Genomic DNA, 72,089 nt, shown 5'->3' on the forward strand with positions numbered 1-72,089 from the left:
ATGCGAAATACCTTCCATGAAATGCGAAATGATCTGAGATGTCATCGCTCTTCTGCAGAATTTCAACAGCATCAACATTGATTCCATGTGATAATATTAAATCTAGAGTATGATTATGACAATGAGTAGGTCCTGACACGTGTTGTCTAACTCTAATAGAGTTAAGAATGTCTTTAAATGCCAATCCCAATTAGGGGTGTGACGGTTACTATATAACCGTGAGACCGACGGTTATAGTTGAACACCGTCATTAGAACTCTATAACCGCCAAAACCGTGTTATTAAAATATTTTTTACAAACATTTTTTATCATAGAGAATGTTTAAATACTAATATCCGCTTACGAGGGAAACGGAGGCGGAGTTATTGGTGCTTCGGAGGCTGCTGCAAGAGATGATTCGGGAGAGGTCTGTGACCCCTTTACCCATCAGAGTGCCCCTTTACCGATCAGGTCTGTGCCCCTTTACCGGTCAGAGCCGCATGCTGACACGGAGTAAAGTCTTGTTTATACTCGATGCGTCTGCACGAGCGCGAAAAGCGCGGCAAAAATGACGCGTTGGGTGCGCAGGACCGGCAAGACCCCATTTCGCTTGGCTGTGTGCAGAGCTTTTTTTGTAACAGCGCGCGTGGCGCCGCATCTGAGGTTGAACGACTTCAAGCCGAATCTGCCCGAGCATGTACGTCTCGCCGCACCGGCACCCAGCAAGATCAGTCTGAAACTATCAAATTAAGGAATAACGCCTGACTACGCCACCTTGGGAATTTCACCCAAGGAATCAAAGCATAAAGCTTTACACAGGTTCCCTACCCCGTGGCAAGCAAAGCATAGAGACACAGGTATCAGTCGTATACAAAAGTGTAATTATATAGGCATAAAAACCATAAAAATTTAGATTTAGGCAAAACCACACATCAAATTTAAACAGACCTACGTAAATCAAGTCCAATGTCATGGAGCAGCGGCCAAATTACCGGGAGAATGCTCCAATAATAAGGGATCTCCAAATCTGCACAGCACACTCACATACAAGTTAAAGAACCCCAGTGCACGTCAGACCACACCACACAATGAAGAAACACCACCACCATCTACGGAGGATTGGAATGGTCGCCCCGGTCAATGAGGCCTGCAGCTCCTAGACGAAAATAACACACATACACACACACACACACACACACACACACACACACACACACACACACACACACACACACACACACACACACACACACACACACACACACATTAATGCAATATACTTTAGGAAAAGTATGTTGTAAATGAATGAAACAAAACCCAAAGTTTACAAAACAATGTTTCACAATATTAAACAAAATAAATAAATTCAAACAAAACAATAAACTCAAGACTCAAATTAAGACAGAGAAAGAAAAGCTAAATCAAATAAACTAAATCCAAATAATAAACCAATCTCACATTAATAAGAAAAACTCAATTATAATACACAAAAACAATAGAAAAGATTTACAAAACCATGATCAACCAAAAAGAATTCAAAATAACTGATACACAAAATAATAAACTTATTTGAATTAAATTAACGAGGAGAAATGAGTAGGAAGTCCCAAACAAATTTAACAAGACTAAATACAACACAAATAAGGATACTCAACGCAGTTTTAGACACAAAACATGTAGGCTACACAAGACGATGTTCGTTGGCACGGGTCCAACTCAACCGGGACCGAAAACACACACCGCCACTGCAGGTTGTCCTAGAACGAGACAGCGGTGCTGCCACTGCAAGGATGTTATGCACCCTGCAATCTGCGAAAGAAAATTACAATAAACATTCAATAAATCGACGGAGGACAAGAAAACAAACTGCCACTTACCAAACGACAGCTGAGGGAACCGGAATGTAGCTGGAGGTTTAACTACTCAGCCTTTGCAATAGTCGTCACCCGTGCACACGCATTAGCTGAAATAACACAAATTGCGACTCGCACCACTTCCACGGTGGATGACTGAATATAGTAAATTAAACGCATACCTGGAGGAGGACAGATGCACACTCATATCCATCACCTGATTTAAAGCCGCCGAGACAAAACGCTGAATATGAGGAAGACATAAACACAGCCGTTCTCCTTTACAGACCAACAGTCGCGTTCAATCGCGATTGCAGAAACCACACAACATCCGGGAAATGGCGATCTGTCTAGATGCATTCGACAATGGCTTTTATAGCACGCACAATTAATGACATTAAAATGGCCCCCCAACCATTTAACTCAGGAAATCATGGCACAATCAATTAAATTTTTACCCTTAGACGGGTTAGGAAGTTTTTTGTATTACCTATTTCGGGGAACAGACACAGTCTCTATATGATGATATCTAGGTGAAAGAGCCTCTATGTGATGGGATTTATCTGACCTTGGTGACGTGAGACAGCTGGCAGACGGTCGGTTTAGCCAGTTTGCCTGCTTCCTGACCCGAGCCCCAGATTGTCATGTTTGAGCTCTAAGACTATATGCCATATTACTAGAGAGAAGAGCAGCACCATCCCAGGAGGGATGAATACCATCTATTTTCAATAGGTCAGGTCTGCCCCAAAAACTTTTCCAATTGTCTATGAATTCTATATTATTTTGCAGACACCACTTAGACAACCAACTATTGAGTGATGACAATCTGCTTACTATCTCATCACTCCGACGAACAGAAAGACAAAACATTAGAAGAATTTACTGTCACACAACCGGTAAAACCAGACCAATTTCGGCAACAACAGCAGTTACCCGTAAGTGATATTATATCAGGAACTATACTCTCATTTAAAGTAAAGAAAGAGCAAAAAAATTTAATCAATCTGCAAATTCCTTGTCAAGACTTTCATTTGAAATGAACCGTTGATTAAAAATATTTTGTTTAAATTAATAAGAAGAATTATAAATCTATTTTTAAATAAGTTTTTTTTTTAAATAAAGGTTTCAAAGTCTAGGATATCAGACTGTGTATGTATATTCAGATATCCCAAGTCTCCCAGAAGTTCCGGGAGTCTCCCGCATATTGATAGCGGCTCTCTGATACCTGCATATAAGTTAAAATCTCCCGGAATTTGGTTCGTGACCAGTGACGCACTAACAGAGACAGAGACAGCTATCCAGCCAGTGCAGAAGAAGTAAGTTGGCGAACACGCAACAGATACCAAAGCCACGCTCACCCATGGAAAGACCACAAACGCAAAGACAAGTCCAGCATTAGCACTGTAGACAGCACTAAAGACGATGAGTATACATACCAACAACCCTTTTACTCCATCACCATCAGTGCAAAATGCATGCATCCATGAGAAACCACCCAGAGATGAGGCATATACAACTCTGAATATTAAACCACCTCTCTTGCAAGGACATGGATACACGCTTCGCTTAAAAAATAGATACAGGGGCATGGAAATATACTTCCACTGCGTACACTCAAACAGATTTATGGTGCATCACCACAAAGCATGGAACATCTAAAATCAGCATCCAATGTTAAACTAATGTCATACACTGGTGATGTAATCCCCTGCTTTGGAACCATCAATACATTATACATCTTGAAGAGGAGTCACAAATTCTAACCACGTTCCACACTCCTTTTGGCAGATATTGCTGGAGATGCTTACCATTTGGTCTCAGTGTGTCCCAAGACCTTTTCCAAGCCAAAATGGACCAAATAATTTTAGGTCTTCATGGTGTAATCAGCATAGCAGATGATGTTGCAGTTTGTGGAGTTGACGAGGAGGATCACGACAGGAATCTGACAAGCCTGATGGAAAGAGCTGTAGAAACAGGTCTGGAGTGTAACCCTCTGGGGTTGGCGGTCGCGCCGGTGTTACCAGCTTGCTTTTTTTCTTATCAGTGCAAAAGAGACTCAAATAACTCCGTCGATTTTTGTCATACAGGCAAGTTTTAAAAAGTGTTAAATGACTTCTTTCATTTGTGTACACTCATAATAAAAACAAAACATTGTGTTTTTCGTAAAATAAAGAAAATAAACATGATGCGTCCTGCCGTCTCTCTCAATGTGAAGTTCATTCTGCCGTCTCTCTCAATGTGAAGTTCATTCTGAGACTTGACAGAAAATGACCTGTAACTCAGCGAATGTTTGTCAAACAGACTTGAGACATATGTCTTTACAAAGCTTGAAGTCTCTATTTTTAAATTATGTAAATCATATCAAAAACAAATATTCTCTGGGTTATTGGGTGAGTACCATGGGTTCGGGCCAAATACCGAGCCCGGAGCCCTCACCTCGGACAGCACGTCAAATATGCAAACCATTTATTCTATCTGACTTATTTGTAAGTGTGAACTCGTGAATATTAGAATGTTTAGACAAGTGTTAACTATTAAATACTGTTAAATATTGTGTTTGTGGATGTCTGCTCAAACGTAGATATGTATAATGTAGTAAAAACAATGTTCCATAGTTTGGAGCGGCTCGATCACTTCAGTAATTGTTCTCTGCACACGCTGTGAGTGTCACAGTGTCTGGTTGGTGTTCCCTGGGTATCCACTAGAGGTCCTCTTCCCCCACGGTGTCATTCACTTTAGGGACTGCATTCCCCAAAATCCTTGTCTGTCTCATCATTGATTATGACACGCAGCTGTTTTCACTCACCCTGTTAGTATCTGTGTATTTATACCCTGTCTGTTCAGTCATTGTCACGGAGTCCTTGTTTTATGTTACTACACTTCCTAAGTCTGTATCTGCCCGTTTCTTGTTTTTGTCTTGTGTTTTGGATAGCCTTATTGGATTTTTGACGTTGCCTGGACTGGTTGTGAGTACGGATTACCCTATAAATAAACACTGCTATTGGATCTCTCGTTTCTCGTGTGTCTATCGTGATAGAAGGACTCTGTCACAGAAAGGATCCAGCAGTATGGGTTCCCGTATCCTTCCCCCAACCATGAAGAGGGAAAAGAGACAGCAGGAGCGAGGGCCATCATCTGGTGAGTCAGAGCCTCGGATGACGCTGTTCGATTGCTGCGCGCTGTGGACCCGGGGAATGAAGGAGACATTCTCTGGTAGAAGGAGAAGGCAGTCGGCGGTCAGTGGGGAGGAGGGTACCCCAGAACTGCGACTGGCAGCTCGTCTGCGACTCCAGCTGGGTCACAATCATTTAGAGGAATCCGCTTGGTTAGATTCTCAGGGACTCGTGGAGCCCATGGAGGGGGATGTGATCGTCGCGGACAACAACATCGGTCTGCCGTCCAGTCACCCTTCAGCCAGGTTCCTCTGCACGTGGTTCCATCCAGCACAAAACCTTCACCGCTGGTTCCATCCAGCACAAAGCCCTCATCGCTGGTTCCGTCCAGCACAAGGCCATCACCGTGGGTTCCGTCCAGCACAAAGCCCTCCCCGCCGGTTTTGTCCAGCATGAAGCCTTCCCCAATGGTTCTGTCCAGCGTAGGGCCTTCATCGATGGTTCCGTCCAGTCCAGAGTCTACACATCGCCGTCAGAGACGGTGGAGGAGGGGGAAGACCTCCAGCTGTTTTAAGAACCCGGAGGCCGTGGCCGAGCAGCCCGCCGTTTTTCCGGAGGTCGTACCAGAGACCGCTCGCGTCACGTCTACCGATCCAGAGACCGTTCACGCTCCATCTGCCCAGTCAGAGACCGTTCACGCTCCGTCTGCCCAGTCAGAGACTGTTCACGCTCCGTCTGCCCAGTCAGAGACTATTCAGGTCACATCTGCCCAGACAGAGACGGCTCATGCCACGTCTGCCCAGTCGGAGACAGATCGGGAGATGCCCATTCTCGTGGCCGGAGGGGCACTGATCGGCTATTTAGAGCGTCTAGCTCGGATCCTGGAGACGCCCTTCAGACCTTTAGTGTCTGCTGTTCCAGAGCCGGAGCTAGTGTCTGCTGTTCCAGAGCCGGAGCCAGTGTCTGCTCCTGAGCCGAAGCCAGTGTCTGCTCCTGACCCGGAGCCAGTGTCTGCTCCTGAGCCGGAGCCAGTGTCTGCTCCTGAGCCGGAGCCAGTGTCTGCTCCTGAGCCGGAGCCAGTGTCTGCTCCTGAGCCGGAGCCAGTGTCTGCTCCTGAGCCGGAGCCAGTGTCTGCTCCTGAGCCGGAGCCAGTGTCTGCTGTACCTGAGCCAATGTTTGTTTCTGTGTTTGTGTCTGTCCTTGTGGCTGTTACTATCCTGGTGTCGGTTCCTGAGCCGGTGTCGGTTCCTGAGCCGGTGTCGGTTCCTGAGCCGGTGTCGGTTCCTGAGCCGGTGTCTGTTGCTGTTCCTGAACCGGGTTCTGTTCCTGTGCCGTGGTCGCCCGAGTGGTCGTCTTCGCCCTGGCCGCCCGAGGAGTCTTCACCGCCCTGGCCGCCCGAGGGGTCTTCACCGCCCTGGCCGCCCGAGGGGTCTTCACTGCCATGGCCGCCCGATGGGTCGTCTGCTTCGCCATGGCCGCCCGATGGGTCGTCTGCTTCGCCCTGGCCGCCCGATGGGTCGTCTGCTTCGCCATGGGCCGTCTGCTTCGCCCTGGCCGCCCGATGGGCCGTCTGCTTCGCCCTGGCCGCACGATGGGCCGTCTGCTTCGCCCTGGCCGCCCGATGGGCCGTCTGCTTCGCCCTGGCCGCCCGATGGACCGTCTGCTTCGCCCTGGCCGCCCGATGGACTGTATGCGTCGCCCTGGCCGCCGGCTAGACCATCACCCCTTGTTCCTGTTCCCCTGCATGGACCTGGCCCCCCAACCCTCCCCCTGATCCTCCACCATTGAACTCTTGTGTTGTTTTGACGTTTGGTCGTGGAGCGTCTGGTAGCCGCTCCGTAGAGAGGGGGTAATCCTTGTCTGTCTCATCATTGATTATCGCATGCAGCTGTTTTCACTCACCCTGTTAGTATCTGTGTATTTATAGCCTGTCTGTTCAGTCATTGTCACGGAGTCCTTGTTTTATGTCACCACACTTCCTAAGTCTGTATCTGCCCGTTTCTTGTTTTTGTCTTGTGTTTTGGATTGCCTTATTGGATTTTTGACCTTGCCTGGACTGGTTGTGAGTACGGATTACCCTATAAATAAACACTGCTATTGGATCTCTCGTTTCTCGTGTGTGTATCGTGACAGTGAGTTTGATTCATTCGCGCTGTGCGTTTGAAAGGAAAAAACACGCCAAACAAAAGGCTTCATGTTTTTACTCCAATCTCATTTCATAACTTCATAAGGAATGGAAACATTTGAAGTAACATGAAAATCCATATATATTTCTCTAGTGTAGTGTAGCCTACTGAAGTGTTCCTTTTTAACCATTCATAGGCTGCCTGCTATAGGCTATTATTATTATTTTATGCAGCCCTACAAGTATATGCCTACAAGGCACGACAAACCTGGTGTTCGTTATATATACTGTATATTTACTGTATATTTTTTGTAAATTTTAAATCGCAATTTTAACCAGACAAATCTAAAATATATTCCCAAAACCATGCACCCCTATAGTTTATCTTGATATCAGCATGTTCACAGTTGTTTCGTCTTTTTTTTGTTTTGTTTTTTTACAGGGACCAGATGCCACTGATGAGTCCTGCTGACTTCAACATCCACATGAGACTCTGAACATGAACATGATAAAATGAAAAATCAAACACCTTGGAAATGACAGGTATGTACTATGTTTCAGGAATGGCACAAAGGTGTGTTACTGTTCAAGTATCTGTCTTTAGATCTGGTGGTAGATGCTAGTGCGAATCGATTTAATGCCCAACAATTCGTAAAGTTCGCGAATAGTTCGTGACATAAACGCCGTGCCTTGTTCGGTGAGAATCTCCTTAGTGATTCCCACCCGGGAGATTAATGAAAACAGCGCGCTCGCAACGCTCTTGGCAGAAATGTTGCGGAGCGGGACTGCGTACGGGGTACCGCGTTGCGTAATCCACCAAGACTAACGCAAAGCGGTGCCCACGTGCCACATTCTAATGGACCGATGAGGTCCATACCAATTCGTTCGAAGGGGACCTGCATTAACGGAAGGGGGCACAATGGTGCTTTTGGATTGGCCATTGGATTCACCAACTGACATTCACGACAAGACGCACACCACTTGCGCACATTCTCGTGAATGCCCGGCCAGAAGAACCAAGCCATGAACCGGTTTAGTGTCGCCGTTTGACCTAAATGCCCGGACATTGGATTACAGTGAGCCGCCTGGAAAAGCATTTCCCCGGCGGCTTTCAGGAACTAACAACTACGTTGTATCTTCTTTTGACTGGGTGTCTTGGGTCACCCGATACAACTCATCTTTTAAAATAGCAAAATAGGGATAAGTGAGCGGTTGGTCTGGGTGGAGTACCTGGCCATCGATAGAGCGGACTTGGTTAAACGCATGTTTTAATGTCTCGTCCTGGGACTGCTCCAGGGGAAAATCATCGCGCTCTGTGAGGATAGTTCTCTCCAGAGTACTACGTTCCCCTGCAGCAGAACCCAGAGGTTTTGCAGAAAAACAGCACCTTCATGATACCAGCGTTGAAGTGAGAATCGCACAGATAAGCTCCGAGACAAGCTCGCACAGAAAACTCCATGACCCCGTCGGAAGAGCAGACAACGGAGCGATAATATAGAAGATGTTGGCCTCGTTTAGCTACGGGAGAACAACAGCTGGAGAGTTCAGACGAGGCGAAGAAAACATCACTCCAGTTAGTTTAGTATCCGGGCCTGGGGGTACTTCAAGGAACAGCCGTTACTTTCCGATCGCCGCTGTCAGCACAAATGTCTTCCAAAGCGAAAACGTGGTGATGGATGGCGACCTGGGGTAGTGCAACAAGTAAGCACGCTTCACCCAACGCAAAACAGGTTGTAGATAACTAAAAGTCTGTTAAAACAGGTCTGACTTTAATCCAGACTCAAAGCAAGATAGAGCCCGATTTTAAAATGCCTTCCTGAAGTAAAACACACCACATTTAAACGTGCGGGAGAAGACTGCAGATCAGCAGACCAGACAAGACAAACACAGTGCTGCCATCTTGGATTTGCCATCTTGGATTTATATGGGTTTCATGACCTTATTTCAGTGAACCTTTGTTTTTGTTTTTTCTCAAACCACGCATAAACGTCATTATCTCAAAACTACAAACTTTTACATACATGCTGCTCACATATTATTGTAGCAGAGTTTGTGCTGAATACAGTATAATTAGATTTTAGCCATTAAAATGTCACAAGTAACAGAAATAAGCACAAATGTCAGAGCAGGTTAGAACACCTTCAGATCCCAGAAAACACCTCAGAACCCCAGAGGGTTAATGAAAAAGGCAAGGTCTCTTACCAACGGAGTAGAATAACTGATCAAAGACCAAGAAAAAGAGAGAGAGAGTATAAATTACGTCTAACATGCTCTTTTATTTAAAAAGAGTTCAACGATATACAGAGATAGGCCCGAAGTCCGGCATCCGGAAGAATCCAAAGTATTTTTGGTTAACCTGTTAAGCTGCAACCCAACTTTTGAAAAATCTCCAGAAATGGTATGCCCAAACTAAAACAGATACAGTTCATGAACCCTTTGTACTAAAACCACAAGTATGATCTCATTTGAAAGCTGACACCTGGCCGTTTATTGTAAATGTAGAATTAATTATTGTCATAATAAAAAAATAGTTATAAATAGCGTCAAAATTTTGTAAAGTTATTAGAAATTTATTTTTTATGAAACATCTTCATGAAAATAAAATTGTAGTTGGCATTGTATCAATCTATGAATGCACTGCAGCTAAAGCCACATGTCTGACCATGTTATATTTAAAATCTGAAGATGACAAGTCTAAAACTCTGTATTTAGTTAAATGTTTTTCAAGATCAAATCAAATGACTTTATTTTGATTAGACTCTCAAATTCAAACTGTTGTTTATTGTCATCTTCTAAGCATCTAATTCAGTCTATTGTCTCTATTGTTTTGTAGTACAAACGAGCCCCATTCAGTCTCAGACTGCGTTTACACTTGGCATTAACATGCGATCTCCGTGATCCGATCAAGCAGATCGGATCGTTAGCCAATCAGGACATTGTGCGTTTACATTTGTTCACATTAAGTAGCCTATGTATCTGGACAACCGATCGGATTTCTGTTTCCTGCATAAATTAGGTCTGTGGCACGACACCAGATTAAGAGTAGAGATGATACAAATTAAACAATGTCCCAATTGCTTTAACTCACTCTATTTACTTTCAATCTCCAGTAATTAGATCGAATACATTTTTTTCAACGAAGGAATACTTCCAGAGTTGATCATACAAAAATAACTGGGTTGATCATGTTGAAGTCACATCGATCATCTGAGTTTAAGCTTATAGCGTGCAATGACTATATTGACAGAAATGGGAGATTGATAAACATGCTGAAACAATAAAAACATTCAACATTTAAAACATAAAAAAATCTGATTCCGATTATTCCTCTGGCAAAGCAGCGTGGAGCTCTTTAAAATCTCATGACTGACTGTGATTGTACAGGCCAGCGATCGCCTTGTTCAGATAATGTTGCAAAATTAAAATGAAAAATGACACATAGTATCATGTAAGTCTGTGAATGCAGACACGATGGCTGGATTGCGTTTACATTACACTGAGATCCGATCACAATGCGTCCTCGACTACCTCCGAACCTGGACAAGCTGATCGGATAACATTCCAATCAGAAGCGCGTTTACACTTGTCTTTTCAATGTGTATGTGGACAACATCCGGATACAGGTCGCATGTTAATGCCAAGTGTAAACGAAGCCTCAGTCTCCCCTGCACCCATTCACCCAAGCCTCAGTCTCCGGCCTGGTTATGGCTCTAAATTTTATTTTCTTTGTCTTCATTATAATTACTAACGACTGGCTATTTACGCTGTTTCAATCACTAATTTATTTTTTCAAAGTTCTCACTTCACATTTGAAACTATCAAATGACCTTCTTGAAAAAAGAAACATTTCAGTATGCATTCCTATTTAGAAAAATTCATAAAAATAACAGCTAGGTGGCAGGTGCACCTAGGGTTAGCTAGCATGTTAGCTTAGCAACCATCACTACACGACAATTTATGAGATTAAAACCATGTTTGTGCTCCAAATTTACTTTAAAAAGACAAGTCGAGTGTTTTAAATAACCTTCTGTGATCTGATTTGGCTTAAGATAAAAAAATCAGACAGAAAATATTATTTTATAGTATTCTGCACATGATAAAATCTATATCGATTAGCATTACATATAAATATAATCTATTATTATGAAAATACATGACATGGTTCGAAGAACACAGGTAAATCAAATATCATTGCAATCATGTTTATTGTCTTCAAAACGTCTTTATCTGCATGTTACAGCGATCTTTGGAAGCTTTGTTTGTGTCTGGACTTCCTGAATGTCACATGATTATGGCACTTCTTCATGTGTTCCATATATGGACTAAATGCGCACAGGGCGCCCTCAGGCTGCCAGTATGGATTGAAAACACAGTACATCCGAGTATCCAGCGCTCATATTGATTACATCGGCCCATTTGGTTATAAATTTAATAAATATTATTCCTGTCTATATAAATCTGACGTAAACCTATGAGAATCTATCAATATTTCTTAAAATCTGCATATTTTTGAGCTAAAAGCCCTGAGGGACGTTGTTTTGTCAAGTGCTGTCATGACGACCTCACAGGAGTTTTTTTTCTGAATGGGAGTGGCTGACGCTCATAATTCATATTAAAGGCATCGACTCATTTTTTTGATTACATTACTCCTGACACAAATTAAGACATAACTGTCACTATAAGTTTTCCAGTCTTACAGAATCTTAAGAAGTTGGAATCTTAAGAAGTTGGAATCTTAAGAACTTGGAATCTTAAGAACTTGGAATCGTAAGAAGCAAATACCGAAGAGTGTTTAAAGAGTAACTAAACCCTAAACCAACTTTTTTTAGTCAATGATCTGTAAGAATGGGGCTTTATTAATGCTGTTCATTGATTCAAGTAACTTTTTTGACATTTGGGTATAAAGTGTTTTAATTCTACAATATATGGTGTAAAAACGTCTTAGTACTGCCCTCTTCAGGTTGAACGGTGGCTACTGCAGTTGAATTTTCCTATTGGATGTTTGGGCTGGCAGCTGACGTAAGCGGTGGCAGGTGACGTAAGCAGGTTCCAGCTCACCACGCCCTTGGTACGAGCTACCACGCCCTTGGCAGTATAAAAACCATCTTGTTTCGTCAAAACCACCGTAGCGAGCGAGACAGGAGTTGGAATTGCAAGTATTGAAAAAGATCAGGATGAATTAATGAATTAACTGGACTTAACACTCTGGTCTTGTCATATTTCATGGCAATACCTTGGGTATCTCCCTACAACAACGTTTGTGTGCATCTTACGTCATCGCAAACGTGGACGGCGTATGACAGAAAACACTACGCGGGTAAATATATTGTGTTTTTTATTAATTTGGTGCTATTATGCATAGCTTAGTAAATAACACAGGTTTACTGTGTGTGTGTGTGTGTGTGTGTGTGTGTGTGTGTGTGTGTGTGTGTGTGTGTGTGTGTGTGTGTGTCGTATATCCTGTCTTTCCGCTGCTTGCAAAAGGCGATAGTGGATTTCCATTAATTTGTTGCCCTGATTACACGCACTACGCGCAAATACACTCCAGGATCACTCTTGCTCGTATCCAAGGTAAATTATGAACACTGTCATCCCTTACATGTGTTTTATTTAACTAAATGCATCATAATCGGCTAAAACGCATGCGCAGGATACTTTTATTCCTGAACAAGTGCGCGTCCGAGTCCGTGTTGCTTTCACATACATGCGAACTGCAGCACGGTTCGGGAGCAACCGAACTCAGACCACCTCCTCCAGGTAGTCTCGGGTTCGGTAACCTTAGTGCGCACCTGGGTCCACATGACAGCGTTCACATTAGCGATTTTTCATGCGAACCGTGCCCCGTTCCAAACTAAACTGCCAGTGTGAAAGCCCCCTCAAAGTCTTGACAGCAGCTGTCAATTAATCCGTAACTGCGAATCTCAGGTGCAAAAAATAAAAGTTATTTAAAAACAGATTTATAACTCCTCTTATTCACTTAAACAAAATATTTGTAATCAAAGTTTAATTTCAAATAAAAGTCTTGACAAGAAATTTGCAGATTGTTTTCTTCTTTTGCTCTTGCTTTCCTTTAAATGAGAGTATAGTTCCTGAAATAATATCCCTTACAGGAAACTGCTGTTTTTCCAGAAACTGGTCTGGTTTTACTGGTTGTGTGACAGTAAATTCTTCTAATGTTTTGTGGTTGGACCAACCCATATCCAAAACAAACGCCAATGGAGGGTGGGGGCAGAGAACCACTAATAAATGTGGCAGTACTTACTTTACATCTCATTAAACCTGACAATTGAGGAAACAGCAGTAATATCACAGACCAGAAGATAAGGATGAAGATTAACACAGCTTTATGTATTGCCGGAACCATACTTCTCAACATAGCAGGTAAAATCTATAACATGAAAAAAAATTAGATTGTTTAATAACTGACAAGCAATTGATCGAACAGTTGGACGAACAATGGTACAGTGCTCATTCAGTAAATGCACAGCTAAACAGTTGTGTTTTGAGTCTGGATTTGAATGTGACTACTGTAGGAGCACATCTGATCTCTTCTGGAAGCTGGTTCCAGCTGCGGCTGGCATAGTAGCTAAAAGCAGACTCGCCGTGCTTAGAGTGAACCCTTGGTATTTCTAGCCGATGTGATCCTAATGATCTGAGTGATCTGTTGGGTTTATATTCAGTGAGCACATCTGCAATGTATTGAGGACCTAGGCCATTGAATGATTTATATACCAGTAATAATATTTTAAAATCAATCCTATATGTAACTGGCAGCCAGTGTAAAGACCTGAGGACTGGTGTGATATGTTCATATTTTCTGGTTCTGCTCAGAATCCTAGCAGCAGGTTTCTGTATGAGCTGCAACTGTCTTATGGTCTTTTTGGGAAGGTCAGTGAGGAGTCCATTACAATAATCCACCCTGATGGTGACGAAAGCATGCACAAGTTTCTCTAAGTCTTGACTGGAAACAAAGCATCTAATTCTTGCAATATTTTTCAGGTGATAGTATGCTGATTTAGTTATTGCTTTGACATGACTACTGCAACTAAGGTCTGACTCTAGAGACACACCCAGATTCCTGACTTGATTTTTAGTTGTTTGATCCCTTGACTGAAGGTATGCGTCACCTTGAGAACTTCATCTTTGTTTCCAAACGCAATGACTTCAGTTTTGTGTTTGTTTAACTGAAAAAAGTTTTGGCACATCCAATTGTTTACTTCATCAATGCATTGGAACAGAGAGTTAACCTGTTTATAACCAACGCCCCCGGTACCGGGGGCAACGGGGCGCCCCCCGCGAAAAAAAATTCATATTCAAATTTCTAAGCAACCACTGAAATGGAATAACACAAAATAGGTATCATTTTAAAGCTTAGAATCTCAGCTTTTTAATGCATCTAATCACTTTGATCAACTCCTAACGAGTGCTGAGTAATCCCTCTAAAACGGAGTGTACCGCCAGCTGGCGCCACCTAGCTTCGATAAAAAATAATAATAATATTTTTTAAAAATATTACCTTGATCAACTTAAAATAGGTGTCATTTGAAAGCTTAAAGTCTGAAATTTACAATGAATGTAGCCAATTTTATAACTTCCTAAGTAGTAATGAGTTATTTGCTGATAAATAGAAAAAAAAAATTCATAATTTATGAAGTAGTACATACTACAATATGTCAAATACATCATACAGCTCAGATAGTCATGTGCCATATGTCATTTGAAAGGTCTCAATGAGTGCAATAAAACAAGCATAATTGTTTCGGGCTTTTTACTAAACTTGAGTGAGGTTTTGTACAAGAAGCCCCTCAAGAGACCATATGTAAATCATATAAGGATGAATAATTTAAGGCAGATTTCCGTTCGTAACTTCATTAAACATACTCCGATTGTGGGAAATGACACATCATTATTTACAGCAGATTCTTACGATTAAAATGAGTCCAAACTTAACATAATCCATCACTCAGAACTAAAGATATTCCTCATGGATTTCTACCACAAAGAAAATCCACAGACGCACGTAGCCAAGCAAGGTAGCTTAGACTTGGCCTTTTCACTCGTATCTTCATGAAAGATACATCGATCATGAAAAATGACATATCATTATTTACAGCAGGGGCTCACAATTAAAAAGAGCCCAAACTCAATATATTCCATAAATCAGATCTAAAGATATTCCTCATGGCGTCCCAACACAAAAAATACCACAGACGTACCTAGCCAAGTATATACTGGTGAAGCACTCGCGTTGGTTTTCCGCTTATAACTTCATGAAACATGCACAGATCGTAGGATATTGCACAACATTATTTTCAGCAGACCCTCACGATTAAAAAGAGCCCAAACACAACATAATCCATCACTCAGATCTTAAGATATTCCTAATGGAGTTGTAACACACGAACCCCCACAGGCGCACATAGAGCCTTGTATATAGATGGAGCACTAATGCCGCGATTTCACTCATAACTCAATGAAGCATGCATAAATCGTGTAAAATGGCACATCATTATTTACAGCAGATTGTTAAGATTAAAAAGAGCCCAAACTCACCATAATCCATCACTCAGATCTAAAGATATTCCTTATGGACTTCTAACACATGACGTTGCACTATGCGCACCAATGAAGTAGCAGTAGCAGTGATGCTATGTTGTTTTGATGTGACGTTTCAGCTCATAACGCCATGAAACATGCATGGATTGTGAAAAATCGAACATCTTTATTGACAGCAGATTCTCACGATTACAGAGAGCCCAAACACAACATGATCCATTTCGTTGATCACGAGATATACCTCACGAAGTGATGCATGCTTGGCTAAAAAACATGTCTCACTCCGGGATGCAATGTGTTTTCCAATGTTTCCGGAGCCATCCGTGCTTTTTTCAAACGTGGGATAACACAAAATATGTATCATCTTAAAGCTTAGAATCTCAGCTTTTTAAAGCATCTAACAACTTCGATCAACTCTGAACGAGTGCTGAGTAGTCCCTCTAACTCTGAGGGCACCGCCCGCGGAGGCCACCTGGCTGCGAAAATATTAATTATCATATTTTTCAAAAATATTGCCTTGATTAACACAAAATAGGTGTCATTTGAAAGCTTAGAGTCTGAACTTAATAGTGAATGTAGCCAATTTGAACATCTCCTAAGTATTGCTTAGTTATTTGCTAATAAATATAATTTATTTTTTTCATAATCTATAAAATACTTTTTTTTACTATGTACTGCAATGTGCCAAAAACATAATACAGCTCATGAAACATTCACAGATCGTTGAAAATGGCACATCATTTTTTACAGCATACTATTACAATTAAAATGAGCCCAAAATGAACATAATCTATTGCGTTTATGACAAGATATTCTCCATGGAGGAACAATTTTAAAAATGCCCATTAGGGGGCGTCAATGACTGAACAAAAAGCCTGTCTTGGTTCCAAATGCTGTAACTTTTGATTCCTTTATCCAATCACCACACAATTTTATCCAGATGCAGCTCGCATGTAGAGGGAATTCCCCAAAAAAGAATTTTCCACCTACCTTATTTCCTTCCTGAGTTATTATATGTCAAATAAGAAAGATATGCAAAATCATAATAAAAATTATATTTATTTTTTGTCTTTTATCAGCAGTTTCTCGGCAGGAAAATGTCCAAATGTAATTTATATTTTCAAAAACTTTGAAAAGTGTTCTATCAAATGATACCTACCTTTTGACTCTCCTTGCTATAGTTTTGGAGTTATGAGTCTTTAGTTTTGTGTGTCACTCAGAAAACAACAATTTTTTATTGCCTTTCAAATGAGTGAGGACTAAACAAAAAGGCTACGTTTGTTCAGAATGCTGTAACTTTTGAGTACTTCATGCAATCACCACAAAATTTTATCCAGATGCAGGTCACCTGTAGAGGGACTTCACCAAAAAAGAATTTTTGAGCTACCATATTTCCTTCCAGAGTTATTCCATGTCAAACAAGAAATATGCAAAATCATAATAAAAATTATATATATTTTTTTGTCTTTTCTCAGCAGTTTCTCAGCAGGAGAATGTCCAAATGTAATGTAATTTATATTTTCAAAAGATTTGAAAAGTGTTCTATCAAACAATACCTCCCTTTTGACTCTCCTTGTTACAGTTTTGGAGTTATGAGTCTGTACTTTTATGCATGTCTCTCAGACAAAACAACTCAAAAATGGCTTCAGTGCTTAACAGGTTAATGGGGCTGTAATCGTTTGGCGATATAGCTAAGTAGACCTGTGTATCGTCTGCATAGCTGTGGTAAGCGATTTGGTTATTTCTCATTATTTGGCTCATTGGGAGCATGTACATGTTGAATAGGAGTGGCGCAAGAATTGAGCCTTGAGGGACTCCGCATGTCATGGGTGTCCACTCAGACTTATGGTCTCCTATACTCATATAATAACCTCTCCCTACAAAGTATGACCTGAACCATTTTAGGACTATCCCAGAAAGCCCGACCCAGTTTTCCAGCCTGTCGAGATGTATGTTGTGATCGACAGTGTCAAATGCAGCACTGAGGTAGAGTAGTACCAGCACTGATAATTTGCTTGTATCAGTATTTAAGTGATTATCGTTTATTATCTTTATGAGCGCTGTCTCTGTGCTGTGATGTGGTTGGAAACCAGATTGAAAATTGTCAAAGTATCCATTTGAGCTTAAGAATTTGTTGAGCAGCTGATTTAAGATAACTTTTTCAATGATCTTGCCTATGAAAGGAAGATTTGAGATTGGTCTATAGTTGTTTAATATGGTCTTATCCAGATTGCTCTTTTTCAGGAGGGGCTTGACAACTGCAGTTTTCAGGGAGTTTGGAAAACTCCCAGAGAGAAGTGAGGCATTTACCAATTCTAGGAGATCTGCTTCTAAGCTGTGTAACACATTTTTGAAAAAAGGTGGGAAGTGCATCAAGGGCGCAGGTTGATGTTTTAAGGTGCTGTACAGTTTCTTCCAAAATTTTGGCATCAATTTCTTCGAAATCAGACATAGTGACTACTTTCTCAGGCCGTTGTCTGTTCTGCATGACCCCAGCGCAACTCAAGGATGAGCTGATCACCTTTCTGATATTATTGATTTTCTCAGAGAAGAAAGAAGCAAACTCACTGCACTCGCTGTCTGACAGCATTTCACTGGGAATCTGGCTTGGGGGGTTTGTCAGTCTCTCTACAGTAGCAAAAAGAGTGCGTATGTTGTTTATATTGCTTTTTATAATATTCGAGAAGAAAGTCTGTCTAACTTTGCCTAATTCCTTATTGAAAGCATGGATGCTGTCTTTGTAGATGTTATAATGGACTACAAGTTTTGTCTTCCGCAACATGCGCTCTGCTTTTCTGCATTGTCTTTTCATATTTTGCACTGCTGTTGAGTTTCTCCAAGGTGCTTTTTGTCTGCCACTCTTCTTCCTGACTTTCACAGGAGCAATATCATCAATTACACTCTTAACTTTTGAGTTAAAAGAATCAAGGAGAAAATCAACAGAGTCAGCAGATATGCTTGGTGTTAAAGATATAGCCTTCATAAATAGTACACTAGTGTTCTCATTTAATAATCTCTTCTTGAGAGACACAGATCTAGCTTCAATGGCAGGAGAGATCAATATATCAAAGAAAATACAAAAATGATCAGACAGTCCTACATCCTTAATAACAATCGATGAAATGTTTAGACCCTTGCTTATAAGTAAATCTAGAGTGTGTCCACGATTATGTGTGGGTCCATGTACATGCTGAGTCAGATCAAAGGTTTTTAAAACAGTTTTGATTTCTTTTGCCATATTGGTTTCTGCATTATCTATGTGAATGTTAAAATCTCCAGCAATGATAAAACAGTCAAACTCTGAGGAAATTGTTGATAACAGTTCTGTAAAGTCCTCAGCAAAGGCTGGAGAGTATTTTGGAGGCCTGTAAACAATGATAAGTAAAATGCGTGGAGCACCTTTTAACACAATACCCAGATATTTGAAAGACGGGTGATTCCCAAATGATATTTGCTTACATTGATAGACATATACATTGAAAGACATCTAAAAAGAGCAGCTAAACCCCCACCTCTTCTAACAGCTCTGCAGACACTCAAAAAAGTAAAGTTAGGAGGGGGTGTTTCATTGAGGACTGTTGCACTGCAGCTGTCTTCTAGCCAAGTTTCATTTAGCAAAATAAAGTCCAGGTTGTGTGTGGTTATTAAGTTGTTGACTAGAAGTGATTTATTTTTAAGTGAGCGGATGTTTAAAACTGCTAACTTAACAGTCTTACTTTTTGTCCCCACAGCAATCTTAGTATGTCGTGTAATAGGCACCAGATTAGAAGGGTTTGCTGTACGGGCTTAGACTTTGTATCATGTAATCGAACAGCAATAGAGAAAGATACATGTCGCCCTAACCTGGTGGAGGTGTGGCTGTCTCCCGTGTACCCATCATTTTCTGCTGCATTCAGCTTCCCTTGTGCGCGCTCTGCACGGCAGCCCGCACATGCACGTGCGCGCCTTGGTGTGCGATCGACCAGGTGAATTGAATTGGGGAAATTCAAAATACGCGCATCCGTCATTTGACTGGTATGTGACGAACTAAGAGGACGGCAGAGGCACAAACGCATTCATTGTGAGGAACAAAGACTTTTGATTGTGACAGGCTATCGGTAAGCTCACATGGACTCTATATTCACATGGACTCTTTTTTTGGCAGCACAGGGACAGGGACAGGGCTGGTGTTGGGACTTGGTGTTGAGCAGCGTTATAGTGTTTTGAAAAAAGCGGTTTCTGAGCCTGCTAGTGCGATTCCCAAGGATCATGTGTATGGTCCTCTATGATATTGTGTGCTCGTTGCAGACATCGTGAGTGATGAAGATCAGTGATAGTGATGTGCCAATGATTTTTTTTATAATTCTAATATTTATTGAGTTTTTACATTTTATAACAAAAAAAAAACACAAACATAAACAGTGAGGTTCAATGTAAATCTCTGTAAACAGCTGATGTCCAAATTACATTGTAGACATGTAAGTGCAGAAATTGTCCCATTGTTCTTTCATGGTTTCATTCGTACAGTGTAGTCTTCCCAGCATCTTTTCGCACGCAGCATTTTCAGTCATTCTTTCTTTCCACATTCTAAGTGTTGGGGCATGAGAGTCCTTCCAAAATTTCAAAATGAGTCGGGAACATGTTACCAAAGTAGTATTTAACACTCTAAAAGTATGTTTATTTAACATTGGCACTTCTCCTTTGTCTCCGAATAAACACAGTCTAGGTGATTTGGGCAGACTACAGGGTAACCAACCCTGCATGTAACTTAAAACACTGCTCCAAAAAGCAGAGATCACCGGGCATTCCCAAAGGGCATGCATCAAAGTACCTTTAGCTATTTGGCATTTCCAACAAAGATCGTTTCTGCCAATACCCATTTTATAAAGCCTAGAAGGAGTATAATAATATCTATTAAGGATTTTGTATTGAATAAACTTGCCCCTAGCTTCTCTAATGTCCAACCCACTATTTGACAGAATTAAAATCCATGTATCATCATCCATTGTACATCCTAAATCTCTTTCCCATATTACTTTCAGACTTTTACTTGTATTGTTTTTAACCCAGGGGCAGATATTATACCATTTTGAGGCTTTGCACAGTAGTGGAGGTAGTAGCAGAAAGGTCTCTATAGGATTTTTCCCATATATAACTTAACACTTCCTTTCAAACAATATCTGATTTGTAAATACTTCCAAAAATGGTCAGGACCCTCCAAGTTAAATTTCCTTTTGATATCATCATATGACATAAATGTCTCCCTCCAGTAGATCACCTATAGTTCTAATACCTTTCCTTAGCCATTGTGCCCAGTAAATAGTCTGTTTATTAATTTTAATTTTTGGGTTATTCTACAAGGGGGTGTATTTTGCACATGTGTAACAAGCTTGTATTTTTTATGTACCTCCAACCATACCACTTTAGAAAATTTCAGGATAGGATTTTGCATTTTATTCAGTTTATTTGACTTTTGTGATAAAATATCTATTGGTGTGAACGGAGAGGCAAGCTCTTTTTCTATTAAAATCAAGTCCAGATTGGTTTTCCCTGCCCAATGTTTGGCCAGTCTAGACATTTCAAAAGAAATTCTGTAATTTTCTATTTTGGGTAGGGCCAACCCCCCTTCTTTTCTTGGTTGGCAAAGCCGATTAATATTAAAGGGATATTTCAGCTATGGGAAGATGAATGTGTATTTAATAGTGATCATTTATGTAACCCTGTGGAAATTTGTTGAAATCTATATTATTTTACTATTCTTCAAATTGTATCTCTATATTGTTTTGTTTATATATTTTATTTATATTGTATATCTGTACTCACCACGTGTATTTAAAACGATATTTCATATTGTTGGAAGTGTATAAAGTATATAGGCTCTGATCGGGTATTTCACATGTCAGTTTGGTTTGGAGAGCGATATGATAGGCGAGATTGGGCGGGAGGAGAGAGTGAGAAGGGAGGGAACGAAGAAGAGGAGATAGAAGGAAAAAAACAACCACGACGACACGGAGTGTGACGCAGTTAAGATTTGAGTGTTCATTTGTTTTACTAATAGCAGTGAGACTATGTTTGAGATGGCTTGTTTGAGATGAGCAAAATCTGCGCAGAACCGATCACCGGTGATCAGCGCGTAATGCATGCCGGTTAGAAATGTGTCCGAGTGCGGTCCGCCTTGCTCTGATGTCATGCTGACGTGTGTCAAAAAGCTCTCGCGAGCGCAAGGCGCACGTGTCGGATTCTGCAGTCACGCGCAGTTGCTCTCCACCGACTGCGCTGATCAAAAGCATGATGGGAAACGACTTGCTGACGACACAGCTTAATGTTGATTGGTTTAAACAACCGTGATGTATTGTTCTCTTTTAAAATGTTTGATTTTAAAACTCGGATATCATGTTTAATGTGTATATGTTATGTGTGAATATTCCCAAAATCTCGGACAGTGCGATCTCTATGGGTTATGCAATGTAATTTTATTTTATATATATATATATATATATATATAACACATAGCCTATGTCTGTATTAAAGAAAAAATGATTGATAAACACTTATTTGGAATGGAATTAAATAACAAGTAGCTTTGGGTGTCTTGTTCATTATATTTATTTTCATATAAAAGCATCAGAACTTAAATTACATCCAGTTTATTAGCAACACTGTGCACGAGCGTGAATCCCGTGAATCCCGCGATATCCATCATTGATCTCGCAGGTGTCAGATCCACTGCGAGAAGCGAGAACTGTCCAGCTTGCCTGCGCTTTTTTCACTCCTCCTCTCACTGCAGCCGCCTACTCTCGACTACATTTCAGGCGAGTCAAGGCGCATCTCAAACAAGCCTATTGATATCCTACATAAGTCATCGTGAGTGTGTGTAGTTTATACTCGCGAGTCGCAAATGTGACGCACTTTTTATTCACGAGTGATTTGGATTAACCGGAGACTGAGCTCCTCCGGCCACTGTGGATTTCAATATCAGGTAGCGCTTCAGGTACCCTGGATTGCCTGGAAGTTCCCCTGGCCTCGTTGGATTCCCTGATCGGGACCGCATGGCGAGTGATGATCTTTTTGCCCGGTGCAGCCCGGTATTTTCTCCTTCCTGACACTCTCTGCGTTTCTCCATTTTCCGTGGGACTGTGATGATGTGAGCATGACAATCGTTAGAGTATTTTCCATTATTGTTGGCTAGGGATGCTCCTATCAGAATTTTTGCAGCCGATACGGATAGCCGATTTTTTGTCATGCTGATCGTCCGATACCGATCCCGATACCGATGCTTAATATACTTAATATAAGACAGAGATAAATGCAAACAAAATGGAGCAGTCTGATGCAGCCCACAAGGTTAAATTAAACATTGTCCAATAGTAAACTTTGGAGGACAACATAAACATTTAATCACCTAAAATAGAGAAGTCTTATGTAACTTAAACCTTGTCCAATACAAGTCTGAGCAGGACAAAAATTAAATAAATAAATAATTTAAACTCCTAAAAGAACAAATTGGAGTAGTTTGATGCTACTCATTAGAAGGGATGGGCATTTCAAACAAAAATAATATTCGAAGATCGCTGGGTATTATTCGAAAATCGCACCCCTCCCCCATATGCACGCACACATACATGTATAAGCCACACACGAGAAAAGCGGAGTGATCTGACGTTTAAATATAACTTAAAAACGCAAATATTTCATATTTGTTTTATATAATATAATGTTCTTTTTTAAATTTCATCTATGGTGATATGAAAAAGGAACCGCATGAGATAAGGTAAGATAGGATCATAAGATGCCCAATATATCAGGAGACATTTGGAATGGGTTAGACATGATTTTGACCACTTAATTAAGTTTTGTTTTGTAGAAAGCCATTCTTTAAAGTTAATTTCATTTTGTTAAAATCGTATCTTAATTTCAAAAAATGTTTCATCAACCAATTGGCCTTATTTAAATAATAAGAAGCGAAATATAGCAGACAATATAATAGGACACTGGAGGTGCCCGCGCGTGAACTGGAGCGCGCCTCATAAATGAACCGAAACTCAGCGTATAAGCTACTTTGCCTCACAGACCTGAGAACGTATAGAAAGCTTGAAATGCTTTTTTTTTTTTAAACAACAACATTAAAATCTATAAGAAATGGGGTACTCTCTGCTTATGTAGGCTAAAGGCTCTGATCCGTATGAAGGCTGCATTTCTCTCTATAGGCGCGTTCACTACATGCGAAGATGGCGTCAACATCGCCAACTGTATCTTTGCAGCCAGAAAACACTAGTTTATTAATAAACAATTAAAATGTATGATGCTGCATAAACATTACTTTTGCCGGTTCTTTGTGGCAAGCTTTATGCATGCGCTTGATATGCGGAATATAGGCAAAATTACGATAACAGTCATTATGGTTTAGTATTTTCTCCCATTTCAGTAATTAAATTAATATAAATATGCGATTAGACTAATGATTTAAATGAACTACTACTAGTCAACTAGAAAAAACTTTATTCGTGCACGGGCAGCACAATTTAATTCACATATTTCCGTCACTGCGGGCGTTCTGAGCGAGCGGCGCTGTGTGGACTGAGCGAGCGAATACTCTTCAGAAAGGCGATCTCTCTGGAGGACAATCCTCCTCCACGTGAGATTCCTTTGAAACATACATGGCAAATAGCTCATTTTTTTCATTGTTTCTCGACACATCATAGTAATTCCACACAGGCTATGACATGACTGCCAAATCATTTATGTCCCCACGCATCATGTACCTTCTCACGTTTTGACGTCATCAAATTGAGATCGGTTTGTGAGATCAGCCAAGTTTAGTGAGATCGGTTTGTGAGATCAGCCAAGTTTAGTGAGTAAGTTTAGTGAGTATCGAGTCATAAAATGTGAATATCGGCCGATAACGATCTCTGGCCGATCAATCGGAGCATCCCTATTGTTGGCTCTAATAAGAGTGAAGCGGCGATTTGTATTTTTTCCGCCCCAACGCACACAAGCGTTGTTCAGGCCTTCATCTCATTTTATTTGTTTACTTTATTGGGACTATTTTTGACATATCTATATTTTTTCCAGAGCCTGGGCCCAGTGAAGCTTACTAACTGACTGAAACAAAATGTAAAACAATGTGAAAGTGTTGAATATACTCCTTCAAGTTAATTGTGAGTAATGTAAAGTTGTTTACTGTGATTCATAACTTGCTTTGGAGGTTCATTTCATAACTTTACTTGATTGTCAAGTAAAAGAGAAACCAAGGGAGTATTTGAAATTGAGTCTTTATTCATTTTTCCCTTATTACCTTTACATTTTGTGATTTAACCGATTTCTATTCAGTTTTCCTAACATAAACTATTAATACATTGGTAACGAACCTAGAGCACTCTAGATATTGGTACGTATAGAGTGCTACATTTATATAGTAGAAATGTAAAATCAATTGTGAAATTGAAGCATTCTAGACTGAGAAAAGGTAGATAATGTATTTTTTACTCATGTGGCTGGAAGACAACAACTCCCAGAATGCACTTGCTTTGCTGCCATTGCGAGGCCAGGCTAACCACGCCTACCGGTTACAGGCGGCAGTATCCGGAAATTTTTTTTGGATTGCAGGACCCATTCCATAAAGCGACGATAGACTGTTAGGCGATATTGTCTACAAAACATTAAGCACAGCGTTAGCAATGCGAACTATTTACACATACAGTATGCTATCATGTAAATATAACAACAATAGCTCAGCTGACTACGCGGGAAGAACATTGTGATAATGCCGGGTGTCCAAACTCTGTACATTACGTCTCGGTAAAAAAAGAAAAACAAACCAAATAACGTTACTCACTTTACCCTAAGCTGTCCGTTTGTCCCTGTGGGCTTTGGCTGGTGTTTCCAATTTATCTCGTCCAGAAGAAAATGGGATCGCTGAAATTCGTGACAGCAATAGGACTCTCTATCTGTTTCCATAGGCACACAGCGAGAGCACTGACACCACCAGTCCGCACCAGCTCGAGTCTGGCCAGGCTCGAGTCAGGTCTTGTATTGCGGCTCGTACAGGTAGCCACGAGCATAAGATTCGTGCAACAGATCTTCAAAATCCCCTTCTGCCATTTCAACTTCAAAACTAACGTTACCTTCCGCCATTGTGATTAGCCTACTACACAAACTTTATACACAGAGCAAGAGCCTGTTAGCTTAGCTTCTACAGAAAGATGGCTGACAATATCTTTACACTATGTGAGTGAGATCCCGCCCCATATGGGCGTGGTGAAAAAATGCGGAACTAGCTACTAGTAGTGGCAGTAGTTTAAAGCCTTTGGCCCAAAAATCCTCCGATGACGCAAAATGATGATTTTTGCGTCATCTGAGGATTTTTCCCAGACTAAAAATACATAAATCTCTCATATCAGGGGGATATGAAGGGGGAAGCACGGTAATTCGAAAATACTACTGGTTTTCAACTGATACAAAGCTTAATGCTAAATCCTGAAGTATCCCTTTAATACGAGGTTTACCACTATTCTAAAGGAAGTGTTTTATCATATTATTTTAACTTATTAGTATTGGCTGTGGTATGCACATAGGTAACATCCCAGTATAATAATTGATAAGAGGGGATATGACCATCTTCACTGTGTTTACTTTCCGCCATAATGCTAAATTTAACTTACTCCATTTATCCAAGTTAGTCTTAATTTTGATGAGCATTTTTCCCATATTGTCACCTACAATATCATAAATATTTGGGTTCAATTCAATTCCAAGATATTTCATTCCTTTATCCAACCACCTAAAATTGAAAACAGTTAATAAAAAAGAGTGCAAGCTTGTGAGACTGGCATCGCCTCAGATTTATGCCAATTAATTTTGTACCCAGAGAACAACGAATAGTTATTGATAACTTCAAGTAAGATTGTGATAGAGTTAGTGGGGTCTTGACATAATACCAAAATATCATCTGCGTACCAAAATGTCATCTGCGTACAAAAACAATGTGTTCCCTGCCCCCAGCAAATACACCTTTAATTCTTGGGTTTTCTCTAATTTGAATAGCCAATGGCTCTAAAAAGATAGTGAATAACAGTGTACAAATATGCTGACTGAATATATTGCTAGTTTATTTTGATATATCCGGTGTCTGATGTAAAATTCTCAAAACATCTCCTGAGAAAAACCACATGTTCAACCTAGTCTTGGTTATTTAATTTTGATTTAGTCTTATTTTCCTTACCTTGTCATTCAAGGCCAGGGCACTTTTTTTACATTTCTGGAACTTTTGCGCGCTTCCAAATCCCGCTCAACTACGGACCTCCCAGGAATATTCATTACATACTGCTGCGTACATTTATCCGTGTCACCTAGATGCGCGTGCGCAAGCGATGCGGAATCATAGTCGACTGACAACGAGATTAAGAAGCTGAACAAGAATATGGCCGTGTTCCGATTGTTCTCATCTCCGCCGAGACAAAATAGACATGCCATTTCAAAAATCTTTTATTTATTGTCAGAAATATGTTTTCAAAAGCATCACTTTCATCAAATTTTATGTGACATCATTTCCAGTAGGCAACTGACTGCAATCGAGCAGGCTTATGATGCGGGGGTGAGCCCCGGAGAGCCCCGGCCCAATTTAACCACTGCGTGTTACCTTTTCAGAAGAAAAAAAAACATTTTTGGGTCACTTCGTATTCCCAACACAGATCTGAGCTCCCTCCAAGGCTCAAATGCGAAGCCGATGTTCACTCTAGTCCTTGCTCGGCGCCGGTCGCTCTCAATTTTCGATCTTTTTCGGCCACTTGTCAGGGGTTTAACTTTTTTAGTCTTCTGTGGAGTTACTGTTGGTGTCAGAGTTGTCCTGGGTCTCTTCTGTGTATTCACAAAATCAATTGCACTGCTTGCGAGTGTAGGCTACTTGCTGACTAGTGGTGGTGGCAGAGTGATCTGAAACGTTTAACATGAACGCGCTTGACGTCACATCCGCAGACAGCGCGGGAAAAATCCGACCTGACAGAAAATAGGAAAAATAGGATACAGGCTTATAGGTGCACCCACTTAGAACTTTCTAGCAGGTGGTTTGTTACAACCCAGTGCGTTTTCCTTTGACAATCAGCATGTAATACAAGAATACTACACGCCCCTGCATCATCACAACAACGAAACCACATCAAACAATTCATTAAGGTTGTAAACTGGCTGTTCAGCTCGATTAAGAACACAGGTTTTGAGTGAGTTCTAATGCTGATCCCTCACTACTCATTCGTGGTGAATGAGGCCTTTTAATCTGCCGGCACGCCAGCGGAGTGGTCGCGCCGGTCATGACATCGAGCATCCTGACGTCACAGGTATGATGGACAGCCAGATGATCCAATGATCGCAACCTTACAAAAGAATTTAGAAACATAGAAGAGAAAGAACAAAATACAAAACACACTTGGAACGTAACACTTCCCCCCTTAAGAAAAAAAAAAACTGTGAATGACAAATCTAATTATTTTTCTTCATTTGTTTCTCTTTTCGCCATCTTTAGTCTTGCTTAAACTCTAGATAAAGCATCAGCGATTATATTCTCTGAACATTTCTTAAGCTTAATCATCAGATTGTAACCTTGCACAATCAAGGACCAGCGCATCAATCACTGATTCTGATTGTACAGGCGGGCCAGAAACAGTAAAAGATTGTGTTTACTTGAACTTACATAGACATCGAAGTACTGCAGAGCTAATAACAAGGCAAAGTTTCCAACTCAATGGTGGAATAGTTCAGCTGATGCTTGTTGAACTTGCGTGAGAAGTAACACACTGGATGGTCAATACCATAGACGTCTTCTTGTACCACCACCGCGCCAGCACCAACTGAACTTGCATCAATTTCCAATGTGAAGGTTTTTTTTCACATCAGGAGCTGTCAAAACAGGGTACTACATAACAAAGCTTTGATATTATCGAAAGCATTTTGACATTCATCATTCCACAGAAAAGTATGTGAAGGATTAAGGAGGGATGTTAACGGATTGGCCACAGAAGAGACATTTTTGCAGAAATTCCGGTATAGCCGACCATCCCTAGAAATCTTTGCGTAGAAGGAATGGGAATAGCAATAGCAGTCACTTTTGCCTCTACCGGTCTTACCTGTCCTTGACCCACTTCCTTGCCCAAATACGTAATTGTGGCTTGACCAAATTCACATTTGTGACCCGTCACAGAAACCAGGGACACAAGTCGGCAGCACAACTTTCGAGCAAAATGAGAAAGAAGAGTTTTTTTTCAAAATTGGTGATTTTCAATTTTTTGGAGAATCTGTTAATTGAAATCACGAAGAAGCCTCTCCATGTTTGAGATAGCAGTATTGGTATATTTAAAAGCTTACATTTTGAGGTTGAAATCGGCTTGTTTTCGGAGATTCTAGTATGCAGTAGGGGCGTGGCGTGTCATTGTCTGTGTGTATATCCATACTGAATAACCCGGCGCTTTTGCCCCCGCCCTCCAAGTCAACCACATGGCTACTTATTATGCTGTGCTCTGGCCAGCTCTCTCTGATATCAAAATTCAATGAAGATGGATGCCGCAAAGATTGTCGCAGACGAGATGAACCGTCTGGCAGTTACACCGAAAATGTTTTCGCCGCACTTCGTGGGCTCGGGAAACTGAACCGGAGGTATGGGCGCAGCGCGCTCGCCCTCAGTGCTTCAATACGGCGGCTCGGCTCGCTGACAGCGGTGGCTGGCTGTTTCATATGTGACGGAGAATCGAAATAGAGGATGCAGTTAAGACATTTGCTGCTGCGATGAAGGCCTGCCGTGCGTGTTTCTGAAATGTAAGTTAAGCTTCATTTGCTCTTTAGTCGTTATTTAAGATGCTGAACCTGCTGATGATATAATGTGCTTGCGGACATTTCATTTGTGTGTGTATACGCACATAAGAAAGTGGTGTAAAGAGATTTGCAACAGTAATTTGAGGAGGTGAAATGTGATTATTTGGAAAATTGCAGAAATGACTGCTTAAAGAAAAATGCCAGCAGGCATTTGCCTCCTACATAAACTTTAATATTGTTGACATTTTGGGCACACGAGCGTTGCGTACTATTTGCGCTATATGTAGGCCTATGGCTTATTGGTCTTTGTTTGTTGTTGTTGGTTTTGCGTTATATGTATATGGCATATTGGTCTTTGTGTGTTGTTGCTGGTTTTGCGTTATACTGTATGTATATGGCATATTGGCCTTTGTGTGTTGTTGCTGGTTTTGCGTTATATGCAGGCTATATGGCATATTGGTCTTTGTGTGTTGTTGCTGGTTTTGCGTTATATGTATATGGCATATTGGTCTTTATGTGTTGTTGCTGGTTTCGCGTTATATGCAGGCTATATGGCATTATTGGTCTTTGTGTGTTGTTGCTGGTACGTTGCAAATAGAGGGGCAGCACAATTGTTTTTCGCCTAGTGCGGCAGAAGTGCACTCATTCGAAGTGTAAAAAAAGCTGTAAAGCACATGGAGGAGCTTTACAGGGGGTATGGCTTATCTAAATGAGATGTAAATGAGCCCTATTGTCACCCCCAGCAGCAGAGAGAGGTGAGAACTGAATCTCTTTAGAGCTCGTTTTCTCCTCTTTGAGCTTTTTTAAGTGCCTACTTTAAAATGGCCACAACTTCTCCAAATATTATCAGATTTCCACATGTTACACATCGTTGGAAAGCTTGGATATTACACTCTCAGAATCTATGAATAACTCAAAATGCCCCAGAACCGACTTGTGTCCCTAGTTTCCGTGACTGGTCACATTTGGCAAGATTTAATGTCAGTGAAGCCTTCTCGAGTCGATCAAACACCTCTCTTATTGTGGAAACATGTGCAGGCCAATTAGCCCTCGTTTACACAGTCAGTGAAATGTGACTCAATTCCAATTTTTTGCTCATATGTGACACAGATTGTATATGTTCTATGACAGTGTAAACAGGAAAAAATCGCATGCATTCGGATATTTCGAAATCGGTTTCAGGCCTTGTTCATGTGGAAATAAATCTGATATAAATCAGATATGTGCCAATGAGACTGTCATGTAAACAGGCAGATCGGATTTTCTGAGGCATTAGGCCATCCTTAAAAATATTCTTGTTTGCCGTAACCCAACCGACCCTGTCAATTTAGGACCGACCCAATTGTTATTATTTTTTTTCCCTTTTAGTCCGACCGACTTGCCGGTTGTAACTTGCGTTAAGACCAACCTATTTTTTTTTCACTCTTCAAACAACTAATAGCTACAAATAAAATAAAATAATATTAATTATATTTTAGTTAGTATTGTGTAAGTTGCTTAGATACAAACGTAGGCTACGTTCTTTCTTTTAAATAAAAACCGGTGCGCCGTCATCGTCATCTATGATTGTTTACACCATTGGTTTACGCATGTCACACTATGGCTTGTACATTCGCTTCGTTTCATTCACTGTTCTGGAAAACTGTGCCCAGATCTTTTCCCCTCCTTCTCCCCTGTCTAACGGTGATAGTGTCGACTGACCTGAAGGAAACCACTAAAATGTTGGTGGAGGAAACTCACCCTATTGAGGACGTCCTACAATTTGACCCTAAAATCAAAGTGGTTTCTTTTAAATTGAAATTTCAAAGTGAGCCACCACCACCTGTCTTTTTTTTTTTAAACCAAAAATGTGTTTTAGGTGGACAGATCAATACAGTACACAGAACATGTAGGATGTTGGAAAATAACAATGTCTTTTCTGTTAACCAAATGCTATTTAATATTCCTAATTACTTCAATGCAAGTGAACATGCTCGCCGTTATTTGTTGCACAGTGACGTGTGTGTTCAAGTAAGCCAGAAATGCGGACTCACGAGTTGCGTATTCGCGTTAAATCCGCGCAGATTTGGTTCCAAAGTTCATTTTTACCCTTATTTGGCGGTTTGGAGGGTGTTAATTTCAATCCCTGAATGTTGCACTCCTGTTTGTCATTGTGCACGAAACTTCACGGCAATAAATCATCAGAAATATTGCTGACTTGTGCGCGTCTCAAGCGCCCTCTTTGCGTTAGTCCTAATGTCTGTTAGTTGTCTGTAGGGAAAAAAATTTTAATTTTTTTTTACATTGAATCTTGAAAAAAAAAATATAGACCTACCTACCGACCCTTTTATTTTATTTTTTTGCTGTTACTGCAAACCAAAATATTTTTAAGGATGGCCTTATACTACGTCTCCGCAGTTTAATGACGAGAGAAACCCGACGTACATCTGCAAAGGGATGGATGGCCCGACGAAATGTTGTGTCCTCATAGTAGAGGAATGTGGACAAACGTTGACACAACATATCAAAGGTTGGCTTGCTCATTATGCCATAAACCCACTGCTCCTTGTTAAAGCCCGCCACGATCTCATGAAAGTGCATATCTATAGAATGAATTATATTTCTCGTGCCATTTACGCCAAAAATAGTTTTTGCATGCATATAATACGCACTTTTCACGTGCATATAATATGCAATTTATGGCGTGTAATACGCACGCACTCCCCACCCCTAATCCTACCCAAAGGGTTTACTGTGCGTATCATGCACGCAAAAACTATTTTTGGCGTATAAATGGCGCGAGAAATAAAATTAGTGGTATAGATACGCACTATAATGAGATCGTGTTGCATGTTCCCACCAGTCCTGAGATCTCTCTCACACACATTAACTGAAGCGTATGCGCTGGCTGCAATGATGGCCCTTTTCGTCCTCCACCTCAAAATCATGCTGATGTTTGGCGAACTTTACATATATCGCAGAGCTAGCATCAAGCATATTTTGCGTTCGTCCATCTGTGCAAGAACCCCCTTAAAGCATGCGTGATAGTACGTCAAGTGTAAACACATGGATCGGATATGGGTCACAATTGAAAGAACGTGTAACGGATGGTCAAAAAAAATCAGATATAGGCAACAAATCAGAATTGGGCATCAACAGCTGCAGTGTAAACAAGGCTTTAGTTGAATAAATCACTATATCATCCAAATACGCATTGCAGTTCTCGACACCCGCAATGTAACTATGTTAATGAGCCTTTGGAACATAGCTGGTGCATTACACATCCCGAACGTCATAACGCAATATTGCATGAAATCAGCTTGGGTCACAAAAGTGGAGATATCAGATGCATGAGGCGTCAAAGGCACTTGCCAGTAGCCCTTCAGTAAATCTAGTTTAGTGACATATTTAGCAGACCCCAGGTTGTCCACACAATCCTCCATACGAGGTAGCGGGAAACAATCTGGAACAGTCACAGTGTTCACTTTCCGGTAGTCCATGCAAAATCTAGCGGACCCATCACTCTTTGTCACAAGTAAACACAGAGAACTCCACGGACTGCAACTTTGCTTGGACAGACCATTTTCACACAAATACTCAACTTCCGCATTCATCACAGAACGTTTTACAGCATTTACTCTATAAGCGTGTTGCTTAATAGGAACGGCATTGCCTAAATCGATGTCATGTTGCAAATCTGTGGTACACAAAGGAATGCCAAATAATAAAGGAAAATTGTTAATTAATTTTTCAATGTCATTTCTATGTGAATCAGGTAAAAGCGAGAATTTTCCCTTACCTTTGAAGCCCTTCATATGGACCCGAAAAATGTGCAGACAAAACAGAACCAACAATTGGCAATAAAACCAACACCTGATCTCATTCCTTAAAATGACGTGGAACCGTTTTACGGTCAAACCGACTATTCATAGCCATTTGCACATTCCGCAAGGATTCCCTTGCATTTTCATAAGCTTTGTGTAACCACTTGTGAAATTTACTTACGTAGTCGAGCACAGTGGTTTTATTACTAGTTTCATGGGATAACATATCTTCTTTAAGCATCTTTAATGGACCCATTACAGTATGTCTGAATACAAGGTCAGCAGGACTAAATCCTAAACTGTCTTGTACTGCCTCCCTAGTAGCAAACAAGACTAAAGAAATGCCCTCATCCCAGTCTTTACCCGTATCTATGCAATACTGGTGCAACATAGCTTTTAACGTCTGGGGGAACCGTTTTAAAGCTCCTTGGCTTTCTGGATGGTAAGCGCTCGAAGTTCTGTGGGAAATATTTAGAGTCGGAACACTCGTGCAAAAAGCTTTGAAAAAAAGTTAGTACCCTAGTCAGATTGTACCACCTTAGGTAACCCAAACATAGAAAAGAATTTTATGAGCACATTACTGATTACTGGTGCTGTAATTTTCATCAGCGGTATCACTTCAGGAAATTGTGTCCTTGCGCACATTATTGTTAAAAGGTATTGGTTATCAGTTCTTGACTTGGGCAAAGGACCCACACAGTCAACAATAACATGCTCGAGCGGTTCCCCCATTGCTGGAATAGGAACCAACGGTGTGCGTGGAATCACTTGGTTTGGCTTACCTGAGAATTGACACATCTGACAAGTTCTACAAAATCTTGCTACATCAGATTTCATTCGAGGCCAAAAGAAATGTCTTAATATCCGATGATATGTTTTCTTAAGGCCCAAATACCCAGACAAGTCATGATCGTGAGGTAAAGAGAGTATCATCAGTCTATACAGATATGATAATTTGACTTACAGAAGTCCACTCCGAATCGCTCGCTACATCCGCACACCACCAACGCATCAGCAACCCGTTCTCTAGGTAGTACGCAGCTTTTTTCTCTCTGGCCACTTCCAAAGGGAGAACAGAGAAAAAACATTTTTGCAGAGTAAATCTTCTTCCTGAGCGGCGATGACTTTTCCACGAGTCACCTGCAGTTTCAGATCATCAGATTTTAAAACAATAGCCTTGTCATCTGGCTAACCTTCATTAGCCAGCAGAGCATCATTCACAAAAGTAGGTGCCATAAAAGTTGGGGATAAATCATCTGCATCAGCAAACTTACGAGTAGGGTTGGGTACCGATATGCGGTGCCAATAGGGAACCAGTTCCAACGTAAGCGGTAGTAACAAGACCGAATAAGAATGAAAATTTCGGTGCTTGATTTCGGTGCCTGACTCTGTCTTACATGCGCTTCATGAGGCACACACACACGCACACACACGCAAGGTCTCTCGATCTCTCCTTCTCCGCTGTGCGTGCGCTATGCGGTTTGGAGCTCAGTCTCTTCTGTCTCACATGCACGCTCTTGCCCGCTCGCTCTTGATTCCGGGAGATTTTAACTAATTTGCGGGCATCAGTGTAAAATTATGCGTCAGAACGCCCTCTCTGTGCCGATTGTCTGAAGCCCATATTATATAGAATCATGCCAATTCATTGTCTGATGGCGCGGGTGCCGCCTCTCACCGTCGTCATATTATATTGGCGCGCGCGCGCCATCTGCTCCTCAGATTTCTCTGCTGAAAAAGGAAGCTTTTCGACAGCGCGAGGAGCTTGCCAGCGAACGCACCATCTTGTTCCCTATTCAGAGAACATAGGTTACACCAGTAACCAGAGACGTTCTCTTTCAGAGGTTTCACTCAAGAGCTAAGTAGCTAAGATGCAGTGGTTTAATAGGTTTAATCTATATGGTTTAATATGAACAATTATCATACAGTATTATACATGTTTGGTATAGTTTGAAATGTCTCAGTGTGACCGGTACAAAGTTCTCATTCCCACAGAAGTAAACCAAAAAGGTAATAATGTGTGGAGAGATTAGAGAGATCTTATTAACTGCTGTGGGTGTGCCCCCATGTAAATCAACTTCTCCCACCAGTAAGCCTGGGACGGTGATTAATGCAAATTCCCACGGCGAACTCATGTTTACATTTGAAAAGAGGTTTCTGCCTTGGTCTGAGTATTTACGGAGATGCTGAAGAAGGCTCGTTGCGATTTTTAACTCAAATTAGCCCGTGATGCTGAGTGTATGCAGGCACAAAAATGCTGCTTGACCAATCTAAATCTGGGTGTGTCTTACCTCTGTTTTAATTTAATGTTACTTTAGAAAAGTGTACGTGGGAAACCACGGCATGGCCAATCCAGAGCTATTATAAGACAAGTAAAGTTGGTTGACTTATATCTGTAGTAGTGGCCATACCTCTACTGAAGTAAACGTTACTTTAATTTCAAGTGCAATCACGGGGGCTATACCAAAGTATCTTAGATTGTGTAAGCGTGGTCAGGTATATAACAATTACCTCTGTTTAGTGACCGAAGCTGGCGAGATTGTGATCATGAGACCCACGTTAAACAAGGCGTGAGGTCCTCTAAGCAACATAGCTTCCTAATATGAACAGTTAAAATATGTAAGTAAAGAGTTAAATTGAACAATCAACTGTATTGTTAAACTATTATATAATTGACCAATAACCAATTGGCAATCTAACTTAAATTCGAGGTTGTGATAAAATGTAGTTAGATAAAAGCTTAAATGGAATTAAATTACTTTGCCACGCGGAAAGACAGTAACGTGCAGAGACCTTCACCCGTTCTATTGGATGCCGCCTTTGGACTGAGTTAGACAGGCTTTCAAACTCAACTATGCAAAAAAGCTTTTTTTGCATTTATTTTTGGCCATCTGACAGAGATCTGATATTCTATATCTTGTATTTCTGTTGTGCATAAAACTGAAGAATATTCAGTACATCCTATACTGTATTCTAAAATGATCTGATATTAACTTTTGCATGGATTTTATTGAAAAGATCTTAGGCTCATGTAACCAGAAGTTTCAAGATATATGAATATGCTTAAGTTTTTCTTGCCTCATGGGTTTACATTATCTTAACAAGCATCTTGAAACTTCCATTTTCCAGGCATCACGTTTCACCAGTTTCAGCCTATTTTTGCAATGTTTCACGGGGTATCTGTGAAACTTGAGGTACCACCGTAGTAGTTTTGTGCATGTAAACGTCATGGCAACGTCCAACACAAAGTACCTCACTTTGGAAAGACTTAAAGGAGTACTTCGCTTTAAAATTAAAATTAGCCCTTGATTTTACTCTCCTTCAAGCCATCCTAGATGTATATGATTTTCTTCTTTCAGACGAATACAATCGTAGTTATATTAATAAACACCCTGACACTTCCGAGCTTTATAATGGCAGTGGCTTGTATATAACCTTTATAAATGTTTTATCTTGTTTTCATGCTAATGGTGCGTGCCATCACTGATGTAAGAGTTTAACAGTAACAGTTTATCAGCTCTGTACAAATGACTGTCTACCTTTGTCTTTGTCTACCCACACAGGTTCCCTCTGCCAGTTAGATGGTAAGTTGTCAGAATGACCATAAAACTCTTCTTCCAAGCAGAACGTTTCTTCTATGTCTGTGAGGCATTTTAACAAGAAATTCTCATATAACTTTTTCTCTCATCAGTATGTGGTCAAGCCCCCCTCAACAACAAGATTGTTGGAGGGGAGGATGCAAAGGCAGGGTTTTGGCCGTGGCAAGTCAGCATTCATACCAGACCCTTTGGAAGCCATTTCTGTGGTGGTAGTCTAATCAATAAAGATTGGGTTTTATCTGCAGCTCACTGCTTCCAGGAGTATGTTGGCATATTAAATTAAGCTTAAAGGGTATTAGTTCACCCAAAAATGAAAATTATCCCATGATTTACTCACCGTCAAGTCATCCGAGGTGTATATGACATTCTTCTTTCAGATGAATACAATCAGAGTCATATTAAAAAAGGTCCTGGCTCTTCCAAGATTTATAATGGCAGTGAATGGTTGTTTCTGTTTTGAGGTCCATAGAAGTGCATCTATCCATCATAAAAGTGCTCCACACAGCTCCTGGGGGTTTATAAAGGCCTTCTGAAGTGAAGCAATGCCTTTGTGTAAGAAAAATATCCATATTTAAAAGTTTATTGTGTAAAATAACTAGCTTCTGGCCAAACAGTCTATTTGCACCTAAAGCGCAACTTACGCAAGTTGTGACGTCGGAAGTAGCGTAGTGCGTCATGACGTAGCGCATATATCAGCAGTACATCGCATTACTCACATAAGTTGCACTTTAGACTTGCAGTGGACTCTGTTGGCCCTATTTTAACGGATCTAAGCACACGGCGAAAGTGCACTTAGGGCGTGTCCGAATCCACTGTGTTGTGGGCATAACGTGGAAAAAAAAGAGTGTATTTTCCCTTTTCCTTTAAAAGCCAGTTCAGCTCGCGCCATGGCGAATTGCTATTACAAGGAGGAATTTGCAAGCAGAAAGACTGAACGCTTCTCCAGAGAGGAAACGGATCTGCTCGTGCACAAGGAAAGCACGCAAGCAGCCCATCTACCGGGACAAGCCGGATTCCACCATATCTTTATGTACATAATATTAATCTTTTACATTGTAATCCTTTTATTTTTAATATTTGCCATATTTGTGTGCTGCTGCATGTGTAATAAGCAGTGTACGCACATTGAGGTCCCACCTTAGGAGCACATTACTAACGCACTTTTTAAAGAACAAAAAAAAATATATTGTGCCATTGACTTTAGACCAGGTTTTTGTTGCTCAATGATCCAGTCTATTTCAGCTGCCTCAAAATAGCAACATGCCAACAATGCGCCCAAATGCAATGTAATGTGCTCATAAAATTATTTTCAATGTTTGGGTTACCTAAGGTGCTACAATCTGACCAGGGTACTAACTTTTTGTCAAAGCCTTTTGCACAAGTGTTCCGACTCTAAATATTTCCCACAGAACTTCGAGCGCTTACCATCCAGAAAGCCAAGGAGCTTTAAAACGGTTCCACCAGACGTTAAAAGCTATGTTGCACCAGTATTGCATAGATACGGGTAAAGACTGGGATGAGGGCATTTCTTTAGTCTTGTTTGCTACTAGGGAGGCAGTACAAGACAGTTTAGGATTTAGTCCTCCTGACCTTGTATTCGGACATTCTGTAAGGGGTCCATTAAAGATGCTTGTTTTCAGACCAGCAGCCCATGGGCGCTCAAATGGGTGCAAATTCATTTGCTATTTAAACAACATGGTGCAGGACATGAAAATGATAACTGCGTCGGGCTGAAACTAGCAAAAAACACTTGCGTCGCCTGGCGCTGCATTGCCGTATGCGCCGTATGTTTATTTGGCCGGAAGCTAGGTATTTTACTTTATAAAGTTTTAAATATGGATATTCTTCTTATACAAATGGATCACTTCGCTTCAAAAGACCTTTATTAACCCCCCCAGAGACGTGTGGAACACTTTTATGATGGAAGGATGCACTTTTATGGACTTCAAAACAGAAACAGCCATTCACTGCCATTATAAAGCTTGGAAGAGCCAGGACATTTTTTAATATAACTCCGATTGTATTCTTCTGAAAGAAGAATGTCATATATACCTAGGATGACTTGAGGGGGGAATAATCATGGGCTAATTTTCATTTTGTGTGAACCTTCACACTAAGATACAATTGTAAATTGATAATAGTGGGATTAAAGTAGACTTTATCTATTTATAGCTACGGTGCGTCTGACATTGTGATGTACTTCGGCCGTTGGCGCCAATCAGGCTCAAACCCTAATGAGACATACAGGACAGCGAGTCGAGTTATCATGCATCCTGACTATGACAATCCCAAGTTTTCCAACGACATAGCACTGGTCCAGCTCTCCTCTTCTGTGAATTTCACATATTACATTAAGCCAGTCTGTTTGGCGGCTGCTGGTAGTGTATTTGCTGGAGGTGCAGAGAGCTGGGTGACTGGATGGGGAACGCTACAGCCTGGAGGTGAGTGAATATTTGTTTGTAAATTAACTGAACACAAACAATACTGTAAGCCTCAACAATTTACCTAGAAATGTTTTTTTAAAAGCTGTAAACATATATCCTCTGATCTATGTCACAGGCCAGGCTTCAGTCATACTCCAGGAGATTATGTTGCCAATTGTGAGCAACAGTGCCTGCTATAATGCTTATGGAGGGGGCATCACGAGCGAAATGATTTGTGCTGGATTTTTAAATGTGGAAGGGAAAAGTTCATGTCAGGTAAGACATCAATCATTAATTTTAACCCATTTTAAACTAAAACAATTTACAAAACTTATCTCAAGTTTTTGGTCACCTGCACACTTCACACAGCCAACCTAGTTGCTCAGTTAAACTCAGTCTTTACTCCAGTGATCATGAACTCATACACTACAACTGCTTTTTACTACACCTGATCTGCAGAGAAAAGCATGGAGTTGCAGTCCCAGACTATTATAACATTTGCCCTTAATTTAATTTACTTAATTTACTCACCCATCCAAGATGTAGGTGACTTTTATTCTTCAGTAGAACAGTTAAGAAGACTTTTAGCTGGTGATACATAAAATGCTAGTCACTGGCTATCATTATTTTGAGAGTCAAATAGCAAATACAGGCATGACAAAATTGATACCCATGGCACCTGACGACACATCGGAGTCTTATGAAGCTAAACGCTTAGTCTGTGCAATAAAACTGAACATTATTTACAATATTATTACCTTTAATCCATAGCCTCAACTCAGGCAAATGGTCCGGAGCGCGTTTACGAGAGTGATTATGCAAAACAATGTTATTTTTAGGGAACTGGATGAACTATTTCAACAAATTGGACTGAACCGTCTGAAACAGTCTGCAGCTCGAGTCAGCACAGATCTACATGTTAGTGCGGGCGTACACGGTGCGATTTTTGCTGTTTTACGAGCTTGCAGATGATCGTGTGGAAATCGGCGATGCTCGCATGGTCGCAGCTCGCAGCGTGAGAGGAATTACGAGCTGAGCAGAGCACGTTACGAGCACCTCCCGACCTCCCGATAATTTTTAAACACGTTAAAAAAATTCGGGGAGTCAGCCTGATTTTCACCAGCGTATAGACTGTCCCCTATTGCCATATCATACACAACCACATCACAAGCTAGATTGATGGGACTATAGCTCAGTGGCAGCAACCATACAGCGTTTGCATACACTGTCTCACACACACACACACACACACACACACACACACACACACACACACACACACACACACACACACACACACACACACACACACACACTCACACACTCTCTCTCTCTCTCTCTCTCTCTCGTTTATGTTGAAAGGATTGGCTACTTAATTTAATTTACGCTGTCTTTTAATCTTGATGGCTCTGTTTTGGGTATCCAGAGCAAAATGATGCTAATCTTTCATTTGATTCTTTCATTCAGAGTACTGTTAAAACATCTTTTTTCCATCTTAGAAACATCGCTAGATTGCGGCCTATGTTAACTTTTCCTGTAGCTGAAAAGCTGATAAATTCCTTCGTCGTCTCTCGGATTGACTATTGTAACGCTCTTTTAGCCGGAGTTTCTAAATCTACACTACACAAGCTTCAACGTGTACAAAATTCTGCTGCTAGGATCTTAACTGGGTGCAGAATATGCAACCATATCACTCCGGTTTTGGAATCCTTGCATTAGCTCCCAGTTAGGTTCCGAGTCGATTTTAAGATTATGATGCTTACATATAAGTCCTTGCACGGCCTGGCTCCAAATGATCTATCTGAACTGTTGCTCCCCTACACTCCGAATCGCAGATTGCGCTCCTCGCAATCGAGCATGCTGGTGGTTCCTAAAACTCGCTTAAAATCTATGGGTGACAGGGCTTTTTCCTTCTATGCACCTGTCCTTTGGAATTCTCTGCCTCTTGAACTTAGAGAAGCCCAGACTTATGCCACTTTTAAAGGTCAACTTAAGACATACTTTTTTAAACTTGCATTTACCTGTTGATGTGTTTTGCTTTTAACAATTGTTTACTGTGTGTACAGCGCTTTGAGAAGCTGCTTTTAAAGGCGCTTTATAAAATAAAGGATATTATTATTATTATTACTGTTCTATGCTTTTAAACAAATCATTTGCACACACATTTCTGCCATTTTTCTATCTGAAGCTATAGTTGCTAGCAACATTGAAAGCTCCGGTCTCTGTGTTTAGAGCGAAAGCTCACGTGATTGCCGCCGGCTCGGGATAAAATTTGTGCAGGACAGTCGTGCCGTGTACCAGCTGCTTTGACGTGATTATCAGGTTAACTGACTCGTAACGTGCAATATCTCACGATCTCCCGAGTGTCCGAACTCGCACCTGGTATGCCTGCCTTTACTCGATCAAAACTAAAGTATGTTTTTCAATTGTACACAAAATGTATGCTTATGATGTATTTTGCTGAAAAGCATAAAGTATAACAAATACAACGTATTGGAAATATAACAGGTATCCAAAGGCATTCGCTGATAATGGTTTCTCATAGTTCTCAGGTAAAAAGTAAGTTGATTGAGACTTGTATTGGTTGACATGTAAAATATCCGCGTTTCACATCATTAATGGGTGCTTTGATAATCGGTTATTTGAACTTGTTCATTGAAATAAATTGTTTCGCTTTATAAGACCTGAATGTATCGTCAGGAGCCATGGGTATTCAACATTCAGATACTAGTAGTTTGCTGTTAGCAGTCTGCTGTGAGCTTTCAGAAAGCATCTGAAATCAACATCTACGATAAGTGAACACTCTTTTACTCTATATCTCTGTGCATGTTGTGTGGTTTGCTTATTAATTCCTAAATTTCCTGTAGCGTTTACACAATCAAATATAGTTATTGATTTGATTTGTATCGCCCTATCACATCCTGTGTATGTTCATTCATATGTGCAGATGTATGCATATCTTCCTATGCAGCAGCATGAGAAACCCGCCACCTTCCCCAGCTAGTTCTACTACAGGGTTATTTCATGAATGTTACAATGTTACAGCATGTCTTATATGCTCACAGCAATGTCTGTGAATGTATTGGCAATAGCGAATCTCTGTATTTGCTCTGCAGCAGCATAGCAGAGCTATTCCACTAAGACCAAGTACATTAACATTGCCATATCCATTACCATGCTAATCTCTCCAAGAGTTGTCATGACAGAAATAGCTAAATTAAACCAAACTTATTCGAAAAACTTACTTTTAAACATATGGGATCATAATAAGAACTACCTAAAATGACGGAAACCATCTTTGGGGAAAAAAATTGGATTTGAAGTGTAATTAGATTTATTTTTTGCTTGTCTCGCGTCCCATTCATTTACATGGAGAGGAAAGGGGCCTATACTGCAGACAGCAACAAGGGGGCGATCAAAATATTTTGGCTTCACTTTTCAGGATGTCTGCGACACACTTGGTTTTACTCAAAGTCGAACATTTTTAAACTTTTGATTACAAAAGAAAAACACCACTGCAAAAAATTGAAAAATGGTACAAAAATCTTTGGTGGACACATGGCCGGCATACTTTTACCATTGGGCTACACTGTTGCGTACTTGTGTCTGTAACAATTGTTCACTGAATATTGTCAGAAATATAAATGCTGAATGTTTGTCAATACAGGGAGACTCTGGAGGTCCAATGGTCAGAAGCAACAGCTCCCGGTGGATTCAGTCCGGCATTGTGAGTTTTGGTGCACAACGATGTGATGACCCCAGATATCCCAGTGTGTTCGCCAGAGTTTCTCAGTTCCAGAACTGGATCAAGTCTTACATGGGCAGCAACCCTCCTGGATTTGTTGCGTTCAACTCCAGTGGATTGAGAAGCTCACTCAACCTCCTTTTGTTTCCCATTTCTCTTACATTCTCTATCATTCCTTTCACCTTCTCCCTGTATATCTCTTCCTAAAGATATTCTCATGGTTCTTTGATAAAGAGGACCATTGTGCTGTACATGCTCTCACACAGAGGTGAAAACAGCAGTCATATTGTTATTTTGCTCATTTATTCTTTATCTATTCAATAATGTACCATTCTTGAAAAGCTATCCTATTGACATTGTAAGAGCATACATTAATGAAGTTCAGCATGCTTGTGTCCTCTGAGATTCAGGATTTTTGCATAACTAGTTGAGATTGACTGATATTCTTTGTTTTATAACAATATCGGTTATTTGTATGTTTATATGTCTGATAACCGATATGCATAACTGAAATAGGGTCTGAATCTCTGCAATGTGATCAGGGTTACTGATTGTTGAAAATGTAATCAATTACTACGTTGTAATCACACTGTCTTAACAGAATAAATACAAAAGAAGGAACTGACTTGGGGAAGGTTCTATCTCTCTCTATCTTCAAAATATTTTGTAACATAATAAAAACTATACCAGTGTTTCCCAAACGGGGTGCCGCGGCACCCTGGGGTGCCTTCTGGGCGAGAGCAGGGGTGCCGTGTAAAAACTCCATTAAACATTTTAAAATTGCTAAAATGTGTAAAAAAATGATAATAAATGTATCATCAATCTCGCATCGTCGGAAGCGTCTAATAACAACAAATAATGCACACAAATTCATAATAAAAAATGCAAATCATACGTTTTCTGCGTTCGTTGAATTGCGATTTCTGCATGATTTCATTCTCGTGCTTCATTCCCAGCGTCCACACATAAAGCTGCCTCTTTTTCATGGCTTGTTGCGCTTACGGTCAAATACACACGAAACATTGTTACAACATCCGTCTTGCCGAATATTCACAAACACATCGGTTATGTCCGTGCTGCTGTCAACGGTAACGCGTGCGATTAATGTTTTTCAGTTTAACGCGTTAAAAAATATTTAAACACAATTAACGCGGCATCCGTTTTTTCTGTCATCCTTTGGCTAGCGTTACATTATATAATCACGTTCTTATTCATGCAAATGCTTTTAAACCATGCAACCGCGAAAAGACAAAAGAGAACGCGCTGTCTGTGAATGTCCTGCTGACACAGGACGACGCGCATCGCGTGCCAGAATCGACTTCTCTTTCGTGCTTGAACGAATAATAACACACAGTTATGCCAAAATGTCCGTTTTGTTGAGTATCCTCATGAGAGCAGTCTTAAATTAGTTAAAGTCTTAAATTAGAGTTGTGAGAAGATGGGACGCGTGTGAGATAAACAAGTGCAGCAGTGACAACAGAATCAAAGAACAGGTAACAGAGAAAATTACTCACTGCTCTTGACTAAAGAACGCTTGTAGCTTTAATAAGGATTCATCTATATTTCATTTATAATTTATGCAGTGAAGACTGTAAAGTCTTTGATAACTTCATTCAATTTCTGTGTATTTCCTGACATCAGTAGCAGTATTGGTATCAGTGATACTGGGCTTCATTCATAAAAAAAGATGCCATTAAACAATTATTTAAAATAAACTTCTTTATGTTGTTTATACATTAATTTGGAGATTAAGCAGCACAACTGTTCAACATAATGAAAAATGTTTCTTAAGCATTAAATCAGCAATATTAGAATGAATTCTAAAGGATCATGTTACACTAAAGACTAGAGCAGGGATCTCAAACCCTTCTCCTGGGCCCGGTTTTTCAAAAGGTTTAATCCGGATAAAATTGATCCGGATTTAGTAATCCCCTTTTTTTTGCGATCCATGATCACGTAATCCAGTTTACTTTTGAGCCAGTTTGGATCAATCTGATCAGGATAGGAACTTTTCAGGATCACCAAATCTGGATAACCAGTGCTCAAACAGGATAGGAAATCACAATGTAGAACTATAGATATGTAAAGAGCAACAAGTAGAATAGCCAGTGTGGGTTCAATATAAGTTTATTTTTATTTGAAATGAAAACACACACATTTAAAAAAAAAACTAAAAACAAGAAAAAACCCACCCCATCCTCTTCCAGCAGTCCGGTCATCTGAAACCTACAACACAAACACTGTACATCAAGGATATTTATAACAAGTTTCAAATATAGATGTATTGAATTAAAATAAAAAGACTTCTGATGTGGAGAGACCAGCTTGTCTGAGCGTAGCCTTTAGTAGGCGGATCTCAAGTCTGGCCTTGGTTTGCTGCAGTTTGGTCAGAGTCAGTTGTTCCTCTGCCAGACGAAGCTGTGCTTCTGCCCTTTCAGTCTCTTTTTGCAGAAGTGCCTTGTAGTCATCATCTTTGTTTGCTGAAGGGCGCTTCAAGAGATCCTGTGGCAACTACCACTGGCTCAACCAATGAGGATCCAGCTTCTTCCTCAGGAACAGAGCTGAGATTCAATATAAATACGCTCTCTGGATCAGCCTCAGGAAGAACTGGCAGATTCTCCTCCTCCTCCCCAATACAAGGCTCGCCATCCCCTACAACACCTTGAATACCATGGAGAGCTTGGGACTTCTCACCTCCAATGATGTCGAGGACCACATCTGTGTAATCTCCCATCTTAAATGGCTTCTTGCCTGTTTGTGGGTTTTTGGCTTTAGCATGGTCCTTTGTTGCCCTGGCCTTAAGATTCTTCCACCGCAATTTGATTTGGTCTGTGGTCCTCCTCTGGCCAGACCCTATGGCATTCACATTTTCTGTGATTCAAATCCAAACATAATTTTTCTTTTTGTTGGTATCCTTAGCAGAATTAAAACTTCCCACTATTGTTCCATAATGGCACCGAACATCCTCTAGAAGTGCATTGGTTTCAGCAGCAGTGAAGTTACAGCTTCTTGAGTCCATGGGTCCGTTGCTTTACTATAGAGAACATTGTTCATCAATTATAGGCCTTTGGTCCAATTGCCTCAATTGAACACAAGCCAAAACTAATCAGTTGTAATAGGTGTGTTTGAAAAGACCAATTACACAGCCATATAAATCAGCCTTTCTCAGAGGATTCACAGAGAGACAGTGAAATGGCAGGTGTTGTCCACCGCCACCACCACTTTGCCAGGAGAGGATACCGTCAAAGGGTGTATGTTGAACATACCAAGCCACTGGAGCAATACACCACTGAGGAGCTGTATGTCCGGTTTCGCTTTGGGAAGGCTGATATAGAGTACCTTGTGAACCTTCTCAGGCCAAAACTTCAATGCAGAACCCAAAGGAGTCATGGTCTGTCAGTGGAAGACCAGATCCTCATTGCTCTGATTTTATGCATGTGGGACTTTCTATTAAGTTGTTGGTGACCATTTGGGAGTGGTGAAATCAGCTGTGTGTGATGTGGTGAGAGATGTGTCAATCGCACTGGCCTGCCTGGTCAATGAATTTATTTGTTTTCCAGAGGCCAACCAGATTGCCCAGGCCAAGCGCAGCTTTTTTCTTTTGGGGAATATGCCCAATACTATTGGAGCAATCGACTGCACACATGTGCATATACAAGCACCTCGTGAGAATGAATGGGAGTTTATAAACAGAAAGGGGATGCACAGCATCAATGTCCAACTTGTGTGTGATGCTGACCTCATCATCACCAACTGCGTTGTCAAGTGGCCTGGGTCTATCCATGATGCACGCATCCTGAGGGAGAGCGCTCTATATAGAGACCTCCAAACCAAACGACCTGATGGCATAATATTAGGAGACAATGCCTACCCACTCCTACCATGGCTTATGACTCAAAGTCAAAATCAAAGTCAAATTTATATATAAAGCACATTTAAAACAACTTCTACTGACCAAAGTGCTGTACATATGGGATCAGTTGATCAGAATATAATAACAAATAATAAATACAATAGAATATAGAACATAAAGTAGTGTAACGGCCAATGTAACCTGCTTATTCAGTGTTGAAAGCTCTAGAGAACAGGTATGTTTTTAACCTGCATTTAAACTGATCTATGGATTGTGCAGATCTAACATGAAGTGGTAGGCTATTCCACAGCCGTGGTCCTGCCACTGAAAAGGCTCTGTCGCCTCGAGTGGTGAGGCTAGTTTTAGGGACAGTCAAAAGGAGCTGGTCTGCTGACCTTAATGCTCTGGCAGGAGCATAAGGGTACAGCATGTCAGAAAGATAAGGTGGTGCAGTGTTAGTCAAACATTTAAAAACTGTTAATAAAATTTTAAAATGCACTCTAATGGCGCTTTTCCACTGCATGGTATGGTACGATTCGGTTTGGTACGGCACGCTTTGGCGCTTTTCCACTGCATGGTACGGTACGGCTCGGCTCGGTAGGGCTCACTTGTGGCGATTTTCCACTGCATGGTACGGTACGGTACGGCTCGCTTCGGCTCGCTTTAAATGGTACCGCCTCTGTTGAGGTTCCAAGCGTACCGTACCGATACTAAAATGTGACGTGGAAGCACTGTAGATCACTGATTGGTCAGACAGACAAAATCGTCACTACCAGCGTCATTGTATTTGCTAGACATCAAACCCGCTAGATTTAAATAGCCAGTAACAGCCACCGCTGTAGCTTGCTTGACTTGCTTGAAGAAAAAAAACTTCCAAAAAATAAATGGCTGAATCGTGGTCAGTGGACGAGAAGCGCTGACGTTCCTCTTGTTGGTTGCCGAGGACCGGATAAACTATAACGATCAGTCATAATCCCACCCACTTTGAAGCGGTACTAACTGCAGTGGAAAAGCAACCAAGCTAAAGCGAACCGAGCCGTGCCGCACCGAGCCGAGTCGTACAACGCAGTGGAAAAGCGAAGCGAGCCGAACCGTGCAGCGCCGAACCGTACTGAGCCGTACCATGCAGTGGAAAAGCGCCATAGAAGATACAGAGAGCCAGTGTAATGAGGCCAGCAGGGGGGTGATATGATCCCTTTTTCTTTTCCCTGTCAGCAGCCGGGCAGCCGCATTTTGTACCCCCTGGTGGTGGCGAAGAGGGCGCCGTTCGAGTCCGCAGTACAGCGAATTACAGTAGTCCAGCCGCGATGTCACAAAGGCATGGACTTCTCTCTCCAGATCTTTCTTAGGGAGATAGGTCTTGATTTTACTAAGTAGTCTTAAATGATAAAAGCTGCTTTTCACCACTGCACAGACCTTAAACTTAAAAAAACTTAAACCACAGTCAAGAAGCACTCCTAGATATTCGTGCTTGGGCGAGAGAATGAAGCTAATGGGCCAATGGCACTGTCCCAGCCCTTCAGACAGTCTGTTTGCCCAAAGACCACAATTTCAGTTTTGCTTTTATTAAGGCTTAAAAAGTTTGAGTCCATCCAGGACACCACCTCCTTAAGACAGTCCTGTAGAGTTTTGATTTCAGAAAAGTCATTTGTGCTCAGTGGGAGTTAGACTTGTATATCATCCGCAAAACAATGAAATGCCACATTGTGCTTCTTAAAAATGGACCCAAGCGGAAGCATGTACAGTGCAAATAAAACAGGGCTTAAAATTGCACCCTGAGGCAGGCCGAAATTTAGTGGCATTATTGAAGAGGAGTGCTCGCCGAGATGAACTGAGAAGCTTCTGTTGGATAAAAATGATTTAAACCACTGAAGGGCAGTACCCTTAATGCCCGCATAATGCTCTAGACGAGATAAGAGTGTGGCATGATCTACAGTGTCGAATGCGGCTGTTAAATCTAAAAGCACCAGAACAGTAGATTTGCCTGAATCAGCAGCTAAAAACAAATCATCTAAAACTTTTAAGAGGGCTGTTTCTGTGCTATGCCGGGGTTTAAAGCCAGATAGGAATAATTCAGTGATTCCATTCTCATCAAGGTGAGACTGTAGTTGATCATATACAACTTTCTCCACAATCTTAGACAAGAATGGGAGTTTAGAAATAGGTCTAAAATTTGATAACATTGTGAGATTAAGGTTTGTTTTTTTCAACAGGGGCTGGACCACAGCATGTTTGAAGGCAGCCGGGAAGCAGCCAGACAATAGTGAAGAATTAATAAAATCCAAAATGAGAGGTCCATGTGTCGGGAAAAACCTCTTTAAGGAGGCGTGGCGGCATAGTGTCTAGTGGACAGTTTGAGGGCCTCAGCTGTTGAACAACTTTAGTTAAAAAAGACAGAGACACCATCTCAAAGTGATCAAACACAACAGCACATGTAGAGAGTTTCTGAGGCTCAGACACACAAGGAGTAAGAGAGGACCTTACAGCACACACCTTCACATAAAAGAAGAAAATAAATTTGTCACATGATTCGGTTGATGATTCAACGTCAGCGCAATCACAAGGGTTTAAGAGGGAATTTAACATTTTAAAAACAAACTTGTGACTTCTTTTCTAACAGCAAATACACCGGCGCATGCACGCTTCAACGCTGCTCATTGCAGAGCAAGATGTGCAATTGAGCGTTTAAATTGAGTTCTTAAGAGGCGCTTTGCATGCCTTAACTACCTGAGAGTGGAACCACAGAAAGCATGCAACATAACCCTTGCCTGTATTGTCCTGCACAACATCGCTACTAAGAGCAATGTCCCTCTCTGCTGACAATGATGCACCTGAGCCCCTTGGAGACCCAAACCAACCTCCTGCATTCTGCCAGAACGAGCAAACAGGGCGTGCAACAAGGGACGCAATAGTTAGACACTATTTCTGATTTGGATTTGTTTTGGATTTCAAAAATCAGTAATTGCCACTCTTTGCATTTTTTTGGTTATTCTGTAATCATTGCATGCATCACTAATAAATATTCTAAAAACAAAAATATTTTCGATTGGGATGAATATATATATCAATTAGTGACAGAATAAAATTTATTGTTTTTGGTCAATTTTGACAGCTGTTTGGGGATTATTTTATGAGGCCAAACTCTTTCTACTCTGCTGTACTGCTCTACAAAACAAAAAGGCAGTAACTGCATTTACAGTCAAAAATGAGAAATCATTTTCATGACATTCAAGGCATCCTTTGTTATGTGACAAAACATCTTATCTCAAATGTGTGTCGTTTTGGAGAAAAATGGTTATCGTTTGTACAGTAACAGTACTTAGGCTGGATGACAGGATAACTTTAAAGTAATTTTTCTCAGTTCTGCACTCTGCGTAGTTACTGCCTTTTAGCTTTGTATGGCAGTGTAGGCCTATACTGAAAGGCTGAATATGTTAAAGCCTACCTAATCACTGTAGCCTGACGGATGAACAAATAAAATTAAAACCTTATGTATAAATACGATATCTTGTAAGATACTGCATGATCCAAATATAGTATTATTTGAGACATTTTTCAAGCTTTCATTACATTTTGGGCATGAAATCTACGCTGAATCCACCCTTCTGATGGGATCAGTTTAATCCAGATTTTTTGGATCAAAGTGATCCAAATCCTACAAAAAAGTTCTGAAAAACCCAAACTAAAGGTTTGATCCGGATCAAAACCAAGATTGGATTACGTGATCTAATCCGATTATGTAATCCGTTTTTTCTTTTGAAAAACCCATTTTCAAGATTTGATACAATCCGTTATCCAAAATCCTAGTGGATTACTTTTGAAAAACCGGGCCCTGGAGATCTACTGTCCTGCAGACTTCAGTTCCAACTAGAGGTGGGCGATAAATCGTTTAGACGATAATATCCAAATTGTTGTCTGGACGATATGCAAAATTGGGATATCGAATATTTCATAATTTGTACAATCCGACCCCCCAAACATGAAAAGAGCTGAAGGAAGTTAAAGAGAAAACAAATAACACACACTATAACCTTCTAAACAATTATATGTAGCGATTTTAATACTGTAGGGGTTTGTTTGACTGTATTTTATTTTTTGTACAAAATCACGATCGTTCCTCAATTGCACGAGAGTAAGCTGCTAAAGTTACTAATTTGCAATATACAACTACGAAGTTCTTACCTGTGTGTTATGACGTTTAAGTTGAAGCAACAATCCAAAATCGTAAAGAGAAAGCAAAATAAGATCATTTTTCCACAAACAACGCATAAGTTAAAAAGTTTTTCTTAAATGTCTGTGGCGTCCTCGAGTGGCGAGCTTCGTGATTGCATCATTAGAAAATTGCGTTGTATGAGTCCAAAAGATGGAATACATTTTCCCAAGAGATCGGTTCCGTACGCATTACAAACCGAACCATTCCGGTGGTTAGACCATTTTTCCTGCCGACCAAAATCCGCGCTGGAGCGAACTCATTATTTTGTGCTTTACGGACCATTTATCATTTCGGACAAATATCAGTGCAGCGCGATACGATCTTGAAGCAACACCGTTACTACATAAGAGATCCAGTAAACAAAGCATTTGAATTCGCCACTTAAGTAATAACATCGCTACGAGATCTAGTGAGAAGCATTACAATTTCTCCATTATTAACTGATCAAACAGCGCTGATGTGGAAACCAGGAGAAATATCGTTCCATGAATGAACTAGTTATAGATTTTAAGTCCACAGATCATTCACCATGGATTTAATGTAGTAACACTAACTTGTAACCATGGAAGTTTGGCAGAAATATTAAAATGCTTTCAAGTATGTCACACATCTTTTTCCAGCACTTCAAAACTCAAATGTTATGTTATTTAAATTTTATTTTTAATGTGATGACCAAAACATTATTTGTTCATCCTTCAAAGATTACCCCCATTTATAAAACTAAAAGTTTCAAGATGTAGGAAAACTCAGTTATTTAAAAAAAAAAATTCTATTAATAAATAGGAAATTTCTATGGTATTTCTTTATTTTTGCTGTATCGAAAACGTACCGAACCGTGACACCACTGTATCGTATCAAAACAAACCGTGAATTTTGTGAACCGTTACACCCCTATTAAAAATATAAAGAACAATAAAGACTTTGAATAATAAATGACTATTGAATAATATTTTATTATTTTAAAAAGTTTAGGAGTCTTTAAATCAATAATGTCTCATATCTTTATGTACTACCCAGATAGCACACGCACGTCGCACAGACATCTGTGCGACGTCGTCGTTATCATCTGGGAGACGTAATTCTAAGGGCGTTTGCTCATCTGGAAGACGTCGCATAGACGTCATTATCAGACATTCAAATGACATCCATTGGATGTATTGGAGACGTTAACAATTAGAATCTTATGTCTGTTAGACATCTGATAGATGCTGCATAGATGTCGTTTTTAATTAGACGACGTTCCCTCACGTTCATAAAAACTAGGCTACAGCAGCTACACCAATTAATTGTGTCTACACATGAGTACACGCATTTTTCACTCAGAATGAAAGCACACAACAGTTGTCTATGATTTGAATGTTTTTATTAGTGTTTGAAAATAACCATTGATTTATTAAATTTTATTCAAAATCTCTAACAAACAATACAAAAGAACACAACGTGGCTTTTAAGAGGGCGTTCTCCCTGGAGCCAAGCGGAGATAATCCTTTACGTGCTTTTCAGCCTCTGCTTCTGTTGGCGATGGAAGAATAGGATTCTTCATTGCGGCTCCTGTGTGTTAAAGGTAAAATCAAATCAATTTAACAAAAATCTAAATATATATATATATAGGCTATATATATAGATTTTTTTTTTTCAAAATATAAATAGAATAAAATATATAAATATAAATAGCTAAGATTTTACTGGGTTCTTATGAGTTTGGGCAAGGACTTAAGCAATATGTTTGCAACACACTGCCGTTCAAAGGACCATTTTTAAATGTTTTTAAAGTCTCTTCTGCTCAGCCAAATAAATGCAGCCCAAAAATTAAAAATAAAATAACCTAGTAATATTGTGAAATATTATGACACTTTAAAATTAATGTTTTCTGTTTGAATATATATATATATATATATATATATATATATATATATATATATATTATTAGCCTATACAAATTATATAATTTATATAAATAATAATAATATAATTTATATATTTTATATATTTATATTTTTAAAATCTATATTTAAAATGCTCCAGTGCATATGCAAGTGACCGCGCCCCGAAATCTGCTATTAGCTTCTTATTTATTAAATCCAGGTAATTGGTTGATGAAAAATGTATTCAAATTTATGTATTTAATGTATCACAATTTATTCAAAACGAAATTCACCTTAAATAAAGGCTTTCTACAAATCAAACTTAATTAATTGGCCAAAATCATCTCTGACCATTTCTCCCGATATATTGGCCATCTGTTCATTTTTTTCATAATCAACATAGGTGAAAAACAAATAGACCCTCATCCTAGACAAAAAAAATAATAATTATGCTTTTTCTTTGATTGATTTCATTTCCAGTGGTGCTGAAATTCTGCATTAGGAACTTTAAACTTCGCTTTATTGTCATACGTTTCAGACTCTTGGGCACGGCGTTATGGGTGGGCCTGACGGGCCTAGGCCCACCCACTTTTCAACAGGCCCACCTTAAACATTTCTTCAAAAATGTTTTGTCAAGAATTATTCAAAAATCGGCAATAAGCTCATAATTTGTGCTAAAATAGGCTAGTCTAAATGTTTAGGTTTAAAAAAAAAATTAAAAAGCTGGTTATGTCTATTTTGATGTTTCTGCGCAAGTTCAGCAGAGTGTTCGGGGTTGTTCCGATCAGAGCATGTGTAGAATGGCCTGCTGGTTCGAACTTCGAAGATATGTGGAATAAGGCCTCCGACTATTTTTCCCCCCTAGTCGAAGTTGTTCATTTAAGCCATTAGTGGGCAAATCGCCCCTTTATATTAATTTAATTATAGGCTGCTTAAATAGGGCAGGCTATAGCCTACTATGGAAGCTTGTTTCCGCCATAGAATAAACATTTTAAAAGATAATTGCGTCTTTTTATCTCACAATTGCGAGTTTACATCTCACAATTCTGACTTTATTCCTCAGAATTGCGAGATATAAAATCAGAATTGCGTGAAATAAAGCCGCGATTGCGTGTTATAAAGTCAGAATTGAGTGAAATAAAGTCGCAATTGCTTCTTTTATTTATTTATTTATTTATTTTACCCCAGAATAGTTTATCTCACAATTCAATTCTGACTTTGTAACACCCAATTGCGACTTTATATCATTCAATTCTGCCTTTATATATCCCAATTGCGTATTATAAAGTCAGAATTGCGAGATATAAACATGCAATTCTGTGAAAAAAAAAGTATATTTCTCGCACTTTATGCAATTTTGACTTAATAACACACAGTTGCGACTTTAGGCCTATATCACGCAATTCTGACTTTATAGTTAACCTGCAATTGCCACTTTATATCACGTAATTCTGAGATAAAAAGTCAGAATTGTGAGATTAAAAAAATCGCAATTACATTTTTTATTTTTCACTCTGTGGCGGAAACATGCTCCAGTTGTCGTGCAATGCAAGTGATCGTGCCGGCGCCTTATTACATTGTCTGCTATATATTTGCAATTTAGATACAATTTATAGGCTACAAAACGAAAATCTTTAGAAAATAAAAATAAAATAAAAAGTCTTTCTACAAAACAAAACTCAAGTGGTCAAAATAATGTTTTACCCACTCCATGTCTCCAGAAATATTGCAGCTTCAGCGCTTATCATGAGCTTGTGAAAGTGTGAAAATAATTTCCAGTAAAGGACAATGTTGCAACAGTCATTGTTTAGGTACCTTAAAAACAAATGTCAACGATTCTTACCATCTTTTTCATCATCCCTCTTTCAGATAATCGTCTTTCCAGATTATCTAGATCTTCCATGGATGTGAGAGGAAAGACATCATCCTCACTGTCCTGCACCAGCACTGGAACATTGGAACGGCCTGCAAGGGACTGGACTACTGAAGTCAGGTGATTCATCTTCATGTCCAATTCATGCAGTGTCTCCAGAATCACCCTCTCAACAGCTGCAATACAGTAGGTTTATCTGGGCGAGTATCTTTATTAAACTTAAAAATTTACATTTTACAAATTTAGAACTTCAATTTAACGTACGTGTACATTGATCAGAGATGCAACTCCATCGACTCACACCAGAAGCACCTGCAAGAACAAAAAGTTCTTAAAGGGATACTCCACTTTTTTTGGAAATAGACTTATTTTACAACTCCCCCAGAGTTTTTGAATCCATTCAGCCGATCTCCGGTTCTGGCAGTACCACTTTTAGCATAGCTTAACATACATCATTGAAGTGCACAAGACCATTAGCATTTCTCCCAAAAAAATTACCAAAGTGTTTCAATATTTTTCCTATTTAAAACTTGAGTCTTCTGTAGTTACATCGTGCACTAAGACAGACGGAAAATGTAAAGTTGCAATTTTCTAGGCTGATATGGCTAGGAACTATACTCTCATTCCTGAGTAATAATCAAGACACTTTACTGCCGTACCATGAGTGCAGCAGGCGTAATGACTACACAAACTTAGTCCCGGTCACGTTGGAAGCTGGGCACTATTTTCAGGCGCTGCGGCATATCATTACGCCTGCTTCACTCATGGTACGGCAGTAAAGTGTCTTGATTATTACTCAGGAATGAGAGTATAGTTCCTAGCCATATCAGCCTAGAAAATCACAACTTTACATTTTCCGTCGGTCTAAATGCACGATGTAACCACAGAAGAGTCAAGTTCTAAATAGGAAAAATATCGTAACACTTTGGTCATTTTGTTTTGAGAAATGCTAATGGTCTTGTGCACTTCAATGATGTATGCTAAGCTATGCTAAAACTGGTACTGCCAGAACCGGAGATCGGCTGAATGGATTCAAAACCGGTAAAACTCAACAGTTTAACTCTGGGGGAGTTGTAAAAGCCTTTTTCCAAAAAAAGTAGAGTATCCCTTTAACAGCGTTCCTACACATTTTCAAAATTCCATACTTTTCCAGACCAGATTTCCGAACCCCTCTGTAGATTTTGAGATCATATTTTAAATGTTCTATGCATTTCCGAATATTCCCTTTGACATGTGTAATGCAGCTTTTTGCAAAGTTATAAAGATGACAGTATCCAGTTTATCGCTTAGTATGATTATTTAATGATGTATATATTTTTTACTGGGTGTTCAAAATATGTAGTTTTATATTGTGTAGTTCTCTGGCTAACCGGCTAACTCACGTTAATGTTACATGAGTCATTCGGCTAACATATTTACTTTATTCGTCTCTCATCCACCCTCAATTAACTAAAATGTTATTTTATAACAAGTTTATTTGCAGTTAACCAAGGGGTAAGTATAGTTTTACTTTTCCAATTCCAATCATACCAGTCTACCTCTTTATTTAACTGACTTAAACAAATTAGGACCTGCTTGAAGAAAATAACTAGATGACAAACTTTTAAGACTAATCTAAACTGTTAATGTAGCCAGCCACAGATAATTAAAATGTAATCTCAAAAAGTTACATTACATGAGTCTTTGTAATGTATGTAAATGAGATGAGTCTTTTTTTTTTCTTTAAAAAACAAATAACTTACTCTGTGTTCTTGCTTGGTGGGTACTTGCGGGTCTCAGTTCAGAGATTGTGTCCTCTGATGGATTATATAGAACATTTTACATTTCCTTGTGTTAGACTGTTATTCATGGGCAGTGTATGTGTTTCCTGCATGTGCTAGCTAGCGAATGGTTTGTTACCTTGAATGTTGGGTGAGTGTTCACCCCAATCATCTTGGGGCTCGTCTGTCTGGGACAAGCTCACTGGAGCTGAGAAAGGTGAAGTTGGTAAGTTGCATTTGCTACCATGACAGTGCATGAAGCTGGTACACAAGGATTTCCAATACCTCAATAATGACTGAAATTGGCTTTTTTTAAAAATATATATATATATTTACTCTGCATTCTTCCCTGATGTGTAGAGGGTCTTGGGTGTTGATAGGGTCTCTGGAATGTGTTCTCTAATTATGCAGAAAAAAAAGTCAAATTGCTTTGTGTTAGACTGTGACACGTTGCAATGAATGTGTTTTTGATTTCTTCCATATACCAATTAATGCTGTTTTACCTTGAATGGCAGGTGGGTGTTCATGCCAATCATCTTGGGGCTCGTCTGCCTGGGACAAGCTCACTGGAGCTGAGAAAGGTGAAGTTGGTAAGTTGCATTTGCTACCATGACAGTGCATGAAGCTGGTACACTAGGATTTCCAATACCTCAGTAATGACTGAAATTGGCTTTTTTTTAAATATATATATATATATATATATATATATATATATATATATATATATATATATATATATATATATATATTTACTCTGCTTTCTTCCCTGATGTGTAGATGGTCTTGGGTGTTGATAGGGTCTCTGGAATGTGTTCTCTAATTATGCAGAAAAAAAGTCAAATTGCTTTGTGTTAGACTGTGACTCGTTGCAATGAATGCGTTTTTGATTTCCTCCATATACCAATTAACCCGTTTAATCCCACCGGTTTTGTGACCAATTGTGCCCGCAACTTTTTTCTCATTTCTGGAAGCTCTAAAAATGTTATTGACTTTGGGCAAGAAATTCAACTTTTAAATGACAACATAGATTGTCTTGATTAAAATCAATTAATGTCATGTGACTAGTGTGAAAGGTCACATGACCAGATCAGTTCACTTCCTGCTTGCACATCTAGAAGAAGATTTCTTCCTCAGACTACTACAAAAAAGTAGTATATAAAACATGTTAATTTACAGATAGAACTATTATATTTTGTACATATATTCTTTAAAGGGTCTACTACTGATATATTTTGAGAATTATACTCCTGCATAAATATTTTGCTCATAAGACTTGCAAATTTGTTTACGGTCCCAAATTGTGACCGGTAGTACAACAGGATAACAGTGCTTCAATTGAAAACGCAGGTATTGGCTGGCATTGGCAGGTATTGGCAATCCTACACTGAATATACCACATCTGTGAGGAGGATGGATGATCTTGGCACAGGAGAAGTGCTCACTAACACAGATTTAGACAGATTTGTGAACAATATTTGAGAGAAATAGGCCTTTTGTGTACATAGAAATGGTCTTAGATCTTTGAGTTCAGCTCATGAAAAATGGGGGCAAAAACAAAAGTGTTGCATTTATAATTTTGTTCAGTGTAGTTATGAGTATCCCAGAAACGTTCAATGTGTTGGACCTTCTAGACGTGCATGACCCCCTTCCCCCCACCCCCACCCCCAATTGAAAGTGACTGTGATAGTGATGGCTCAGATAGGGAGTACCAGGGTGAAACGGCCCATTTGACATAGACATGGTCTAGCCCATAGGGGTCTAGCCGAACAAGCAGAAGTTCCTCCAGGGTGTAACTTTGTACATGACAACCTTTTCACCCACTAAGCCTTCTTCATGAAATGACAAAACGAGATATTGGATGATTTGTAATGAATTGTCTCAATAGGTCTAATTGAAGAATTTGAATGAATTCTGACTATGTTGTTTCCCACCGGTCACTATTGTGACGAGTATAAAACCTAATATTTCACTAACTTAACCAACATAAAATCAAAAAAGGCATATTGTTTGAGTGTTAGGGAGGTCTAAGGAGTAAAATGCATGTACTCAAGTTGCAAGAAGAAATTTGGGATTAAATGGGTTAATGCTGTTTTACCTTGAATGGCAGGTGGGTGTTCACGCCAAGCATCCTGTTGGTGCTCTGCGTGAGAGAAGCTCACTCTTAGATCTTGACATTAGGTACTCGTTCTACTGCTGCTATGTGTGAGACAAGACTCATAACTTACGTGGTGTTCTTCCTTGCTTGGAATTTGAAGGTCTCAGGACAGAAAATGCATTCTCTAATGGATTATACAGAAAATGTTGAATTAGTGTGAGGTTGTCTTTTATGTGCAGTGATTGTAGGGATGGACAATATATTATATTTTTAAGATATAACGGTAAAAGTATTCTCAAGATATGAATTAGTCTTCCAGCAATAATAATGATAAAGCCTCTGAAGTATTTCTGTTTTAGTCCCATTCACAGCTCACATGCAGCGCAATAACTTATCTCTTCCTTCTAGTTAATTTATAACATCAAAAAAACATGAACGAATATAAGGAGGAGTGTTGTTTTAACTGTGGAAAGATGTCAGTACACTCTGTTTTTCAAGTTCAAATCCTCCAATGTAAATCTACTAACTCTTCTGACTGCTTTGTCTGACAAAAATGGTGGATTAGGCGTATTTTGATTGGTCAGATCGCCTGTCAATAGAACTCCATTCGAAGGGTCAATTGTAATAAATATTCTTTGTTTTATTAATGTTTTTTTTTTTTTTACCTTGAATGTTGGGTGAGTGTTCACCCCAAGCATCTTGGGGCTCGTCTGTCTGGGACAAGCTCACTGGAGCTGAGAAAGGTGAAGTTGGTAAGTTGCATTTGCTACCATGACAGTGCATGAAGCTGGTACACAAGGATTTCCAATACCTCAATAATGACTGAAATTGGCTTTTTTTTTTAAAAATATATATATATATATTAGTGCTGTGCGTTAAACGCGTTATTAACGGCGTCAATTTTTTTATCGCGAGATTAACGCTCTTTTTGGCCTAGCAAACAACATCACACCGGATAGCTAGACCGGAAACAAAACAACAGGCACGCCGCACGTACTTGTTTGGGCTTGCGCGCCGGCCAAAGCGTAGTAGGCTAACGGTACGTTTTGAGTGGATGGCGCGAGCGCGAGACGCCGATCTAGAGACGTGCACTCTCAACGCAATAGAGTGCGGCGCGGGACTAGATTTGATGGCCGAGTGCGAGGGCGGGCTCGAGCGGTAATGCACTCACTCTGTGTGCGGATACGGGAGAATAAAACGATTCGCGGGACTCCCGCAAACTAGAAATATCTATGAATAAAACATAAAAACTAATACATTTTTATTCATATGTTGCAGAAAAGCAACAAGAACAACTAAAACAAAATAGAAACGATTTACAGGCCAGAGTTTCTTTTTATAACATGTTTGCACCGTTGAGGGATGTAGCCAATCACAGACATATGAAGAAGCATCAGAAGCATTTAAAATAGACTCCCCTCACCGCTCAAAACAGACTTTTTGTTCAGTGCTGAATTCTGTAAGCTGGCAAATCCTCAAATTATAACAAACAAAGTGTATATATTATGAAAGATGCATTGTGCAGTCAGCTTCACTGATAATAACAGATGTGTGAGATTGCGATGAACTGATGTCAGCTTTTTAGGAATTATTAAGGGAGCGCACTTTGCGCGCATTCAGTCATGCCAAACCATGCACTCAGTAGCCTGCTTGCTTTTATGTTATAACAGTGGTTTGTGTGTTAATGCTTTAATAACAAATAATTTATCAGGAGCATTTATGCTGATGTGTATGGTGGCGACACGTAGGCGAAAGTATTTGGAGGTAGCCTACAAAAAAAAGAGTGTATTTGCGGGCGGGAGCGGGACAAAAATGTTGCGGGCGGGAGAAAGTAACATAGAAAATAGTTGAGAACGTCAGTTATAACGACCCACGTATGAAAAAAATTGACGGGTTTAAATCGGGCTTGGGCTCATAATTACAGTTTATGTGTCGGGCCGGGCTCGGACACAATGCGCACGGGCTCGGGTCGGGCTTGATTTTTTTGGGCCCGATCTAAGCTCTACAATGGATGACTTCAGACAGAAGCACATGGATACCACAGCTAAGAACAAACTTACTGCTGATCCACTTTTCCATGTTGATAAGAGCATTAAAATTAGAAAAAATAATGAGACAAATAGAAATCAAGGGACATTTAGAATAGATAAAAATGTGCGATTAATCGCGAGTTAACTATGGCATTAATGCGATTAATCGCGATTAAATATTTTAATCGTTTGACAGCACTAATATATATATATATTTACTCTGCATTCTTCCCTGATGTGTAGTGGTTCTTGGGTGTTGATAGGGTCTCTGGAATGTGTTCTCTAATTATGCAGAAAAAAAGTCAAATTACTTTGTGTTAGACTGTGACTCATTGCAATGAATGTGTTTTTGATTTCCTCCATATACCAATTAATGCTGTTTTACCTTGAATGGCAGGTGGGTGTTCATGCAAAGGCTCGTCTGCCTGGGACAAGCTCACTGGTACATCTGGAGCTGAGAATGGAGATATTGGTAAATTTTGTATGTAATTAAAATATTTTCATGACAAAAATAACTGATTAAAAATGTAAACTCACAATTGCTGAACTTTCTATTTGGTGTGAGCAGGGGTCTTACAACAGGACCTGAAAAAAAATAAAAGCACTCAGCAGTTACATATACATCTAGCAACCATTTAACTAGTTTAATTGTTTTTCTACCTTTTGTCTTGATGTTTCCTTTTGGTGTAGGTGGGGCTTTTGGTGTAGGTGGGGCTTTTGGTGTAGGTGGGGCTTTTGGTGCACGTGGGGCTTTTTCTCTGTTAATAATTTTCTTTTTTTGGGGGGGGGGGGGTATCATGAGGCTCATCATCTGATGTATATATTTTCCTTCTAAAAGCAAAATCATGGTTGTAGATTAATTTACAAAGCAGGAATAGATTAGTGATAACACTGCCCTGTTTGTCAACTAAAAGAAAAAGAAAAAAGTACCCCCAAAAAAGAATTACAATGTAATTTCCTTTCCCAAACGTTGCTCCTAGCCATTACATTACATTTACGTGTATCTATTCTTAAAGTAAAATATGCTTTGACAACTTACTTGTGAATTCTTTTTCCAGGTGTGGCAGGCAGTACAAGAGAGGGAGGATAGAGAGAGAGTAAGAGAGACAAAGAAAAATCGACTACGCCACCCTGGTCGCTAAGCCAGGGAAGTGTCCTATTAAAGACACACAGGTTCGGTGTTTCCCTTACATAAATACTCCGAGACGTGGATATGGAAAAATACAAAAATATATTCTTTATTTAGACAAAGATAAAATACTGGCGTGCCAGTCAGTTAGGTTCAATTATAACATCACACAATAAACAGCTCACAGGACTCGTGGTCACCCGAAGCAGGACGAGCTAGTGCCAGACGTCGCTAGTGTCAGCGATGGTAAAAGAGCACCCACACGTGCACTACACGTCACTCAAATCACGTCAACCAAGACCAATCACCTTGGATTGCAGACCACACACTGTGTCTCATCAGGACCCGCCACCTTAATTGGACAACTAGCCCTCCTGCTCCGGGCTCACAGTGCCTGAAACACAAGAAATAAAGAATTATATAAAATAATAAATCAAAGCAAATAAATCAAACAATTATCCTCACCTATGGGTACCCATATACAGGACACAACATGCGAGACATACAATAATATACGTAACTAAAAGAAAACACTCCGCAATCCACTCAAACCTGCGCTCATCAGTGTCAGTGATGGTGAATGGATCGCTACGGGCCAACAGGAACAATCTCCCCAGGCCGGTTACCACTCACAATCCCTCTTTCCCTTGGGACCAGTCGGGGATAATCTCACAGTGAGCAAAGAAAATAAACAGTAATTATAATACAAATAAAACACAAAACAACACCCAAAACTAAGAAAACAAAACACCAATTACCAAGCAAACTGATAAATCAACAAGCAAACCCCAAAAAGCACAAAAGGTAAATTACACAGAAAAACAAAACAGAATTACACACGCAAGCAAAATAACTCAAACAAAAACATTAATAGGAACAGAACAGCAGCGACGACAAGTCCTAGAGCAGGCAAGTGTAGTCTTCAAGTGCCCTTAAAACGGCAAATCGATCCACCTGCAAAAGCCGGACTATGAGCTAAAATATGCATAGCATTAATTTACTGTTGTACAATTGATCACACATACCAAACATGCGGAGATCGCGCCACTCGCCCAGTCGACAAGAGATGAAAAGCCCAATGATACGCTGGAATACACAGACCCCATAATATTAACTATTCGCTCATTAATTAAATACAGCCAAAAGGGCCAAAGAGAGACCTACCAGGAAGTCAAGCAGCAATACACCCCCGATGCCGAATGCAATTCATACCGAAACGGTGGTATCCGGAAAACAGCGCGTGTTGCCAGGCATGCAACCCTCAGCACAACGTGTGCTTTTCTGCAAACAGCCCAGAACCTGACAAAAGTAACACTCAATCTAATGTTCATTAGGCTCAAGCATAAAAACCAGCCGCCACACTCACCTCAGCCAGAGCACCAGACAGTCGCAACAATAATGACGTGCTAGAACGCGGTCGCACATTCACGCAATCTCCGGTGACAACACCGTCACCTTAATATACCCCTTGGAAGGAATTACCATAATTCTTATCAATGAATTGAATGCCGATCACCTGCGTGCATCTAGGGCGGAGTCTCACTCTACAGAGAGGACGTCAACAAACAGCGGCACTTCACTACAATCTACCCCCCCCCTTTGCATCGTCGCCCCGACGATGAATAATCCAACGATCACGTTATTCAGAGCCAAGGTCTGAACACCACGGTTACAGAATGGGACACTGGAGATGCTACATCCAACAGAGACCTAGGGAGATGGTGAAGATTTGCATGTCGGCCGGCAGTCACTCTTCCAGTCCGTCGCTGCCCCACCTCAGTCCTCCCAGCCTCCCTACCCCATTCAATGGATTCCGCCACCGAATTAGTTTCGTCACTACTAGTCTCATCAGGGATAACCACTCGTCCCATAGGGACGGGGTCTGAAGACCCCGCTGCCAGTGGTGGAGCAATTTGCTTAGGTGAAGCTAGCCGTACACAACCAGGGCCACCAGAGAGACTCTCAGTAGACACCATCACCAGATCCATTTCCCCTTCTTCCTCTTCCTGCAGTGACACGGGGACCAAGGGATCACCCGAATCACTGGGGGGGACAGAACCCGAGGGTTCCCTCTGAATCCGACTCTTAAGCAGTGAGCGGTGTACAGTTTTTACTGAATTAAGATCTTCCACTGGTGCTATAGTGTAAACCGCACCTCCCTCTCGAGGCCCTCTCACTACCTGGTAGACAACTGGACTCCATAGATCGTGAATCTTATGGCGACCCCTTACCCCATAGTCACGGAGGTACACCAATTGACCCTCAACCAGAGGTTCATTCTTAACATGCTGGTCGTGCCTTTCCTTACGCCTTGCAGCTACTATCTGTAAACGTTCCCGTGCTCCTTCAAAGGCCACTTGCAGCCTGGTTTGGTGTTCGAGGACCCATTCATGCACCCTCCCCGCCACTGGTTCCTGCACCCTACCCAACAAGAAATCAACTGGCAAACGGGGTTCTTGGCCGAACATTAAAAAATGTGGAGACTCCCCGGTGACTTGATGAGGGGTGGTATTATAGGAAAAGAGAAGTTGTGGAAGACAAGACACCCAGTCCCTCTTTCTGGAAACTGGCAGTGTGCGCAACAGATTGTGCAAGGTTCGATTAAAGCGCTCACACTGGCCGTTACCAGCTGGGTGGTAGGGTGTGGTGCGAGACTTATCCACATCATACAGGCTGCAAAGCTGGCGAAGCAAGACAGATTCAAAATTTCGCCCTTGGTCAGAGTGGAGGCGACTGGGCACCCCAAACTTATAGAACCACTCGGTTACCAGGGTCTGGGCCACCGTTTCCGCTCTCTGGTCCCTAGTCGGCACAGCAAGGGTGTATTTGCTAAACACGTCTGTCATTACCAACACATTCTCTACTCCTGACCTAGAAGGTTCCAACACTGTAAAGTCTATGGCCAAGATTTCATTAGGCCTAGAGGCCAACAAATGACCCATGAAGCTTTGAGCCAAAGGATGCAAATCTTTCGCTACCTGACATCTCTCACATTCTTGGCACCACCGCTCCACATCTGATGACAAGCCAGGCCAGTAACATCGCTGTCTAATCAGTTCAGTGGTGCGCTCGATGCCCTGATGTCCGTGTTGTTGATGTAACTGCATGAGGACATCAGACCTCAACACAGCGGGCAATAATAATTGGCAAATCTCTTCTCCCCCACTCGGAGCTCTAACCCTACGATAGAGTACCCCCTCCCTCTCTAACAGGCGATCCCACTGACGGAGAAGTACCACGGCGGAAGTAGACATGCGTCGTCGCTCCTCAGGCCCAGGACGTGCCTTACGTCTCCAAAAAGTCAAAACCTCAGCAATCACAGGGTCTTCTTCCTGTAACAAACTCAAATCAACAGGTGAGTAAACAGGCATTGTGGGGATCACCCCCTGTACTGCCTCAACAACTGGCTGCAGCCCCACAGCTTGCTGCAATGATACCGGTACCACCGTCCCTGGGAATAAGTCACCTACGGCCCCTTGCTCGGGTGGGTTCTGCCTGGAAAGGGCATCAGCATTCTTATTACTCCTTCCGGATCTATACCGGATCTCAAAGTCAAAAGCCGCCAACTGGGAAGCCCAGCGCTGCTCCGCCGCCCCGAGTTTTGCCGAGGTCAGATGACTGAGAGGATTATTATCCGTGAAGACCACACACTTATTACCCAACAGATATTCACGAAATTTCTCAGTCATGGCCCACTTGAGCGCAAGAAACTCCAACTTCATGGAGCTGAAATTGTCCATATTGCGCTCAGTGGGCCTAAGACTGCGACTCGCATATGCAATGGGCCGTACCCTACCCTCGTATTCCTGTGAGAGAACAGCTCCCAACCCTCCATGACTAGCGTCCACCTCCAGGATGAAGGGCAGGGAAAAATCAGCGTATGCAAGCACTGGGGCTGAGGTCAGTCTCCCTTTTAATTGCTCAAAACCTGACTGGCACTGCTCATCCCAGGCGCCCTCCAAACTTAAACAGTTTCGTTTCTTAGACTTCGGTTTATCCCGAGAAAACTCAGCCACTAGCCTATGTAGGGGGGCTGCCAACCTAGCAAACCCCTCAACAAAGCGCCGGTAGTAACTGGCAAACCCAAGAAACGAGCGTAATTCGGTGACCGTGGTTGGACGACGCCACTGAGCCACCGCTTCAGTTTTACTAGGGTCGGTTGCCACACCCTGGGCGGATATAACATGGCCCAAATACCTCACCTCGGTCTTGAAAAACGCACACTTCTCCATCTTAACCTTCAGGCACTCATGCTCCAATCGGCTCAAGACCACCTCCAGCCTCTCCAAGTGCTGCTCTACAGAGGAAGAAAACCCAACAATGTCATCCAAGTATAAAAGTAATGATTGGCACTGCTGGTCACCAAATAGTCGCTGCATAAGTCGCTGGAATGTGCTGGGGGCGTTGCAGAGCCCAAACGGCATTCGATTCCACTCGAATAACCCGAATGGGGTGCAAAAAGCAGTCTTTGGCTTATCCCCCTCTGACATGGGAACCTGATTGTACCCGCTGGTTAAATCCAAAGTGGAAAACCAGCGGGCACCAGTCAGGGCGTCCAGTGACTCCTCGATCCGAGGCAATGGAAATGCGTCCTTCCTCGTCTTAGAATTTAATTGACGGTAGTCCACACACATGCGTAGACTACCGTCCTTTTTCTTTACAAGCACAATTGGAGAGGCATAGGGGCTACAACTCTCCCGTACCACCTGAGCATCCAACAGCTGATTAATGTGTGCTCTTACCACTTCATACTCCGATGGGGGGATTCGCCGATACCGTTGTCGAACCGGGGTGTCATCTATGAGTGGAATATCATGTGCAATGATATTAGTACACCCCAAATCCCCTTCAAAAGCAGAAAACACCGACTGATACTTCACCAAGAGAGCCCTAACCTTACATTGCTCATCGCTGGACAGGAGGGACAAGTCCAACGCATCAATTTGGCCGGGGACCGTTGGAATACTCACTTGCGGGGCGATGGACCACACCCTACAGGAAGTAGACTTCACTTCAGTGATACCTGGGGGCAAACTGACCACATTCACATTCGTTAAAGTGCCGATTACTCGGCGAGGGAAAAGCAACACATCAGCACTCCCTACATTAACCACTGGAACATAAACAGTGCCCCTAACCACTCGAACCAAAGCAGGAGAGACCAATAACCCCATAGGGAGCCCAAATTCTGGAGGTTCGAGGAGCGCAGTAACGTTAGAATAATGCTCCAAACAAGTTGCGGCTACGAGCTTAATGGTGCCACCGGGTATGCGGTATGCCCGAGGGCCGCGGGTCTTAACCTGACCCGTTTCCAAAACTGCAGGACAAGCACTGGTTTGGTGGCAATGTTGCAATGCCCGGACAACAGAGCCGGGAGCACTTGCTACTGGTGGAAATTCAAAGAGGGAGGGGCCATGTTGTCCCAAGAGCCCCTGGTAACACCTGCCCAGTACATTCATCCCCAAAACCCAAGGGACCTTAGCACACATGCCACCCGGAGGGTCTTTAACTACTAGCACCCCACATTGCTGTACTAAATTCCCGCAAAGCTCAACATCCAATTCCATATATCCTATATATGGAATGGAAAGTCCATTTGCAGCCTTAAGTTGTAACCATTGACAGGTCCGAAGACGTTCCTGTCCCCATGGCTCAAAATACTTTAAAAAGCAACTCTCCGTAAGAGTAGATACCATTGACCCAGTATCTATCAAACATGGTACTGAAATGCCACCCATAAGAGCATTAATATGAGGGCAAGGTGACATCAACTTTAACATGGGGCCAGGAATATGCAACACGTCTGAGCCGATGTTCCCTCCCACCGAGCTGTGGCTCTGCAACTCAGCGGGGGCTAGTTTTCCGATAACGGGCCTGAATGATGTAACTCCCCCTCACTGGCCCCCGGGTCATCTCTACTAGCAGCGGGAGCCCGAAATGGAACACGTTCCCCATCACACTCCCTCGCGAAATGCCCCGGTTTTTGACACCTTCTACAGATAACCGAACTGTTGCGAAAAGGACGAGGTTGACTACGAGAACGCTGAAAAGGGTCCTGTAACCGAGCTAGATTTTGTGTGAGTTGAGTTAACTGCTGTTGCTGCAGTTTTAACATCTCTCTCAACTCACCCATCTCAGACCGCTGAGGAGAGTCACAACTACCCGGACGAACACCCTGTACACCGTATTGAAAACCATGTGCCGAGGGGAGAGAGTGACTGCGGCCTCTTGCCCCACCCAGCATGCCCTCCTGCTCCCTCCTAATAGCTTCCCCGCGAACCTCCAACAGAGTGGCACTAGGTTGACGACTAACCAACTGTTTAAGCTCGCGGCGAAGAGCACTATCGGCCACATGCTCCACGAATTGATCACGAAGCAAGGTTTCGGTATTTGAAATGACAGTAGGCGATTGCCGCTTGACTTGCTCCAAAAGGCTCATTAAAGCAAGTGAAAACTCCAACAGAGTCTCACCATCATGTTGCCTCCTGGAGAAAAAGGCCTCCTGCAAGGCAACATATGATTTGGAGCAGCCATATACTTCTTTCAAAGCAGTGATAATCTTTTCGGGATCTTCCCGCTCTCCCACAGGCCTATACTTTATCTCATCACGTGCCTCCCCCTCTAAATGGTCGAAAAGGAAGAAAGCCTTGTCGGCTGTGGACAAATGACGGGACCGCATGCAGGCATGTGCCTCCTCAGCCCATTCATTAATTCCTATACCAGACCTACCATTAAATTTAGGGCACCTTCGGTCCCTCGGTATAAAAACGTACCTCTCCATAGGAATGGCACCCGCATCAATAGCCTGAGGAGGAGCGATTGACGGACTAGGTACGTTGGAACCATGGCCCAGATCTGAAGGCCCTGCAAGAGCTTGATCTTGCCGCAACTTTGTATTATCAGCTCGTAATTGGGCCACAAGCTCCCTCAATTCTTGCAACTCGTCCTCCATTTCTACAAAAACCAGCCAAGAAAAACCAAATAGAGTTACCTGTGATCACTGTCCCCGCTGCTGTTCTGTTCCCAACGACTAAGAAAAAAAACAAGAACAACACATATATCCACGCCTCAGATCTACACAAGAAAAAAAAGGAAAATCCTGCCGACTACGCCAAATGTGGCAGGCAGTACAAGAGAGGGAGGATAGAGAGAGAGTAAGAGAGACAAAGAAAGATCGACTACGCCACCCTGGTCGCTAAGCCAGGGAAGTGTCCTATTAAAGACACACAGGTTCGGTGTTTCCCTTACATAAATACTCCGAGACGTGGATATGGAAAAATACAAAAATATATTCTTTATTTAGACAAAGATAAAATACTGGCGTGCCAGTCAGTTAGGTTCAATTATAACATCACACAATAAACAGCTCACAGGACTCGTGGTCACCCGAAGCAGGACGAGCTAGTGCCAGACGTCGCTAGTGTCAGCGATGGTAAAAGAGCACCCACACGTGCACTACACGTCACTCAAATCACGTCAACCAAGACCAATCACCTTGGATTGCAGACCACACACTGTGTCTCATCAGGACCCGCCACCTTAATTGGACAACTAGCCCTCCTGCTCCAGGCTCACAGTGCCTGAAACACAAGAAATAAAGAATTATATAAAAAAATAAATCAAAGCAAATAAATCAAACAATTATCCTCACCTATGGGTACCCATATACAGGACACAACATGCGAGACATACAATAATATACGTAACTAAAAGAAAACACTCCGCAATCCACTCAAACCTGCGCTCATCAGTGTCAGTGATGGTGAATGGATCGCTACGGGCCAACAGGAACAATCTCCCCAGGCCGGTTACCACTCACAATCCCTCTTTCCCTTGGGACCAGTCAGGGATAATCTCACAGTGAGCAAAGAAAATAAACAGTAATTATAATACAAATAAAGCACAAAACAACACCCAAAACTAAGAAAACAAAACACCAATTACCAAGCAAACTGATAAATCAACAAGCAAACCCCAAAAAGCACAAAAGGTAAATTACACAGAAAAACAAAACAGAATTACACACGCAAGCAAAATAACTCAAACAAAAACATTAATAGGAACAGAACAGCAGCGACGACAAGTCCTAGAGCAGGCAAGTGTAGTCTTCAAGTGCCCTTAAAACGGCAAATCGATCCACCTGCAAAAGCCGGACTATGAGCTAAAATATGCATAGCATTAATTTACTGTTGTACAATTGATCACACATACCAAACATGCGGAGATCGCGCCACTCGCCCAGTCGACAAGAGATGAAAAAGCCCAATGATACGCTGGAATACACAGACCCCATAATATTAACTATTCGCTCATTAATTAAATACAGCCAAAAGGGCCAAAGAGAGACCTACCAGGAAGTCAAGCAGCAATACACCCCCGATGCCGAATGCAATTCATACCGAAACGGTGGTATCCGGAAAACAGCGCGTGTTGCCAGGCATGCAACCCTCAGCACAACGTGTGCTTTTCTGCAAACAGCCCAGAACCTGACAAAAGTAACACTCAATCTAATGTTCATTAGGCTCAAGCATAAAAACCAGCCGCCACACTCACCTCAGCCAGAGCACCAGACAGTCGCAACAATAATGACGTGCTAGAACGCGGTCGCACATTCACGCAATCTCCGGTGACAACACCGTCACCTTAATATACCCCTTGGAAGGAATTACCATAATTCTTATCAATGAATTGAATGCCGATCACCTGCGTGCATCTAGGGCGGAGTCTCACTCTACAGAGAGGACGTCAACAAACAGCGGCACTTCACTACACAGGCATTTCCGTTTCTGAGATGTCAGAAGTGTAGCATGCCTTTTTCCATTTCTTTGTGATGTTGTCAAAAGATGCTGAAAGAAATGATGTACATGTATTCATGCAATTATTAAGCCATGGGATGTCATGTATTAGTGATTTTACCATCTTTTTGATAATGCTCATTTACAGTCTAGTTTAACCTGCTTACCTGATTCGTGCAGAATTCTGACTTGATGTTTGCTCCACCCTTTGTCTGGCTGTGGTGCCTCCATAATCCTCACACTCTTCAGCAACCGGTCCAAGTCTTTGAATGGAGGCCACCAGGAGTGGCCATCTGAGTACCAGGACTTAGCTATAGGTCCAGTTGTCCCTTCTCCCACAAATTCCACTATCAGGTACATGTTTCTTTTTTTTATTTTCTTACTGCGGCAACCTGCTTTAAACCATGATGTTTAAAGACACTTCTTAAATTTCAGTTGTTCATTTGCATGAACATTTTCAATTCAAAATATTCATGATTCAAATGTACAAAAATATATGTTAAAAAAGCAATTAAATGTGTATAAAATAAATTATAATTGTGTGTGTAAAAGAGGCACTGAAACGAAACAGCGGTCATGCGGAACTAAGAAAGCTTTCCCCTCAATTTTCTCAAGCTTGCAGAAATTGGTTGTCCTTGAGAGGTCATCAACTAGATGAATGCCAAGTGCCGAAGATGGAAGGGGATAGTCAAAAAAAGGTTCATGATTGTTGAAGGTACTGTAGGCTACATGAATTTCATCCCTTACTGAAATTATGTTTTGCAGCTTTGACACTTTACCCTCAATGTAAACAAAACTGTTAGCCTGGTCCAGTTTTAGAGTGTAAGAGCATGTTTTTAATTCTCTGTACTGTGAAGCTTCCTGAAAACATTCAGGTAGAGGGCCAGCTGTATGTGGTTTTCTGAGCATCTTTGGGGTGTTTTTCTTTTTATCTTTGCTGCAGCTTTGCATCTCGGAGAACCTTCTTAAAATTTGACTTAACGGACATGTAGGTTTCCGCAGGAGTCTCTTCAGCTTGTGCAGATAATTCTCGAATTTGAAAGCGCTGAAGTTGTCAAGTACGCCATGGTGTTTTGCATCTTCTGCAAGATGTACAAGAGAGTGGACGTTGTAGGACAGGAATTTGGGGCCATATAGCTGTCCAAAGTGTGTGACAAAAAGTCTCAGGATATCATTGGCATAGTCAATGTGATCTCCAATCAGGCTGTTATTGCTCAGGATGAAAATTCCCACAAAAAACAACAGGAAGTTTTTGTACACCTCTGTGTCAAGGAGATCTTTTAGCACAACAGGGCCTGTGTACAATAAAAACTGTCTGAACTCGGTTGCCTTCCATCGATCTATTTCCCTCAGTGCCCTTGGTTTGCGTGCAAATTCCATGGGAACATTTTTTTGGACACCAACCAGCCTTTCTGTCAGCACAGTGACTTGGAATCCTGACAGTCTGCAAGTGAGAGGACCCAGCCGAAGCCACAAGAGGAGAAGCCTTCTCATGACTCCAAG

General features: G+C 41.0%; 1 protein-coding gene and 3 long non-coding RNA genes across 6 annotated transcripts; 1 reads left to right on the plus strand and 3 right to left on the minus strand.

The window, feature by feature from the left end:
* Window positions 1–13,343: 13,343 nt before the first annotated feature.
* On the plus strand, window positions 13,344–43,595 carry LOC143742502 (chymotrypsinogen A-like). The gene is made up of 6 exons (XM_077235385.1): window positions 13,344–13,452; window positions 36,770–36,790; window positions 36,898–37,066; window positions 38,978–39,246; window positions 39,365–39,504; window positions 42,896–43,595. Exons 1-6 carry the CDS (start codon window positions 13,398–13,400, stop codon window positions 43,178–43,180), a joined length of 939 nt encoding a protein of 312 aa, XP_077091500.1. The 5' UTR covers window positions 13,344–13,397; the 3' UTR covers window positions 43,181–43,595.
* Window positions 43,596–61,874: 18,279 nt separating this feature from the next.
* On the minus strand, window positions 61,875–62,294 carry LOC143742581 (uncharacterized). Its single transcript, XR_013205495.1, has 2 exons — window positions 62,257–62,294; window positions 61,875–62,185 (listed from the first exon to the last, which is right to left on the minus strand). It is a non-coding gene; the product is annotated as an uncharacterized LOC143742581 (long non-coding RNA).
* A 64-nt stretch (window positions 62,295–62,358) lies between these two features.
* On the minus strand, window positions 62,359–62,862 carry LOC143742548 (uncharacterized). Its single transcript, XR_013205464.1, has 3 exons — window positions 62,817–62,862; window positions 62,605–62,745; window positions 62,359–62,525 (listed from the first exon to the last, which is right to left on the minus strand). It is a non-coding gene; the product is annotated as an uncharacterized LOC143742548 (long non-coding RNA).
* A 6,198-nt stretch (window positions 62,863–69,060) lies between these two features.
* LOC143742543 (uncharacterized) lies at window positions 69,061–70,544 on the minus strand. Of its 3 annotated transcripts, none has more exons than XR_013205460.1 (4): window positions 70,345–70,544; window positions 70,003–70,277; window positions 69,791–69,931; window positions 69,061–69,711 (listed from the first exon to the last, which is right to left on the minus strand). It is a non-coding gene; the product is annotated as an uncharacterized LOC143742543 (long non-coding RNA). The 3 variants fall into 3 exon arrangements; XR_013205459.1 differs by having other exon boundaries at window positions 70,003–70,064; window positions 70,143–70,544; XR_013205458.1 differs by having other exon boundaries at window positions 70,003–70,544.
* Between the last annotated feature and the right edge of the window lie 1,545 nt (window positions 70,545–72,089).

This window comes from Siphateles boraxobius, unplaced genomic scaffold (genome assembly GCF_051911475.1).
Source record: "Siphateles boraxobius isolate OS27281-9 unplaced genomic scaffold, OSU_SipBor_1 19, whole genome shotgun sequence".
Lineage (NCBI taxonomy): Eukaryota > Metazoa > Chordata > Actinopteri > Cypriniformes > Leuciscidae > Siphateles > Siphateles boraxobius.

What these genes read in the sequence shown, in the direction of transcription:
- LOC143742502 (XM_077235385.1), top strand. Translation starts at nt 13,398, where the DNA reads ATGAAGATTAACACAGCTTTATGTATTGCCGGAACCATACTTCTCAAC. An exon ending in TTCCCTCTGCCAGTTAGATG is followed by an intron (nt 36,791 to 36,897) that starts GTAAGTTGTCAG and finishes TTCTCTCATCAG; the next exon opens with TATGTGGTCAAGCCCCCCTC. An exon ending in AAGGGAAAAGTTCATGTCAG is followed by an intron (nt 39,505 to 42,895) that starts GTAAGACATCAA and finishes TTGTCAATACAG; the next exon opens with GGAGACTCTGGAGGTCCAAT.